Genomic DNA, 71,097 nt, shown 5'->3' on the forward strand with positions numbered 1-71,097 from the left:
AGTCTCTACATACCATTTGCTAATGCGGTTCCCCACGGCGGCCGGGATTGGAGAGGTCCGAGGTGACCAACCGACCGCACGGCAATGTTTCCTAGCAACTCTCAAAGGGAAGAAGCCCGTGGAGGCCCTAAGCGTCGAGTCCCTTGACGCCAGAGAGAAGGTCCACGATCCATGGCAACTTGAACAGCTCCGGCTTGGCAAACTCCATCGCACCTGCACCTGTATTTATAGCCAAACTGCAGCCCCCCGGTCGTTCCGATGCGGGTGGCTCCCATAAATGCGGACGCATTGAATCCGGAGCCGTTCTGGCTCTCGAGGCGTATCTTCCCGCGATTTCCTAAGCGTCATTCTCCTTAATCGCATTCTTTGTGCAGGACACTCCGGGTGGCACGTACCCCTAGGTCCACATATCTCCGCTCGCGCCCAGGCCGCATCCGCCTCGAAGAACGCGCGCATCGCGGCCGCTTAACTGACACTCCTCGCAAGCAGCAACTGGCGATCCGATTTCCCAGGTAACGCATCAATTAGCGTTTAATGCCCTTCTGGTGTTCCCCAGGCAACGCTTGGAGAAGAGGAGAAACACGATCGCAGCTGGCCACGGAGAAACCCCGTCGGGCTGCAAGCGACAGGCGCATGACCAACGAGCGGAATCTCCCGAGGCTCGGCCCTCGGATGCCAGGCTAACCCGATGATCATCCCGGGAGCAGACTAGCCTGAAGCCCCGACCGGTCGCCTTGGCTTGCGCCAGCCTTGGCCGACCAACGAGCGGAATCTCCCGAGGCTCGGCCCTCGGATGCCAGGCTAACCCGATGATCATCCCGGGAGCAGACTAGCCTGAAGCCCCGACCGGTCGCCTTGGCTTGCGCCAGCCTTGGCCGACCAACGAGCGGAATCTCCCGAGGCTCGGCCCTCGGATGCCAGGCTAACCCGATGATCATTCCGGGAGCAGACTAGCCTGAAGCCCCGACCGGTCGCCTTGGCTTGCGCCAGCCTTGGCCGACCAACGAGCGGAATCTCCCGAGGCTCGGCCCTCGGATGCCAGGCTAACCCGATGATCATCCCGGGAGCAGATTAGCCTGAAGCCCCGACCGGTCGCCTTGGCTTGCGCCAGCCTTGGCCGACCAACGAGCGGAATCTCCCGAGGCTCGGCCCTCGGATGCCAGGCTAACCCGATGATCATCCTGGGAGCAGACTAGCCTGAAGCCCCGACCGGTCGCCTTGGCTTGCGCCAGCCTTGGCCGACCAACGAGCGGAATCTCCCGAGGCTCGGCCCTCGGATGCCAGGCTAACCCGATAATCATCCCGGGAGCAGACTAGCCTGAAGCCCCGACCGGTCGCCTTGGCTTGCGCCAGCCTTGGCCGACCAACGAGCGGAATCTCCCGAGGCCCGGCCCTCGGATGCCAGGCTAACCCGATGATCATCCCGGGAGCAGACTAGCCTGAAGCCCCGACCGATCGCCTTGGCTTGCGCCAGCCTTGGCCGACCAACGAGCGGAATCTCCCGAGGCTCGGCCCTCGGATGCCAGGCTAACCCGATGACCATCCCGGGACCAGACTAGCCTGAAGCCCCGACCGGTCGCCTCGGCTTGCGCCAGCCTTGGCCGACCAACGAGCGGAATTTTCTGAGGCCTAACCCTCGGATGCCTGGCTTAGTGCCGGAAGAATTTCCTGAGGCCTAACCCTCGGATGCCTGGCTTAGTGCCGGAAGAATTTCCTGAGGCCTAACCCTCGGATGCCTGGCTTAGTGCCGGAAGAATTTTCTGAGGCCTAACCCTCGGATGCCTAGCTTAGTGCCGGAAGAATTTCCTGAGGCCTAACCCTCGGATGCCTGGCTTAGTGCCGGAAGAATTTCCTGAGGCCTAACCCTCGGATGCCTGGCTTAGTGCCGGAAGAATTTCCTGAGGCCTAACCCTCGGATGCCCGGCTTAGTGCCGGAAGAATTTCCTGAGGCCTAACCCTCGGATGCCTGGCTTAGTGCCGGAAGAATTTTCTGAGGCCTAACCCTCGGATGCCTGGCTTAGTGCCGGAAGAATTTCCTGAGGCCTAACCCTCGGATGCCTGGCTTAGTGCCGGAAGAATTTCCTGAGGCCTAACCCTCGGATGCCTGGCTTAGCGCCGGAAGAATTTCCTGAGGCCTAACCCTCGGACGCCTGGCTTAGTGCCGGAAGAATTTCTTGAGGCCTAACCCTCGGATGCCTAGCTTAGGGCCGGAAGAACTTCGAGAGTCAGGAGTCGGCAAGACGCTGCCAAGAGTTAAAAAGAAAAAAAAAAGAGGAGGACGAAAGCGAGATGAAGAAACATTCGACTTGTATTAATTTTCATTGTTTCAGGGCCAAGGCCCATACAATTTGGCAAAACGCCGACATACAAAAAAAAGAGGACAACGAAAGGTACAAGAGGTCAGCTTGGAGGAACCCCCGGGTCGGGCTCGTCCGCAGGGGGTAGGGAGGCGGTAGGAGAATCAGCAGGCGATGGCGCCGGAGAGGAGTCGAGAAGGGAAATCCCACTCAGGTCAACTTCGGGGTACTTAGCCGACACCCTTGCCAGGCCCTCCTCGAAGCCTAAGATGAAGGATTCGGACCCCGCGTCCGACGCGTCACGGACGAACTCGTCAGACTGACGATAGGCCCGTACCGCCTCCGACATATCACGGGTGAACTCGGCGGACTGACGATAAGCCTATACCGCCTGGCGCCCGATCTCCGCACTCTTCTCGGCCAGCGCCGCCTCTGCTCGCTCCGTAATCTGAGCCTTAGCCTCCAAGACCTTCGCCACAATCCGGTCTTCAGCCTCGGAGGAGACCCTCAGCAGATTAGCCTGAGCCTCCTTATGCTTCGCCTCGGCAGCAGTGCGAGCGGCCTCAGCTTCCTCCAGGCGCGAATGGAGCTCTTGGTCGTTCGCGCGGGACCTCTCCAAGGCTGACTCCAATTCGCCCAGTTTGGCTTCAAGAGACCGGGTTCGGTTGCGGGCGCTGTCGGCAGACCGCTGAGCCTTCTCCCACCTCTCTCGATAGTCCGCGACCTTCCGGGACTGCTTTTCAGCTCGTTCCTCCGCCTTCTTAACCCTGCTTTCGAGGCCCGAGGCGACTTTGAGTTGCTCCCAAGCTTCCAACAGTTGCTTCTCGAGGGCGGCGAAGCCGAGTGCCCGCTCTTCGGCCTCCCGGAGCCTCGCCTCGAGGTCCCCGGTCGTCCTGCCCGCCACAGCCTGGCCTCCCTCTTCCACTGCTTTCAGTCGGTCCTCGGCCTTCGCCAGAAGCCCCGCCTGTTCCTTGTAGCACTCCTCTAGACGGATCATGTACTGGGCGAGCTAAGAGACAGGAAAAGTGAGGGCGTCAGGTGGAGAACAACAGAGCTAATAAATGGTGAAAAGCGGCCAGAAGAACACTCACCGACATGAGACAGACGCAGCTGGCAGCCCCGACGTCAGAGACCCCCAACTCCCGAACCCGCCGACGGTCCTTCTCCAGCAGCACTGTTTCGATGAGGTTTCGGGCGCCATCGGTAGTGAAGGCCGACCCCGATTTCTCCCCGGAGCCGGATGGTGGTTCTGCAGCCTTACCCTTATCCATCGCCTGGGGAAGAGTCCTACTGATTGTGCTCGGGGCGGGGGTCACTCCAGGAATTGATAGGGCCCCGCTCGGCCGGGGCCTCGGCGCGTCCCTCCTCGAATCATCAGGAGCCGGCTGAGTCGAAGGCCGGGCCGGGGACCGATCACGTCCGACCCGTCCGTCTCGAGCGGGCTCGGATGATACCTCCGGAATAGCGGCAGTCTCACCACCGGAGGGCTGATACAGCGTCAGCTGTCGGTCCGTGCCCACGGCGTCTCCCTGATCGGTGGGCCCGGACTCGTCGGTCGGCGTCGGAGGCACCTCCTTGCGGGACTTCTTCGCCGGCGGGGCCCCGCTCGGAGGAGCTCGTTTCCTCCTCCGGACCGCTTCCAGTAGGGACGACCTACCAACAGCCGGTCCCTTGTCCGACCGCATGACGTCGTCAATCTCTGCAACAAGAACGAGATGGTCGAGGGCTGAGAAACCGAAGGAAAGAACGAGACGAAAGAGGAGAAAAGAGTCAAAAAAGAAATGGTGGCGGGCTCACGGTCGGTGGGGACCGAGCTCAGACCGACATTCACCAAGGTATCCTCGGAAATAAGGCGGGCCACCGGGGGGAGCTGGCCCTCGGCAACCAACCCCTTCAAGGCGGCCAAGCCATCGGATTCCTCCCTCGACAGTCTCGATAGGCCGATCGGGGACTTCATCGGCGTCTCCCAGGTCGCCCTGATTTCCCAAGAGGGATCTACATCGATGAAGAAGAAACGCTCCTTCCAGCCGTGAATGGAGGAAGGAGCCTCTTTGACGAGGCCGCACCCTCGCCGCGCCGCAAAGCACCACCACCCTTTGTCCTGGGGGTGGCCACTCAGGCTGTAGAACTCCCAAAAAACATTCAGAGTGGCGGGAATCTCGTGCATGCGGCAGAGAACCTGGAAGACCGTCAGGGCACGCCACGAGTTCGGCACCAGTTGCGTCGGCGCAACTCTTAAACCCCGGAGTACCTGCACGATTAAGTCCGAAGGGGGAAAGCGGAACCCGGCCTGGAGAATGCCCTCATTGATGGCGATCTTCCCTTGAGGAGGATGGGACATCCTCTCCTCAGGCCCCGGGAGCGTAACGTTGCAGGCCTCGGAAAGGTGGTACCGAGCCACGAGTTTGTCTAAGTCTTCGGCGACCAGCTCCGACTTAATGTGGTCTGCTCTCACTTCGCCCATTCCTAATGGCCAATAAACCTACGGTCAGGACGGGGACAAGAAGGGGGGAAAGACCGGGACGACTGGGGTACACTAGTACAAAAGGAGAAAGTATGGAGAGCCCTAAGTAGAAGAATGGGGTAACTCACCGGAAGAGAAGGAAGAACGGCTCCGAGAGCGTCAAAGGAGAAGCAAGCGAACAGTCCGACGGCAACAACGGCAGCGCAAAGGGGAAACTCGAAAATGTCTGTAAAGAGGAAGACGGACGGGGGAGGGCCCCCGGTTAAATAGGCGGAAAGGCGGGTGATGCCTCGATGACGCCAGAGGACGCCTGGCCGCCGAAGGGTCGCTCGCGCCCCAAAGGCGAATCGACACCATTAAGGAAGGATGTCCGCCGAAATCCTCAGACTGCCAGGTCAGCAACAACCGCCATACGCCATAAAGAAGGCGGGGAGCTCGAAGCGCGCGCGCCTCTCCGAGGGATGGCGGCAATCTCGAAGCATCACTCCCTTCACCCGTTCCCCTTTTGGTTCCAGGCTCGGAAGTGGGGGGCTACTGTTACAGGGGAACTAAGCCGCCATGCTCCACGTGACCGGCACGCGCGCCCATGAAGACTACGGCTGTCCTTTGATCCAGCAATCCGACCCCGAGTCGGACATCTTCGGCTCCACAGCCCGACCTCGAGTCGGCTGCCCTTCGATCCAGCAGTCCGGCCCCGAGTCGGACATCTTCGGCTTCGCAGCCCGACCCCGAGTCGGCTGCCCCTTAATCTAGCAATCCGACCCCAAGTCGGATATCCTCAGCACCGCAGCCCGACCCCGAGTCGGCTGCCCCCTGATCCAGCACTCCGACCCCGAGTCGGAGATCTCTTGATAACGACAGGCTGCTTCCCAGAGGCACGCCGAGGCCTCCTGCTCCACTACTCCCTGCAACGGCTGTATCCGATGTTGTTCCACGATCTCCTGTATCAGTCGTACAAAGCGAAACTCCACTACGCCCTGTCATGGCCGTACCCAGCGCTGCTCCACGACGCCCTGTAACGGCCATGTCAGTGGCCACTCCATCGCGCCCCACGATGACAAACCCCCCTGAGAGACCCCCCAGCCAGGTATATATGCGGCTGGGGGGAGAAGGGGGGTAAGCAATATCTTCCAGAGCACTCTCTTACTTGCTATTATCATCTCTCCTCCTCCTCCAATCTCCTCTGACTTGATCGTCGGAGGGCCCCCGCTACCCCAGTGGTGGTGCGAGGCTTGCTCGCAGGTTTTCCGGTGGAAGGTGGAGCGTAACCAACACCAACCAAGACAACTCAGACGGAACCCCGTTCACACCGCTGTGTCAATCGTTCTCGGTTTGGACCACCAGCAACAGTAATCATGAGCAATTAATTTCTTGGGCAAAGAATTATAGCATTTAAAATCTAAGGTTGGAAGATCAGTCTTCTTTTGGAAGAGATCAAAAGAACTCCTATGTATCATAGATGGAAAGGATCAAGTTTTGAGATGCCATGTCTTTGTATGTCATAATTCTTTATGTCAAAATCTTATAAGTAGGTACTCTAAGAGGGAGACTAGCTGAGATCTCGGGGATGACTTGATGGTTGAATATGTTTAAAGCTTAAGCCTTAAGTATGTAAATTTCGAAGATAAAATTTCTTTTAAGGGGAGAAGAATGTGAGGATCGGTCCATTGACCAGCCCATACTCAGTTGGGCTAGTCGGCTAGCCCATTGTAGCCAACCCATCTGGGGGCCACCACCTCTTGCTTCGGAGAAGAGGGAGGGGGTCCAGCTGCTGGGCAGAAGGGAGGACAGTTGCCCAGCCGCTAAAGCGGTTACCACTGCCTAAGAAGCCCTGAAATCCCTCCTATTTCTAGACCCTCTCACTGTTCTCCTCCTTCTTTCTCAGAGAGTATTTCCTGAACCAGCAACTGAGGCACCGAAGCAGAGGTCGTTGCAACTACTTCCCAGAGTAAGATAAACCTTAACCCTTGTTTCCTTCTACCTCATGATAACAAACTAAAAGAAAAGAAAAGGAAGAGGAAGAAGAAGAAAGAGGGGGGAAGACCACTCACCTTGGTCGTTCCACCGTGCTGCTGCATTCGGCCACAGTACGAAGGCCCCCTTTCCTCTCCCCTGCTCTTAGGGGGGGGGGGGTGAACTTTCACCCTTTTTCCCCTCTTGTTTCATGGGAAAGAAAGGAGGGGAGGGCGATGAAGAAAAGAAAAAGAAAGAAAGAAAGAAAGAAAAGAAGGAAGAGGGGACTTACCCGTGTGCGGCCGTGAGTGTCGTCGGTGTTGCGAGGAGCGGCCATGGACGTCGCGGGAGCCATCGGCCTCGGCTCAGCTACAAGCGCAGGCTGCAGGCCCAGCCGCGGGCGTCGCCCGTAGGTGTCGCGGGCACCGCCGGCCGTGGCCCAGCCCCTCCCAAGCTCGCCCTCCTCCCTTTATGGAAAAAGAAAGGAAGGAGAAGACTTGGGAGATTCTGGAGAGAAGAAGAAGAAAATAAAATAAAATAAAATAAAAATAAAAAAATACATAAATAAATAGTGAATAAGTAGATAGAGAATAAGATAATAGATAAATAATATAGATGTTGAAATAGATTAGGAGAGAGAGAAGTCATTTTTAGGGTGTACCCCTTCTCTCTTCATGATAAGTAGTTTAAAGTAAAGAACAGTGGATAATTCACTTTTAATCATTTGGTAGGTACGGAACATTCGTTGGCTGAGATTAGGATTTTGGTAGCGAACCGAGGTAAGTAACCCTAGCACAATCTTATTGATTTCAAATCACTGTTTAATTGTAAGTATGAAATAAAGAAATATATATTTGTTATAATGTATTTTCACAAAAGTAGAATCAAGCATGATTGCATGTGATTCATTAATTTGACTAAATAGCATTCCTTCATGAATATGTGATTGGGTATGAATTATGATTATGATAAATTGCATGAAAAATGAAGTTTGCAGCATGATTATAGATTTTACACATTATGATGCCATTATTCATATTTCAATATACTTATGAAGTAAGGATTTATGAAAAGCATGATATAATTTAAGAACTCTCGGATTGCTAGGTATAACCCCCGCCAGTGAGTAACAGTAGCTCGGCATATGACCCTCACTAGTGGGTAATAGTAACTCGGCATATGACCCTCACTAGTGGGTAATAGTAACTCGGTATACGACGCCCGCTAGTAGATAGTAGTAGAGTTTGTAAAGGCCTTGTCGTGGGAATAAGAGCGACCGTAGCTGCACTACCATCTGAGAGTACAGATTTCAAAGCATAGAATAATAAAGTTTTATGATGCATAGCCATATTTATGAACTCGGATGATTGGACTTACACTGCTTTATGAATGTTTTGAGTATATCATCTATGAAATACTTTATTTTGCTATAACTGTTATCTTCTTTAAATAATGTATTGGTATATGAATTATTATGTTTGATCCAATAAGATAGTACATGATTACTTACTGAGCTGTATAGCTCATATGATCCCCGTTGTTTTTTTTAGATATATAGGGTTCTTAGGAGCAGAGAGTCCGAAGATTTTTGGGTTGGAAAATTCATTTTGGATATACAAATTTAGAGTTCTGTACTACTCCATTTTGAAAAAAATACTCTATAAATGATATATTACTTTTATATGAATTATTCATGAGGCTTCATGTTACTGTGGGCAGTAGCTTGCGGTAGCACGACTGTGTCACGGGCCTGATCTGGGGCGTGACATGTATGGCTTAGAAGGTGCTACAATCCTCCACCATCTAACGAATGTCGCAGAGCAAAGAGTTCCCATTCTCCCTCCGCCTCTCATTCCATATCTACTCGATCACCGTGGTTGAATTCAACGGATGTGGCAGACCAAAAGATTGCTTTTGGTATCACTTCTTTGCAGCATGGGTAGAATCCCAGCTTTAAAATTTTTGAAAAATAGTGTACTTTCTTTTTTGGATGAGGTAACATAATTACGTTATTCTAGAGTTAATATACAAGCAAAGTTGTCCATATACGCAAAATGAGTCATTACCCTATGGTTAAGATACTTTTAAAAATATTTAAGTTCAAATATTTAATAAAATAAAGTTTGGACGTTTAAGTTATTGAATAAAGTAAAATGAGAATTTAAAAGATTAATGATTCCCTCTAACCCCAAAATTATTTGACTTTTGTTTTTGGATCAAAATGATTGCACTTATACCTATTCACTTTAGAATCTCAACGTTGACCCATCACAACTGCTTATATTAGAAGAAAGACATTTTGGTGATTGTTGCTGGTAGTCCAAACCGAGAACGATTGACACAGCGGTGTGAACGGGGTTCCGTCTGAGTTGTCTTGGTTGGTGTTGGTTACGCTCCACCTTCCACCGGGAAACCTGCGAGCAAGCCTCGCACCACCACTGGGGTAGCGGGGGCCCTCCGACGATCAAGTCAGAGGAGATTGGAGGAGGAGGAGAGATGATAATAGCAAGCAAGAGAGTGCTCTGGAAGATATTGCTTACCTCCCCCCTTCCCCCCCCCCGCAGCATATATACCAGGCTGGGGGGTCCTTCGGGGGGGGTTGGTCATCGTGTGGCACGATGGAGTTGCCACTGACATGGCCGTTACAGGGCGTCGTGGGGCAGCGCTGGGTACGGCCGTGACAGGGTGTAGTGGAGCTCCGCCTTGTACGGCTGTTACAGGAGATCGTGGAGCAGCGCCGGATACGACCGTTGCAGGGACAGAGGGTCGTGGCGTGCTTCAGGGGAACAGCCTGTCGTTGTCGAGAGGTTGCCGACTCGGGATCGGATTGCTGGATCAAGGGGCAGCCGACTCGGGGTCGGGCTGCGAAGCCGGAGATATCCGACTCGGGGTCGGATTGCTGGATCAAGGGGCAGCCGACTCGGGGTCGGGCTGCGAAGCCGGAGATATCCGACTCGGGGTCGGATTGCTGGATCAAGGGGCAGCCGACTCGGGGTCGGGCTGCGAAGCCGAAGATATCCGACTCGGGGTCGGGTTACTGGATCAAGGGGCAGCTGTAGTCTTCTTGGGCGCGCGTGTCGGTCACGTGGGGCATGGTGGCTGAGTTCCCCCGTAACAGTAGCCCCCCACTTCCGAGCCTGGAACCAGGAGGGGAACGGGTGAAGGAAGTGATGCTTCGAGATTGCCGCCATCCCTCGGAGAGGCGCGCGTGCTTCGAGCTCCCCGTCTTCTTTATGGCGTATGGCGGTTGTTGCTGACCTGGCAGTCTGAGGATTTCGGCGGACATCCTTCCTTAATGGCGTCGATTCGCCTTTGGGGCGCGAGCGACCCTTCGGCAGCCAGGCGTCCTCTGGCGTTACCGGGGCGTCACCCACCTTTCCGCCTATTTAACCGGGGGTCCTCCTCCGTCCGCCTTTCTCCTTACAGACATCTTCGAGTTTCTCCTTTGCGCTGCCGTCATCGCCGTCGGACTGTTCGCTTGCTCCTCCTTTGACGCTCTCGGAGCTGTTCTTCCTTCTCTTCCGGTGAGTTGCTCCATTCTTTAATTTAGGGCTCTCCATACTCTCCTTTTGTATTAGTGTACTCCAGTCGTTCCGGTCTTTTCCCCCTTTTCAACCCTGTCCTGACCGTAGATTCACTGGCCATTAGGGATGGGCGAAGTGAGAGCAGACCGCATTAAGTCGGAGTTGGCCGCCGAAGACCTAGATAGGTTCGTGGCTCGATACCACCTTCCCGAGGCCTGCAATGTTACACTCCCGGGGCCTGAGGAGAGGATGTCCCATCCTCCTCCAGGGAAGGTTGCCATCAATGAGGGCATTCTTCAGGCCGGGTTCCGCTTTCCCCCCTCGGACTTAGTCGTTCAGGTGCTTCGGGGTTTAAGAGTGGCGCCGACGCAGCTGGTGCCGAACTCATGGCGCGCCCTGACAGCCTTTCAGGTTCTCTGCCGCATGCACGAGGTTTCCGCCACCCTGAATGTCTTTTGGGAATGCTACGGCCTGAGTGGCCACCCCCAGGATAAAGGGTGGTGGTGCTTTGCGGCGCGGCGAGGGTGCAGCCTCGTCAAGGAGGCTCCCACCTCCATTCACGGCTGGAAGGAGCGCTTCTTTTTCGTTGACGCAGATCCCTCTTGGGGAATCAGGGCAACCTGGGAGACGCCGATGAAGTCCCCGATTGGCCTATCGAGGTTGTCGAGGGAGGAATCCGACGGCGTCGCCGTCTTGAAGGAGTTGGTTGCCGAGGGTCGGCTCCCCCCGGTGTGTCGCCTTATTTCCGAGGATACCTTGGTGAACGTCGGTCTGAGCTCGATCCCCACTGACCGTGAGCCCGCCACCATTTCTTTTTTAGCTCTTTTCTCCTCTTTCGTTTCGTTCTTTCCTTCAGTTTCTTAACCTCCGACCACCTCGTCCTTTTTGCAGAGATCGACGACGTCATGCGGTCGGACAAGGCAACGGCTGTTGGTAGGACGTCCCTACTGGAAGCAGTCCGGAGGAAGAAACGAGCTCCTCCGAGCGGGGCCCCGCCGGCGAAGAAGTCCCGCAAGGAGGTGCCTCCGACGCCGACCGACGAGTCCGGGCCCACCGATCAGGGAGACGCCGTGGGCACGGACCGGCAGCTGACGCTGTATCAGCCCTCCGGTGGTGAGACTGCCGCTATTCCGGAGGTATCATCCGAGCCCGCTCGAGACGGACGGGTCGGACGTGATCGGTCCCCGGCCCGGCCTTCGACTCAGCCGGCTCCTGATGATTCGAGGAGGGACGCGCCGAGGCCCCGGCCGAGCGGGGCCCTATCAATTCCTGGAGTGACCCCCGCCCCGAGCACAATCAGCAGGACTCTTCCCCAGGCGATGGATAAGGGTAAGGCTGCAGAACCACCATCCGGCTCCGGAGAGAAATCGGGGTCGGCCTTCACTACCGATGGCGCCCGAAACCTCATCGAAACAGTGCTGCTGGAGAAGGACCGTCGGCGGGTCCGGGAGTTGGGGGTCTCTGACGTCGGGGCTGCCAGCTGCGTCTGTCTCATGTCGGTGAGTGTTCTTCTGGCCGCTTTTCACCATTTATTAGCTCTGTTGTTCTCCGCCTGACGCCCTCACTTTTTCTATCTCTTAGCTCGCCCAGTACATGATCCGTCTAGAGGAGTGCTACAAGGAACAGGCGGGGCTTCTGGCGAAGGCCGAGGACCGACTGAAAGCAGTGGAAGAGGGAGGCCAGGCTGTGGCGGGCAGGACGACCGGGGACCTCGAGGCGAGGCTCCGGGAGGCCGAAGAGCGGGCACTCGGCTTCGCCGCCCTCGAGAAGCAACTGTTGGAAGCTCGGGAGCAACTCAAAGTCACCTCGGGCCTCGAAAGCAGGGTTAAGAAGGCGGAGGAACGAGCTGAAAAGCAGTCCCGGAAGGTCGCGGACTATCGAGAGAGGTGGGAGAAGGCTCAGCGGTCTGCCGACAGCGCCCGCAACCGAACCCGGTCTCTTGAAGCCAAACTGGGCGAATTGGAGTCAGCCTTGGAGAGGTCCCGCGCGAACGACCAAGAACTCCGTTCGCGCTTGGAGGAAGCTGAGGCCGCTCGCACTGCTGCCGAGGCGAAGCATAAGGAGGCTCAGGCTAATCTGCTGAGGGTCTCCTCCGAGGCTGAAGACCGGATTGTGGCGAAGGTCTTGGAGGCTAAGGCTCAGATTACGGAGCGAGCAGAGGCGGCGCTGGCCGAGAAGAGTGCGGAGATCGGGCGCCAGGCGGTACAGGCTTATCGTCAGTCCGCCGAGTTCACCCGTGATATGTCGGAGGCGGTACGGGCCTATCGTCAGTCTGACGAGTTCGTCCGTGACGCGTCGGACGCGGGGTCCGAATCCTTCATCTTAGGCTTCGAGGAGGGCCTGGCAAGGGTGTCGGCTAAGTACCCCGAAGTTGACCTGAGTGGGATTTCCCTTCTCGACTCCTCTCCGGCGCCATCGCCTGCTGATTCTCCTACCGCCTCCCTACCCCCTGCGGACGAGCCCGACGCTCCCGACCCGGGGGTTCCTCCAAGCTGACCTCTTGTACCTTTCGTTGTCCTCTTTTTTTTGTATGTCGGCGTTTTGCCAAATTGTATGGGCCTTGGCCCTGAAACAATGAAAATTAATACAAGTCGAATGTTTCTTCATCTCGCTTTCGTCCTCCTCTTTTTTTTTTCTTTTTAACTCTTGGCAGCGTCTTGCCGACTCCTGACTCTCGAAGTTCTTCCGGCCCTAAGCCAGGCATCCGAGGGTTAGGCCTCAGGAAATTCTTCCGGCACTAAGCCAGGCGTCCGAGGGTTAGGCCTCAGGAAATTCTTCCGGCGCTAAGCCAGGCATCCGAGGGTTAGGCCTCAGAAAATTCTTCCGGCACTAAGCCAGGCATCCGAGGGTTAGGCCTCAGGAAATTCTTCCGGCGCTAAGCCAGGCATCCGAGGGTTAGGCCTCAGGAAATTCTTCCGGCGCTAAGCCAGGCATCCGAGGGTTAGGCCTCAGGAAATTCTTCCGGCGCTAAGCCAGGCATCCGAGGGTTAGGCCTCAGGAAATTCTTCCGGCGCTAAGCCAGGCATCCGAGGGTTAGGCCTCAGGAAATTCTTCCGGCGCTAAGCCAGGCATCCGAGGGTTAGGCCTCAGGAAATTCTTCCGGCACTAAGCCAGGCATCCGAGGGTTAGGCCTCAGGAAATTCTTCCGGCACTAAGCCAGGCATCCGAGGGTTAGGCCTCAGAAAATTCTTCCGGCACTAAGCCAGGCATCCGAGGGTTAGGCCTCAGGAAATTCTTCCGGCGCTAAGCCAGGCATCCGAGGGTTAGGCCTTCAGGAAATTCTTCCGGTGCTAAGCCAGGCATCCGAGGGTTAGGCCTCAGGAAATTCTTCCGGCGCTAAGCCAGGCATCCGAGGGTTAGGCCTCAGGAAATTCTTCCGGCGCTAAGCCAGGCATCCGAGGGTTAGGCCTCAGGAAATTCTTCCGGCGCTAAGCCAGGCATCCGAGGGTTAGGCCTCAGGAAATTCTTCCAGCGCTAAGCCAGGCATCCGAGGGTTAGGCCTTCAGGAAATTCCACTCGTTGGTCGACCGAGGCTGGCGCAAGCCGAGGCGACCGGTCGTGGCTTCAGGCTAGTCTGCTCCCGGGATGATCATCGGGTTAGCCTGGCATCCAAGGGCCGAGCCTCGGGAAATTCCGCTCGTTGGTCGGCCAAGGCTGGCGCAAGCCGAGGCGACCGGTCGGGGCTTCAGGCTAGTCTGCTCCCGGGATGATCATCGGGTTAGCCTGGCATCCAAGGGCCGAGCCTCGGAAAATTCCGCTCGTTGGTCGGCCAAGGCTGGCGCAAGCCGAGGCGACCGGTCGGGGCTTCAGGCTAGTCTGCTCCCGGGATGATCATCGGGTTAGCCTGGCATCCAAGGGCCGAGCCTCGGGAAATTCCGCTCGTTGGTCGGCCAAGGCTGGCGCAAGCCGAGGCGACCGGTCGGGGCTTCAGGCTAGTCTGCTTCCGGGATGATCATCGGGTTAGCCTGGCATCCAAGGGCCGAGCCTCGGGAAATTCCGCTCGTTGGTCGGCCAAGGCTGGCGCAAGCCGAGGCGACCGGTCGGGGCTTCAGGCTAGTCTGCTCCCGGGATGATCATCGGGTTAACCTGGCATCCAAGGGCCGAGCCTCGGGAAATTCCGCTCGTTGGTCGGCCAATGCTGGCGCAAGCCGAGGCGACCGGTCGGGGCTTCAGGCTAGTCTGCTCCCGGGATGATCATCGGGTTAGCCTGGCATCCAAGGGCCGAGCCTCGGGAAATTCCGCTCGCTGGTCGTGCGCCTGTCGCTCGCCGCCCGACGGGATTTTTCCATGGCCAGCTGCGATTGTATTTCTCCTCCTCTCCAAGCGTCGCCTGGGGAACACCAGATGGGCATTAAGTGCTAATTAAGGGGTTACCTGGGAAATCGGATCGCCAGTTGCTGCTTGCGAGGAGTGTCAGTTAAACGGCCGCGATACGCGCGTTCTTCAAGGCGGATGCGGCTTGGGGCGCGAGCGGAGATACGTGGACCTAGGGGTACAGGCCACCCGGAGTGTCCTGCACAAAAAATGCGATTAAGGAGAATGACGCTTAGGAAATCGCGGGAAGATACACCTTGAGAGCCGGATCGGCTCCGGATTCAATGCGCCCGCATTTATTGGAGCCACCCGTATCGGAACGACCAGGGGGCCGCAGTTTGGCTATAAATATAGGTGCAGGTGCGATAGAGCCTGCCAAACGGGAGCTGTTCAGGTTGCCATGGATCGTGGGCCTCCTCTCCGGCGCATGGTTGAGAGACCCCTGCCGAAGGAACGGGAGGCGCGCCCTTCGCGACTTCCGCCAACTAGCCGTTTCATCTGGGATCAACAAGGAGGTTCTCCCCGGCGGAACTCCGCTCTAGGCGTTTCATCCGGGATCACGTCTCCCCTCCTTGAAGTTCGGCCTCCCGATTGAGCTCCGCACTAGGTGCTTGATCCGGGACCGCGCCTCCATATGCTCTTCCCCCTTGTATTCCTTCTCTCCCCTAACACTGGGGAGGACCGGAATATCCCTTGGAGGTGGCGTTCCCCTGGAGGCAGCGGGAGCTTCGTCTGCGGCGGCTCCTCATCCTCTTCGTGGGGCGTGGATGGCGCCTCCGGTTGGAGGCAGTGTGGACTTCTCCTTCGTCCACTTCTTCTTCATCCGCGCCGGCTCTTCGTCTCTTTCGTGAGACGCCGATGGCGCCTCCGGTTGGAAGCACCCACTTCCGACGGGATTGCAACCGCTTCAGATGGAGGTTTCGGGATCCCAGATCTTCAGCTCCTCGGAGTCTCCACCTCTTCTTTACTTTCTTTACACCCTAATTCCCCCCTGGGAATTCCTTGTAATCACACGAGCACGCCGTTGTAACCAGAAATTATTGAAATGCAAAGTGTTATACATTTTTGAACTGTCTTTCTGGCATCGTCGTTCTACTGGTAATACATCCGCAGGTTAGCGGAATTCCAGCTCCTTAGAATTTCTCGACCATCTAGGGCCTCCAACTGGTAGGAGCCAGGTCGGTTTACCCAGCGAACCTTATATGGGCCTTCCCAATTTGGCGCTAGCTTCCCACCTTCCGCTCCGACCCCGAGTCGGCTGCCCTTGATGCTTCAGTCGAGCCCTCCGCGTTCCTCTCGGGCCGGGGGCAGCCCCCAGTGATAGTATGGATCACGCCCGCGACGGGTCGATTCTGCTCCCGAGGCTCCGGAGGGGCCGGGTCGGCCGGACGCGAGTCTGCGGGGGGACGTCGGTCATTCACGTATCGACCGAGATGCCCTCGGCAGATGAGAGCCTCGATCTCGTCCCAAAGCTGGAAGCAGTCTTCGGTGTCGTGGCCGTGGTCCCGGTGGTACTCACAGTACGCCCGAGAGGGCCTCCTCCCAGGGATCTTCTTCATCTGTCTCGGGACCGGGAGGTCCTCTCGCCCCTTGATTTCCATGAGGATCTGGGCCCGGAGAGTCAGGAGAGGAGTGTACCGGTTGAAACGTCGGGGCGGAGAACGAGGGCGTAGGGCGCCGTGGTTCCTCGCCGGCGACGGGCTTCTGCGCCGACGTTGAGGCGTCGGGCTCCTCCCCTGGCGTGCCTCTTTTCGCCTTTTCTTCCCGAGCTTTGGAGGGATCTCGGCGGCCTCCTTGCTCCGGTGGGCGGCCGCCTCCTCGGCGTCCGCATACTGGTTCGCCCGGGACAACAGCTCCGGGAAGCTCCGCGGCAGGCGTTTGTCCAGGGAGAAGGTGAGTCTGCCCTTTCGGAAGCCACGCTTCAGGGCTGAAAGAGCCACCTCCTGGCTCAGGTTCCGGACTTCCAACGTAGCCTTGTTGAAGCGGGTAAGATAATCCCGCAAGCTTTCTCCCTCGTTTTGCCGAACATCAAAGAGGGAGTCGGAGACCAGTCGCCGCCGGCTACTGACGGCGAAATGGGTGATGAAGAGGCGGGTAAACTGATCGAAGGATTGGATCGAGTTAGCCTCCAAGCCGGCGAACCACGCCCTTGCCGGGCCACGGAGGGTCGCCGGGAAAGCCTTGCAGAGGAGAGGACCTGATGCTCCGTGGAGGAGCATAAGGGTCCTGAAACTCTCGACGTGATCCCGCGGGTCCGCCGCCCCGTCATAGGGCTCGATCGCCGGCATTTTAAACCCCGGCGGATTTGGGGTCCGCAGGATCCTCGAGGCAAGCGCCGGTTGGGAGGAGATCTCCAAGTCGGCGAAGGGATCTTTAGAGTGGCCCTTCAGGACCTGGAGTTGTCGGTGGAGATCGTCCACCCGCCGGTCCAGGGAGCGCGACCGATGGGTGGGAGACAAGGAGCACCGAGAGGGGGACCGACTGGAGCGCGGGTTCCTTGAGGACTGGGGGGTCTGGGAACGCGCCCGGGCCCGCCTCTCGTACCCCGCGCAGCTTCGATGGGACGGTCCCGGCAGAATGGACCGTGCTCGAGAATCTTCCTCGCGCCGGCGCTCCTCCCCATGGGAGAGGAAGGAGCGCGGGTTAAGGAGGACAGGTGAGCGCTCAGGGAGCAGCGGCTCCTGGGCCCGCTGCGGCGCCCGAGACATCACACCCTGCAGGTTCTGCACCGCCTCCGCGAGGGTGCGGACCTGCTGGGCTAACTGGTCGAACTGAGCGGCTTCGACCATCTGAATCGGGGGTGGAACGGTGGAGTGTTGCTGAGAATGTGTTGGAGACGCAGCGGCCTCCCGGCCGGAGGCGCGAGAGGCCCCGCGACCGGAGGCATTGGAAGCTCCACGACCACCTCGCCGTGCCATTACGATCGCTCTAAGATTCGGGCCCTCCTTCTAGCGCCAACTGTTGCTGGTGGTCCAAACCGAGAATGATTGACACAACGGTGTGAACGGGGTTCCGTCTGAGTTGTCTTGGTTGGTGTTGGTTACGCTCCACCTTCCACCGGGAAACCTGCGAGCAAGCCTCGCACCACCACTGGGGTAGCGGGGGCCCTCCGACGATCAAGTCAGAGGAGATTGGAGGAGGAGGAGAGATGATAATAGCAAGCAAGAGAGTGCTCTGGAAGATATTGCTTACCTCCCCCCTTCCCCTCCCGCAGCATATATACCAGGCTGGGGGGTCCTTCGGGGGGGGGGTTGGTCATCGTGTGGCACGATGGAGTTGCCACTGACATGGCCGTTACAGGGCGTCGTGGGGCAGCGCTGGATACGGCCGTGACAGGGTGTAGTGGAGCTCCGCCTTGTACGGCTGTTACAGGAGATCGTGGAGCAGCGCCGGATACGACCGTTGCAGGGACAGAGGGTCGTGGCGTGCTTCAGGGGAACAGCCTGTCGTTGTCGAGAGGTTGCCGACTCGGGATCGGATTGCTGGATCAAGGGGCAGCCGACTCGGGGTCGGGCTGCGAAGCCGGAGATATCCGACTCGGGGTCCGATTGCTGGATCAAGGGGCAGCCGACTCGGGGTCGGGCTGCGAAGCCGAAGATATCCGACTCGGGGTCGGGTTACTGGATCAAGGGGCAGCTGTAGTCTTCTTGGGCGCGCGTGTCGGTCACGTGGGGCATGGTGGCTGAGTTCCCCCGTAACAGTGATGTTCAACCATCAAGTGTAATCTAATTTAAGAAAGAGTTATTTTTGCAGAACCTAGCAAAAAATGTGTGACAAATTAAGGAAAAAACATAAAAAAGAAAAAAAAAGCAAAATATTCTAAGATGGTGAAGAAACCTAGCAAGGGCAAATGTGCACAAAAGTCCAGCTCCCATGAAATTTGATTTCCTATAAATTATAAACCATCACAAAAGGATATATACCTTAAAATAAGAACCATATTTATCAATCAAAGCTATAGTTATTTATTTTAATTGTGGAATCAATTAATCATGCATAAAATGATTGTCTACATTAATCATCAAAGGTGTATCTTTATTAATTTTTTTTATTTTTAATATTCATAAATAAAGTTAAAACTTCCACGAGCTGACATAATATTTGAATTTAATCGGAATAGCTCGTGTTTGCAATTTTTCTAAAAGTTATATTTTTTTCGTGCTGAAGTTGAGTTGATCACATAATCCAAATTTTCCAACCTAATTCTTTGCTTGTCTTGCACGCATTTCACAACTATATTGATGAAGAATCTCTTGGCGTTCCTTATTTAATAACCTTAAGAAAAATGAAACAGATAATTTGGTAGCTGCTCACATATGTGATCTTTTGATATGTGTGCAATTTTATGTATTTTTTTATGTGATAATTTCGTGCATCGCTCGGTTTAGAAGCATTCAACTCTAGCATGAGCCGTTCATGCGTCGCAGCTCATGGTAAGGCCGGGATGTATGGATAATTTGGTTAGCGCAAAGCCAATAAATCTCCTTATAAAATTTCCCCGCAATGGCCTGGGCCAAGGCCAAATTTGCCGCCCATTCCCCTTATCCCAAAATCCAAGTCACTGGTAGCTATTAATTATATAATAACAATGCATCAGCAAATATCCACGATAGATATATCATATATCCTTATCCCCCTCATCAAATAGTAATAATAATAAGAGTACGGTGAGAACATGGCTAAGACAAGTAAATAGCATTTTTTAATGGTAATAAAGTCTAAGGGTAAAAATGTCATTTTACCACGTGTAAAACATAAATTAACAATATAAAGTAAAAAAACTTGATAGGTTTGTATGAGCGTGAAAGGGAAAGGAGAGAGAGAGAAAAGAAGGTGATAAAAAATTAAATTGCATTTCCATAATAATGTTCACATATGAGGGCAAAATTATGGCTCATGGGCCCCGCTGGGCATGAGGCTCCGGTCCTCCCAGATGACCGAGCCAGAGAAAAAAAGAAATTTACTTAATTAATTTGTTAATTAATAAACAGACAAATACAAATAATAAATAAAAAATAAAAAAATTAGACATATGAGGAGAGAGTGAGAGATGGGGGGTGGAGAGAGGATAAATAGACATGAGGGGATAGAAAAGCAGTAACAAGAAAAAAAAAAAAAGGGAGAGAGAGAGAGACGGGGGGAGGGGAAGACGAAACAGGCGAAAAAACGGGAAGCGAGGCGAAGGGCGCCACGGGATTGGAGAAGACGGGAAAAGGAGAGGAGAGAGGTGGAGCGAAATCTAGTGGGTAGGGTCAAGAGAGAGAGGGAGGGGATTGGAAACAAAAGAGGCTCCTGTCATTCTCTTCCTTTCCGTTAAATGTTCTGCTTAGATCCCTAATCTTCATTTCCTATCCTTCATCAATCTTTTCAGATTTTTGATCTCGATTTCCCATCTCTGTTTCCTCCATTGTTGTCTAGATATTTCTAAGCAGTTATCATGGAGGATTTTTATTCTTTCTGCTGTCCTCTTTGTTTTCTAATGAGATCTGTTTGGGTTTTTGGTGGTTCGCTTTGTTGATCGTTAATTTTGGTGGTCTTTTCGCGGATGGTTGGTTGTAATGGTTTTTTGGAGGTGGATCTGATCATCTTTTTTCGGATTTTTAGAGGGTTTTTTTGAGGACATTAGAAAGTAGTGGCGGAGGAAAATAGATTAAAGAAAGGCAAAAGAAATAGGGAGAGAAGATTCCATTCAATCCCCATTGTCTCTGCGCTTGGAGAGGGCCCAACGAATCTGCTTTTTTTTTTTTTTTTTTTTTTGCTTTGGTTTTCCTCCTTTTTCTTTTGGGGTTGAATAGAAATTTGCCTTTGAGGAATTTTGCCAGTCCACCAACGTCGAGAGGTTTTCTTCGGAGGGGCTGACTTGGGGGTGGTTGTCGTCGTCGTCCGCGTCGGCGGGCGGGGAGGGCAAGGCTTGGTGGCGGCGGGGGAAGGAAAGGGGGTATCGACGGATCCGCCGGAGGGAGGAAACGGGGGGCTCGGCTGCCTGGCTGGTTTGGAGTGCATACTGGATATAATCAGGGCCCTCCGGATGGGGTCCTGCCTGTCGTCGGACGGGTGGAGCAGCTCGTCGGAGCCGTCGACCCCGTCGTCGCCCACGTCAGGGGTCAAGCGGCCCCGCAAGGCGGCGTCGCGGAGGCGGCAGGGCCCCCGGATCTCTTCCTTCGAACAGCTCCACCGGATCCCTGGGAGGATGTTCCTTAACGGGGCCAGCAGCGTCGCATCTCTCTTTACGCAGCAGGGCAAGAAGGGGACCAACCAGGATGCCATGATTGTGTGGGAGGTTCATTTTCATCTACTCACAAGCAATATTCTTATGATGTTAAGAACTGACTCGATAATCCCAAGTTATGCATTGAAAAACTTTCAAGCCTTAAACAAGCTTTTCCCCTTTACGGTGGCCAGTGATTTCCTAACATTGGACAAAGACAAATTAGAGTGAGAGATTTGGTTCCAGCTTTCCAGCCAATTATTTCTCGGGTTTTGCTTAACACGGCTCTATTACATCATTTGATTTTTGCTTTACGATGGATTATTTTGTTTTAATTATTACCGGACAGGCTTTACATTAAGAGTATTTCATATTCGGGTTCTTCGCATATTCCAGGGTTCTCCTACTACATGTCATTTTCTTCTCTCTTTCTTTGATTCTCCCCTCTCAGCACCGCGGATCGTCATGAACATGACTCGATAATATCCTTTTTTTCCCCTTACATTATTCAGTGTCAAATGATTTCTCCTTGACACTATCAGTGGAGCAATTCTGTCTTGTTGAGTCACTGAATTTGCTTGTCACAGTTAATATTAGTCTTTCTTGAAGTATATGGAGGTGATTTATAGCTTTGTATATCGAATCATTAGAGATGCATATATCATGCTAATCTTTATATATAATTTTCCTTATGATCTCTACACCTTTCAGAATATGGCTTGTTTGGTTAGTGGAATCAGATCAGGCGGCTGCTTTGGGAAAATAATTTCTTTGCTTGATTTGCTATAAAACTTCCATGTAACCCTTCACAAATTTCCTGAGTAGCAGTGGTTTGAAATGTAATCATATTTTCAGAGACTGTGGGTGGCTATTTTCCTAAATTTTTATTTATTTTGAGATGAAGATGGTTCCCCATCTGTCAATTTTGCATTTTCTTCTGTTCCACCGGTTGTCACTCACTGTATTTGCACATGCTGTGCACGTGAGTAACCTTGTCATTTTGTTGGCATGATTTTCTCAGGGAACTGAGGATGCCGACTTTGTTTACTTAACTTTGGATCTTCTGTTTGCAGAATTTTGGTTCGAGAGCAGACACAGTCTTTTGTGGGGTTTTTGATGGTCATGGACCGTATGGCCACATGGTTGCAAGGAAAGTAAGAGATTCTCTGCCTCTGAAGCTGAGTACTCATCTGGAAGTAAACGTAGGAAGTGATGATTGTAGAGAGGGCAGTATTATTAGCCATTCAGGAAGCATGAATTCAGAAGAAACTTCATCTATATGCCTGGATGAGGGGTCCGGGGTTTCCACTGATATTGAAGAGAAAGATAAGCATCCAGAGATCTTTATGACACTGAAAGAGTCATTTGTGAAGGCTTTCAAAGTTATGGATAAAGAACTGAAACTGCATCCAAATATTAATTGCTTTTGCAGTGGGACAACAGCAGTCACCATGGTCAAACAGGTAACAATAATTAATATTCCTTATGTCTCATAATCTTCAAATAAATTGTAGAAGAAAACCGAGAATTGCTCCATGGAAGCAAATATCTTTGGATCTTATGAATGTTCCTTCTTACAGGTATTTCATATTAAAAAAGAAATGATGAAAAGCACTTTGCTGAAAAATTAATAAATAAGTAAATTGAGTTTCCTGACTTTAAGAGGCATCCTGCTATTTATATAGGGTGAAGATCTTGTAATTGGGAACGTGGGGGACTCAAGAGCTGTGCTGGGTACTAGAGATAAGAATGACTGCTTGATTGCAGTTCAGTTGACTGTGGACCTTAAACCTAATCTACCAAGTATGGTTTCTCCTTTACTTTTCAAATTTTTTTAATGTATATGTTTTAAGTTGTTCAATGTTTGGGCTGCATTTTCTCTATATGAGTGAATGGCATGCCTTTGTTTCGGATCTAGGATTTGAAATGGGGCAAGAATATGGGAAATGCTTTATGACTTTGTTGCTAATGTTCTTTGGTGGTACAAGGAAAATATCACTGTTGACGTGCTCATGTTTTCTGTATTTCAGGACTACTTTCTGTAGGAAGGAACATAACAGGAATTCCTTTTTTTAGTTATAATGTAATTTTTGTGATGGATACTAGGAACTTAGTTTCCTCTTATCAATTTAGGTTTTTTGTTGTTTTTATGTCCCCTTGATGCTAATCTAGAAAGAACAATTTTTAAACTGCGTTGTAGTAAAATCTTGTCAGGGTATGAGAACAAACTTTTCTTATTCATGGAATAACATTTATAATTCATTTCGACCAACTCTGATGTCTTGCATGCCAATATTTGAGTTCTAATGCATTAGCGCTTCTTAGGATGAGAACCTTAATGGTAACAATAAGAACACTTCTGTGGAGAAGTTGTAGGGGTTATGGAGGAAAGCTTGGATCATGTGAATTGGGTTAAGTTTCTTAGTAGTAAAAGTGAGGGTCAATGACACAACAATAGAATGAGAAAAATGGCATTGGAGATTGGAGTTTGAGTCAAAACAGCTGATAAGACATGAGATTAGAGGCATGCCCTATAGACAGAATTAAGACTGCAAATGGATCGGCTTGACCCATGACGCGACCCGACCGGACCCGCGTAGATCCGACCCGATCCAAATTTTAGGACTCGCGGGGCCGGGTCGGGTTCTAAATTTGGACCCGTTCTATTTTTCGGGTCGGGTTTGGGTCAACCCAATCTTGATCCGATCTAGACCCGACCCGATCCATTTTTTTTGGGTTAATTTTGGATCATTTACTAGAAGACCCGATCTAACCCGACCCGAATCCGGATTACCTGTTTAGACCCACAGGCTGTAGCCCTAGATCTGGAGGCCCACATGCCGCCAACTTTCCTCCGAGGCCTCGTTCCCTGAGGAGACCGGATCCTCACTCCATCTCCTTGCGCACTGAGCAGACCCACTGGGGGATGTCGGCATCGTGCTCCTCGACAAGGTCATGGAAGGGGGTTTTACCGGTCGGGAGCTCGAGGAGGAGGACGCCGAAGCTATAGACGTCGGAGTGAGGGGTGAAGGAGCGGGAGCGGGGGTGGCGGGTCTTCGGGGCACGGTAGAAGAGGGAGGAGGAGAGGTGGTCGTCGTCGGGGGAGGGGAGGAGCCAGAGGACGAGGCCGTAGTTGGTGAACGGGGACTCAAAGTTGCCGCCGAGGAGGATGTTGGAGGTTTTGGAATCCGAGTCCCCTGTCCGGTGAAGGAACCCTAGATCTGGAGAAGTCAAGAAGACCCCTCCTTCCTAGATCGATCTCCCCCTTCTGCACGCCCGCGAGTTTTTTTGGCATCCGGCGATTTCGGCGTGCTTTGTCCCTTCTTCCAAGGTATGTCCCTCCTCCGAAACCCTCTTCCTCCTCCTTGGATCTCACCTGCGACCCTGACACCACCCTCTTCCTCCTTGGATTTCACCTGCAACCCCAAACCCACCCTCTTCCTCCTTCTCGGATCTCACTTTTCACGACACCATGCACCATCTTCCTCCTCCTCCTCCTCCTCCTCCTCCTTAGATCTCACCTGTGACCCTGACGCCGCCCTCTCTAGACACTTCCCTCCTCCTCGGATCTCACCTGCAAACATGATGCCGACCTCTCTCTCAATGCTGCTCTCTTCCTCCTCCTCTCCCTTCTTTGACGTGCCGCTGTCACCTACTCGCCTATGCGGACCCGACTTGGACCCGACCCGGACCCGAATTATTCGGGTCGGGTCTGGGTTATACATGGACTCGACTCAATCCGAATGATCCGTTGGGTCCAAAATTATAGCTGTGGACCCGATCTGACCCGACCCGACCTTCAATTGGGTTGGATCAAGGTCTAAAATTAGGACCCGAACGAGAAACCGGGTCGGGTTGGGGTCACTCAAGACCCGACCCAACCCAACCCATTTGCACCCCTAGACAGAGTGTATTGGAGTAGGGGTGTCAAGTGCGGCTTGAAATTAATTTCGACCTTGAAATTTGAGATCAATCATGATTTTTTTTACTGCTATTTCAGGATCAATTCGAGCCTAATTTCGAACCGAGCCAAACATGAGCCTAAATAAACAGCTTGAATATCCTAAATCAAGATAGGAATCAACTTAAGCTTGTATCCAGCTTGATTTCAAACCCGGCTCAAATCTGAATTTAATGGATTCAAAAAATAAAAAAATACTAATTTAAATATTAACTATAAAACAGAAAGTTGGAAATAGATACCAAGGATGCCATCACAAAATTTAGAGTTCAAACTTTAACTCTTGAATGAAAATTCAAGTCAACTTCTAAAGATTGGGGGGTGAAGGGGGTTGTGCCTATTGATAGTAGAGTTGTAGGCAACCTGTTTCTAGCACCTCCCTTGAAGTGGTTAACTTTATCATCACATGTAGAAGATCACAGAGTTTGCATGTGGTGCTGCTTGGAAACTTGAACAGGTCCATCTATGGCCTTCTTGTGTGCAGGGATTAGCATGTATTTGAAGCATCCGATATTGAAGCTAACTGCACCCTACACAAGTTAGTTCCTTGAACCACTATTTTTGTATAAATTTCGACAAAGAGGTGTTGATGCTAAAGGCAAGTGTGTTCTTTATGGGTACAAAAAGAGACTTCATCTCATTCTTCTTCAGCCTTGCAACTTAACATGGGGATTATGGTATTGTTGCTCTATATTCTGAAGCAAAGTTGAGTCTATTTGAAGTGTCTAATGTTTATTTAAGTTAACCACATTCTTGGGATATTAATATGGAAAAAAAATAGCCATCAAAATCTCCACTATTAATGTACTAACAGGATAACAAATCTTAAATGGGTATTAGTGCTGATGAAATGTTTTTGAACTGATTGAGATAGTTAGGGCAGATGCAGCAAAGATCTGAAAGGGCTCTAGTAAGAAAAGGTACTTTAATTTCTGTTGATGGGTATAGAAGGGGAATGTCCGAGATGACAATGGAAAAGCTTGAAATTATATCAGAGGTAGCCCTAAATAGGAATTCTTGGTAAATGAAGACCCATAAAACCTCCTAAGTAGTTGGAATAAAGCTTGATGATTATGGTCATAGTAGTGCTGATGAAAAGCTTCTCTTTGTGTACAGTAGGATATTGGCCCTCATCTTCATTTGCATATTGTGACATTGCATGGGGCTTATGGCATAGATATCTTCATGAAAGATAAGCATTTGTTCATAATTTCATCTACTTGAAGTTACCACTTAAATTAGCTAAAGTACTTTTAGGTTTTATGGAATCTTAAGATAAGGAAGAAGATTAGCCTTTCAAGTTTTCATGAACCATTTATTAACCTAACAGTAAATGCTACATATCATTAAAGAAATCTGCTTGAGTGATGATTTTCTTTCGTGGAATGGCTCATAGAAGTGGCAATATTAAGCTAATAGTAAATGCTACTTTTAGGTTTTGTGGAATTTTACGATAAGGTAGAAGATGAGCGTTTCATGTTTTTATGAACCATTTATCAAGCTAACAGTAAATGCTACATATCATTAAAGAAATCTGCTTGAGTGATGGTTTTCTTTCGCAAAATGGTTCATAGAAGTGGCAATATTAAAGCTAATAGTAAATGCTACTTTTAGGTTTTAGGAATTTTAGGAGAAGGTAGAAGATCAGCCTTTCAAGTTTTCATGCACCCTTTATTAAGCTAACAGTAAATGCTACATATCATTAAAGAAATCTGCTTGAGTGGTGATTTTCTTTCGTGAAATGGTTAATAGAAGCGGCAAGGAGTAAGAGTCTTTCATCATTACAAGTATGACAATTCTCATTAGTTGGAATTGCAGAAACATAAGCATGCATGTGTTAGAATGGATTTTTGCATCTTGCCAAAACTTTTGCTCTCTAGTTTGAGTAGCTTATTTTGTTACCGATCATTCAAAGTAATTTTGTTGGTTTATGACCTTTTTTCTCCTTTATTCCGATCACGGTACTTGAGTTCTGGAGCTATGTGACGGGTTAGATCTTTTTACTAAATTTGTTAATCTCTTTTCACACTGTGATGGTAAGATATTAGAATATAAATTTTAGTGTATGTAATGTTGTAAATAATATCACTTAAATATATAATGTCATGTCTTATACTGAGTGGCTGAGTGCATTGTTGTTCAGTCCTTAACCAACTCTAACAGTGAGAAAACTAATTTTGACAATGAATAAATCTAGATCTGAATCCGACTCATGTAAATTTACTTCAGATTCATAGATGCTAAGACCTTGAGTTTGCTTATGTTGGATTCGGCACAATCAACAGAAATCCAGGTTTCTTAACCTGCTTTTGAACTCAGACATTGCAGGAAATTTTCTCTAAAAGGGTTCTCTCTTGCAGTATAGCTGACTAAAAATGGGTTTAAGAAGTGGTCATAGACTTCAGAGGTTAAGATGCCGGGACAAGAGAGGAAAAAGCATCCAGGTTTTAACAAAGATAGGGATATCATTTCCCTCTTTCTCCTTGGGGAGAGTGAGAGGGGATCTTTTGTCATCCTTGCATTGTTAGCTTCCCTGTGGAGTTAGGATGGGAGATGAAAGAGAAAGTGAAGCAATGTAATTTTTGATGGCTGGACTTGAGTCTCATAATATCTGAAACTGAACCATCAAGATGTTGTCTTGTCTATTACGTCTTAAAATAGATTATTTTACGTTGGATTTTTTCTGGGTTCTCTTTCTCCATTATAAACCTAATAATTAGATGATTTTCCGTAGTTTTTGATTGCGTTACAGAGAAACTATCTTATCCTCCCACTGAAATGTCTTATGAATCAAATCATCAGTATCATGATTCATGTAAAGATTATTGTGGATTCCAGCAGGGCCACAATTGCCGTGTTTTTGCATCCATGCGAACATGTATCTTATGCATGTGATTTTTCTTTTCTGCATAGAATTTGTTAAGTAGTCGGCACAAAATATATTAGATTTTAATAGCTGGATGTCTTTGGAAGGTAGGGTGGGGATATATACGAGTAACATTGAGTTTATCTAGTTGGTCAAATTTTGATGGAAAAACTTAAGATGACTTAAAATAATAGGTTAATTAATTTGAGGATCCAATTATCTTTTGTTTGGGAGTTCTAGTGACCTTTCTAGAACAAATTGTCTTGTTAGACTCCATAGGTGAAAGAATAGTGGAGGCTTGTCAAATGGGGACAATATTGTGTATGGATTTATTTTCATATTTTAGAATAAATATGATTTAAAATATGTAGTGGTAGGAGATTTTCTCACCCATCTAGACTAGTATGTATAATATTAACTAGATGGAACTTAACAGGTTAAATGAAGAATGGTATGACAAAAAAGGTTATAGCTTAAATGGATGAGGAGGATGGAAAGCAAATGTGGTCAAAGATCAAGAGAACTGTTGTTTAAGCAAAGGGAAAGATATTGAGGCTTTTTAGAAAGCATCAACCAAATGTTGATGTTGTGAAGGGGATTAAAATTGATAGTTTTGATACATGGCACATGAAAAAGTCTCAAATTTATGGAGTTCTTTGTCAATCTCTTTAGGAGTGATTGGAAATGATAAGGAACTGGTTTGATTCAATGAAGGTTTTTGGTTCTGTCAACCAAGTATATCTTGTATGATGAATAGTATTGTATCCTTAGGTTCTCTAGGTTGGTTATAAGTATCCGTTGATATTTTGGAAGTAGGAATGACATGAAATGAGGGCACTCTGTCTCACAACTGAAATGATAAGGAACTGGTTTGATTCAATGAAGGTTTTTGGTTCTGTCAACCAAGTATATCTTGTATGATGAATAGTATTGTATCCTTAGGTTCTCTAGGTTGGTTATAAGTATCCGTTGATATTTTGGAAGTATGAATGACATGAAATGAGGGCACTCTGTCTCACAACTGAAATAACAACATTAATTTTCTGTTTTTTTTTTTCCTTCATGATGCTAATTATATATTAAATATGTCTTATAATATCAATGGGTTTCCATTTCTTTTCGCCCTTTGGCTTTTTGTTGCCTTTGGGATGAATATAAATCTTATGTCAGAACTGTCAATTGTCATCTTACCTTCTCATCTGGACTCTTTGGAAGTCCAGAGGAATTTTGGAGGGTTGCTTCTTCATTGCTCAAGCTTAAATTACAAGCAGAATGGTAGAACTACCTATTGATAAATGACCATGTAGGTCATGGCGGGCCCCACTCTTGTCTAAATTTGCCTTGGTTAGGAATCTGTTACAGAGTTTAGAGAGTTCATGACAGGCTAACACTCGGTGGTTGTAAAATCTGCTCAATCCCTTAATGAAGCCTTCTATCTATGGAGTTGTCTCTATAGCTGACTGGTAATTGATGGGAAAAGGCTTGGATGATAATGATATAGGATGGCATGATACGTGTATTGTGCCATACCATGTTGATGGTTGATACGCACTAGCACTAAGAGATTAGTGTGATGATATATTGGTTGATGCCAATCCCCTTTTTCATTTTATTTCATTTGTTTCTGTTGCACCAGTTCTCAAAATAGAAAAAGAAGTGGCTGGTCCGGGAGGATCCAAAGATAGTGTTTGTGAGGTGGGCACATGGTCTAATTGGTTCAGAATGGTGGTTAGACTCATAGACTCATGATTGATGGGATTGGAAGCAATAGAAATGGGTAACATGAAGCTAAGATCTTCTGAATTTCACTTTATCCGTAGGCATAGATAAAATAATCTGAGTCTAGCAAAAAATTGATGGTCTACCTTTAGTCGATTTGTTTACAAAGGTTTCCATATTATTAATAGAAACCAGGTCATTTGCTTTTCTTTATACCTTCCTTTTTACAACGTGTATTAATCCATGAAATGCAGGAATTTTCTTCTCAGTTACTGCAAGTTTGTTATCTTTTGTTTTGCTTTTGCTTGCTGTTCTTCTTGTTATAGCTATCTTTCGAAGTAGTTCCTTTGGCCAACATTAGTTTCAGGGAAGAAAAGAGACTTCAGATACGAAAGAGGAAGGGTGAACAAAGGATACTTACTGGGTGGTAGTGTAGGAATGCATAAATTCCTCTTTTGGTACATTTGGCCTTGAATAGGAACCAATGGAGAAATGTGACCCATTAGGTGATCCAAAGAGATGGGAAGTTTGAGGAGTAAGTATATGATATGGTAAACTGTAGTACTACTGCTCATTGTGTCAATTGTGGAGACCTTATATTTTTGGCTTTAGGTATTCCTTCTTTTTTTCCAGTAGGATCCTTCATATATAGATATGTATTTATTTCTGGCTATTAAGTATTTTTTATATGCTGACTAGACTTTAGTCTATTAACACACTTGAACTATATCTGCTTCAAAATTCCATCTTGCCCTGGTATAAGGAGAACCAGCTGACACCTTTAATAATATGTATTACTTGTATTCAATATTTTAAGTTAAATGTAATATACTACAGAAATTATGTTACAGGAAGCCCTATCTTACTGACTCGTAACTCTTTGCCTAATTAGATGTACTTCTCTTTGAGTGAAAGTAGATTTCTGGCAACTTAGGGACTGTGGGTGCTTTTCCATCATGAATGTTCTGCCTGTGGAAGCAATTTGTATGTTTCAATAGGTTTAAGAGAAAACCTTCAATTGCGGCATGTCTTAAGAGGACTTTTTTACAGGGGAAGCGGAGAGAATCAGGAAATGTAAGGGTCGTGTTTTTGCTCTTCAGGATGAGCCAGGGGTGGCTCGGGTTTGGCTGCCGAACAGTAACTCCCCGGGCTTGGCAATGGCACGAGCTTTTGGAGATTTTTGTCTGAAGGATTTTGGTTTAATTTCTGTGCCTGAAGTTTCATACAGGCGCGTTACTGAAAGGGATGAGTTCATTGTGCTGGCCACAGATGGGGTGAGGCAATGAAACATAAATTTGTTTCTGCCATTTTATTTTATTTTTACCTCTCTTGTAATATGATCTGTATACTGACCATTGAGCCAAACAAATTATCCTGAACAGTTTCATTGAATAATTATGCTGTCCTTTGCCAACTGCGATGCTTACGTGCTGCTTATGCTTCCTTGTTCTTACAGGTGTGGGATGTCTTGTCTAACAAAGAAGTGGTTGACATTGTCGCCTCTACTCCTGCTCGGTCCTCCGCAGCTCGTTCCCTTGTTGAGTCAGCAGTCCGAGCCTGGAGGCTCAAATACCCAACCTCCAAAATTGATGATTGTGCGGTAGTCTGCCTATTCCTGAATGCAGATGCACCCAATAATTCTTCCAACCTCAAGACCAAAGTGAGTGGATCAGCTGATTCTATGGGAACTGCCAGAGGCAAACAAGAGCCATATACTCCAAGTAGCGTGGATCATTCTGGCACCATCCAATCTGGTTCTGAGATCCTTGCAGATGATGATAATGAAGGCACCAAGAAACAATTGTCTAGATCTCGGTCATGTCAACAGCCCGCTGATGGTGATGCCACCGTAATGGAGGGTGATGAACGGTCTGCTCTGGAGGGTGTATCTCGAGTGAATACCGTGTTAACCCTGCCAAGGTTTGTTGCAGGGGTGCAGCCTCCTGCAAGCACCAAGACTCAAAAATGAGCTTGACTGATTGGCTGAGCTAGTCTTTGTGGGCTGATGGAAGATGCCTGCAGTGGGTACTCCTTTATCTATTGTTTTGTGAGGAGAGCAATGCCGGCTTTATTAGCATGTCCGGGTCTCTCCATGAATTCCATATTCCGGCATGAGTAGGATTGCAGTTTTTGTAAAATCCCAACTCAGTTAGTGTTATTTGTTATAATTATTGTGTTCATAATAATTTTGTCATTAAGGAGATCTATACATCACTTAGAAGTCCCTCTTTTGTATTCTTTGATCTTCTCATGTCAAAGTACTGTTTCTTATTTGTTCATCTATTTATTGATTTATTTTATTGCTTGCAGTGTGAGCAGCATAAACAAGAAGCTTTATTCATAAATTTCATGCTACTATAAAGATTTTATATGTTGTTAAATTCTATTATACCTACTAGGAAAACTGTTCCTTGAGAAATCTCATATCATATTAAAAATGAAAAACTTTACATGCCTATACATTTAATCACAAACCATTTCTTGTTTTGATAACTCTGTTTCTGATCAAGGCTAGCTCTTTTACAAATTGTAGTATTGACCATCGTGGTCAGATTGTGTAGATGTTTTAATAAGTGTCTGTTAGGAGGGAAAATTTTAAGCTAGCATGAATGCAAGTAATGAAAAATGATTTGAAGAAGTTTGGAATAACATCAAACCTGACCTGCAACAGGAGTAATTGGCTCTGGGTGATTTGCACTTCTGGTATTAAAGAGTTGGAAGGTGGATTATGGCTATGATCTGATCTAATCAGTACCAAATTGTGCGCACTGCAGGAATCCACAAACAGTAAACAATTTTTTTTCCTTCTCTTAGCTAATCTTTTGTGAGATATATAGCCAATGGTACAAGTTGTGCGTGTATTTGCAGGGACATTAAAAATTATTTATTTGATAGAGAAGGATAGAGAAGCTTCTGCGGAGAATGCACCTGTGAGGGAACAGAAAGCTGAGAAGATCCTTTTCTCAAGGGGCAGGTATTAAATGCTGACCAATGGGCCTACAGAGTCGGTTTGGCAAGATAAGAACCTAGACCATCAGTGGGACACGAACCAAAAAGTCATTTTCGAAGCAATGACCAATGGGCCTACAAGGTCGGTTTGCCGAAAGATGCAGTCTAGAGTTTATGGAAGATTATGGAAGATGAGATCAAGCAAGATTGCTTAAACAATCGAACCACTGAAGTTAGATGAGCTTGAAGGGAACTTGGATGGTGGTGCCGTGATGGAAACTAAATGCCAACAAGAAAGAAGAGGCAGGCTAGGAACTTAATTGGGAAAGTTCAGGACGCAATTGGGCTTCGGTATGGTTTTACCTCCCATCCTACGACCCTTTTTTGGTCGTCTGTTCGGAGGGCTGCTGCTTAATTTTGATGTTTGCTGATAATAGGCAAGGATCCAAAAGGGAAAATTCAGAAGTGCATAATATTTTATGTAGTGAGTACAATGATCAGCAACCAAAATTTTGTCAGCTTTAATTTGGAATTAATGGAAATGGAGTGGCACAAATTTTGATCTAGCAAGGTTTGTCTTGTCGAACTAAGAATGGCATCAATATCCATTAAAATATTAGCTATAGTGCCAATGGATGGTCTAAAGCAGGGCCGGCTCAACCCTTAGGCGACTGAGGCGGTCGCCTAAGACTCTGGCCCCCAAATACATTAATTATAGTGTGTTCCAAAATGAGCCTCAAATGCTACGTATCCTTATAGCAATAAATACATTAAGGCGTTCAAATGCATTTATGTTAGGACGTACCTTTTATCTAAAGAAATTTATTATCTCTTTCCTTATTTATGCATTGAGGCCTCCAAATGTATTTATGTTGGGGCCTTTGAGTTCACCTTATGCCCCTAAATGCATTAAGCCGCTGCTGGCCTAATGGTTAAGAGAGATAGCAAAGTGCTACAGAGACCTAGCACTATTTGGCCCATGTTGGTTAAGTTAAGGACTACAGATTTGGTGCGAGTTTATCATCAAGCCACTATTTGAGTTAAGGCTATTGGTAATGGTAAGGATAACTTAGCTCTAATGGTAGTAGCGTAATGCCAATTACACTCCATGATCACACGTAACTTCAGACGTTACACTTCTATTTTTCAGGTTCTAATAAGTGCGATCTCAACGTATAACTTTGGCAAGTCTAGACTAAGGGTTCCAATTCTTGCAAAGCCAGCCAGAAATAAATGGTTTCGGCATCGGGTTTCAATAATCAATTTGAAATTATCCAATTATAAATGGATTGGGTTCAGATGCGCCCGTGAAACCCGATAGGTGATCATGGATGGAATAAAGCCTTAAAACTTAAAGCTCTAGGATATGCTAATAATAGTGCAATGCATAATCCTCTCTCTCTCTCTCTCTCTCTCTCTCTCACTCACTCACTCACTCTCACTTTATTTTGTTACCCCATTCCTACGTCTCCTTTTTGTCCTACTCTATTTTTAAGTATCTAAGTCATATGCGAAGCTGAATTGGCAAATTGGATATTGGAAGGAAAACATTTTCCCCGCTACTCTTTTTTTTTAAATAAAAAAAAGGAATATAGTCATAGAAGTCACCTCCGTTTTTATTCATGAGAAATGGTGAAAGAGAAAGAAAAGAGGCCCATTTTATTTTCTACTCTTCATAGATGTATATACCTTTGACAAATCCGATTTTACCCACCCCCAAAAAAAAGGCCTCACAAAAGGCCCAATGTTAGGAGGCCAGAAATCGACCAGACCAATAACAGTACTGTCAGAAATGGTGACAATATCTCTACTGCTAAGCAAAAGGAGGTTGCCTTTATCTTATGTATTTGTCATATACTATTTTTCTCTAAATTAGACACTTCTATCAATATATGAAGCAAATCCTGTTTACAAAAGAAACATTTCTTGTTAGACTACTGGAATCTTCCCCAGAGTCACTTTCGCAACACTAGGGATCAACATGAACTGGTCAGGCCTTGGCTCGAATCAAGCCTAGGGTCTAAACCTCAGGAAGAGCCAGTCTGGTTCAGATTGCAGGACCAAGCCCAACGCATTTGGGACAATCTTTTAAGATGCAACAGGTCCAACCCAACCCATAACTCAAGGGTAGAAGTCCAGGCCCGGCCTGAAAGAAATTATGTTTATGTTTGGCTCAAGTCCAATTGGGATATATATAATATATTTAAGAAAGTAAGGGCAGGTCCTATTGTTGGGGTCAGGTTACTGAACATTGTTCCCACATGATCATATTCTAGCAATGCTTTCAAAAACAACATCAATCTTCATTAAGATTTTATTGTACCACTTGAAATAAAATTCTCAAAGTCGGCCGAGAAAACTACATGTGATTAAAATTCAATGCAGATATACTACATATCGGCATGCATGTTAAACTTCGAGTTGATGCAGAATTTTTTCAGAATCCTTCTTCAATGAGGTCATTCGCTATGTCAAAATCTTTAGGTAATTCTAACTGGGCCTTCGGTAGTACTGTAGGCCTTTGGGGCAGGCTTGTTAAAACAATTCATGGACTTGCTCATGAAACGCCCAGCCCGGTATGATCAAAAGAGACTTGTATTTATTTATTTTGGCATATATGCCCCTTAAATGTCCACATATATTGATTTTATAAATTGACATGTATGATCTATTTTTAAAAGCGTGTGAAGCATAGTCAGAATATTAGCTATGCTTTTCAAGAAAAAATTATGAATTATTCATGATTTTCATACAAACCAAATTATATGTATACCACCTCAACTTCATCTTCCGTTCCATCACCTTCCTTTATCATAACAAATATTTCCAGCCATATACCTATTAAGCTCGACGACACTAATTGCTTGTCGTGGAACTAATAAAGAACTAATACTTCGTGGGCATCATCTAATGGGTTATGTTGATTGCTCAATACCGGCTCCACCAACGGATAGTCCTCAATACACTGATTGGCAAACAAATGATCAAATGCTTTTATCTTGGTTTATTACAACTTAATTTATCAGTCTCAGCTTTGCCTTACATAATGGTCATCAAGTCTGCCAAGCAAGCATGGGAAGTCTTGGAACATCACTATAGATTGGCCACTCCCTCTTATGTGATGATACTTCGGAAAGAGCTTCATTGCATCAAGAAAGGTTCACTCTCAATGCAAGATTACCTGCAAAATTTTAAGGTACTTACAAACTAACTTGCTGCCACTAGTTCCGTTGTCTCAGATGATGAACTTCGTTTTTGTATTCTGGATGGTTTGCCCCCAATATATCATCTATTGCTTCTATCATTCGAGATCGAGCTCAAACCTCATCCATCTCCTTTGAGGAAGTAGTCAATCTACTGATTTATGATGAGGTGAATTTTGAAGAAGAGACTTATGCTGTAGACCAAGGTATTGCCTTTGTTGTCCAACGCCAAAACTTCAACAGATCTTATGGTTCTAGTACTAGGCCCAATCAATTTCATGGGTTAGGACAAAACACGCCACAGAAGAGACCTAGTTCAGGACCAAATTGGCACTATAATGCCCATATATGGAGTGTAATCTAACAACCAGCCACTGTAGCAAACATGCCCATAGCTGTAGACTCATGCTGATTGTGATGAGGTGAGTCTTGAAAAAGAGACTCATGCAGTAGACCAGCCTTTGTTCTCCAATGCAAAAAACTTCAACAGATCTTATGGTTCTAGTACAATGCCTATGGAGTGCAATCTAACAACTAGTTACTGTAGCAAACATGCCCATAACAGCCACGTAACAATGCCAATGTAGTTGGGTCCTCATCTAGCCGACTAGTTAAATCTGCAACAAAGTGGGCCACCTGACCATCGGTTGCTATCAATGCATGAATTTTGCTTATCAAGGGTGGCATCCTCTTGAGAATTTGACGGCCATGGTAGCTTCTCGCTATATGATTGATGACACATACACTTGGTATTCCGACATCGAAGTGACACACCACATTACACCCAACTTTGGCTATCTGTCTCATCTAAGTATGGCGGCTCGGTTCGTTTATCTCCAACATTGGATCCTCTTCTATTTCATTTTCAAATGCTACATTTCATCCAAACCATATTTTAGATTGTTCCAATGCATCTTCCAACTTACTTTCAGTCAAAAATTTTCCAAAGATATCAATCGTTTCTTTGTTTTTGATGATTGTGGTTTTATTGTGAAGGATAAAATCACAGAAAGACTCTCTACCCAGGAACAATTGAGAATAGACTCTACACATTTCACTTATCTCCACAACTCGTCGCCCGTCTTAGCCAATATGTTTCCAATGATTTATGGCACCATCGCCTTGGACATCCTTCTGAATATATCCAAGCGGCCATTTTCTCTTATCTTTTGCTTGCTAATAAAACAGAGAAACAAATTTTCTCATCATGTCAATTAGGCAAGAGTTGCAAATTGCCAATTTCTAATTTTACTTTCATTTCTCATAAACCTTGAGAATTGATACATTATGATATTTGGGGTCCCACATTTGTTTTTTCTTGCTTAAATTTTAAATATTATGTTTTATTTGTTTATGAATTCTCTTGTTATTCATGGATATTTTTCATGAATTTTAAATCTTATTTTTAACATATTTTTGTTGAATTTAAAGTGTGAGCCGTAAATCTCTTTAATTCTAGAATTAAAATTTCCAATTCTGATGGTGATGGTGGTTCACTGGTAATTACTTCACTCATTCTCAATACGTATAGCATCTCCCATCAATTATCTTATTCTCATACGCTCAAGCAAAATGGTGTGGTTGAGCACAAGCATTGCCATATTATTGAAACTGGACTCTCTTTTGGCGCACTCATCACTTTCACCCAAATTTTGGTTTGAAGCATTTAGTATTATTGTGTATTTAATCAATCATATGCAACAGCCTACCCAAAATAGCCCTTTATGAAGCACTTCTCAAATCTCCTCTCCACTGCCACCATTTAAAGGCTTTTGGTTATTAGTGTTACCCTTGGCTGAGGCCCTATACTCAAAATAAACTAGAGTTTCGATCTGCAAAGTGTATTTTCCTTGCATATAACTCTCAACATAAAGGATAAATGTGTCTTTACATTGCTACTAGCAAAATGTATATCTCACACCATGTTATACTCAAAAAGAAAGTGTTCCCATATTCTTTACACTCTTCACCACCATTTGCATCTATAGATACCAATCTTACATCCTCATTGGGTTCCCTCACAACTTGGTTACCTGCTAGTTCACAAATTGGCCCCATTGATACTATTTGGTCTCATCAATCTTCACCCACACACCCAACACCTGTACAAGAGTCCACTCCCAATGCTAACTTGGATCCTTCACCCGTGACTAACAGCTTATAAGACCACTCAGCAGGCCTATTGATTCCTTGATCCATACCTTCCGATGCAATTCACGGCCCTACTCTACCTTTATCGCCTTCCCAAATAGAAAATCATCCCATGCCCACACAATATCCAAGCACTGCCAACCACAACCCACTGGCCTTGTCCCACCACCTAGTAGCATGAGATTATCAAAATGAAATTATCAAAAAGACAATCTTTTCATCCACTAAACATCCCTTGCCTGTTGAATCCACATGCTAATTTGTCAGGTGCAAGAGGATTTTCAAAATCAAATGCACCTTAGATGGATCCATTAATAAATACAAAGCTTGTTTGGTGGCTAAGTATTTTTATCGGCAAGCCGGTTTTGTTTTCATTGAAACTTTTAGCTCTATGGTCAAGCATTCTACTATTCTGGTTGTTCTTTCAATAGGCTTGGCTCAAAATTGGACTTTACATTAACTAGATGTGGAATGTACTTTTCTTCATGGTAATCTTCAAAAGAAAGTATGCATGGCTCAGCAAACTGGTTATATGGACCCAGCGTACCTCAATCATGTTTGTCTAATGAGAAAATCCATCTATGGACTTTCATTGATGCATGCCTAGGCTTAGGTATGAAAAGTTTAGCTCCAACTTACAAGACTTTGGCTTCAAAATCTCCCTTTTTTATCCCTCTTTATTTATTTACAATCATGATGGTGTTTTTAGCTAATCTTCTTCTATACATTAATGATATCATCCTCATTGGGAATAATCAATCTTCTCTTCAGCGTCTCATCAATACTCTTTGCAATTCCTTTGTGTTGAGGTTCATCAAACATCTTAAGGTTTATTTCTTAATCAAAGCAAGTACATTATGGACCTTCTTCAATGTGCTAAACATGCTTGCGTGCACAAGCCCCCTTCCTCTCGATTCTTCGGTAGGGCCTAGGAACACGGTATGCCACCCTGCCCTGCTGCTTTGTTGGCATTGGCATGATGAGGTGTTGTGAAATGGTTCGATGGACTATTGGAAGATGCACAACTGCAGACGGCTAGAGCAGAGCGGAGCCAGTCCCAGCTCCTTAGTCAGTAGATGATGATTTTCTCGCTCAGCTATAGCCGTAGACGACTATTTGGGTCAGCTCCTCTGAGGAGCCTTTCTCGCCTCCCACCTCAATGGCCACACCATCATCTACTTGAAAATTAGGCCTCTCAGTAAATCCTCCTTTCTTTAATCCCACTTTTTATCGAAGCATAGTTAGAGCTTTGCAATCTGTCACTCTCACATGACTTAACATCTCTTTTTCTATTAATCAAGTATGCCAGTTCTTGAAGAACCCAACTGAGGGGCATTTTACAATAGTTAAGAAGAAAAGCTGCAGAACAAACCTAAGATATCCCTGAGGTGGAAATCGTAGAGGTTCAACTCTTTGATAGCCTGGCATGGAAGGGGTTGGTTCAACAGCCTGGGCCGAAGGTAGAATTTCACCAGCTCCTTGGGATAAGGCCTGAAGTGGTGGCCGGGCGCAACGTTTCCAATGCCTTCATCCTCCTCTTCCTGTTCATCCACTTGAAGCTCGCCATCCCTCGATTGATTTAGTGTTGGCTTTAGGTATATTTCACACAAAGCCATAGCACCAAGCTACAGAAAAATAAGATTAAAAATAAAATATAATGTTAGAAATGGTATGAAAGCACGTAATCTGATGGTTCAATCCATCGTAGAAATGAAGGGCTACATGTCGCCATATATATAGGTGGTAGCTAATGCGGGCAAAAATTTGTCGGAGCGAAACTAGCTATGGATGATGCATTTTATCAGGGTTTACCTCATTCTTGTTTTGGTCAGTAGTAAACCAGAATTCCTTAATAGTGTACTCTTGCATCAGCGATCTTGTTCTTGTTCCATTACCTTGGTGCCCTTCATAGAAGACAAGAGACTTCTTGCGACCAATCTCCTTTGCATCTCTATCTCTGATGATCTTATCTTTTCCCGAGACCTTCCAATATCCCCCATTTGTTATGCGAGCAGGTCTTGTTCCATTAGGATATTTCATTTTTCTTTAGAGTGAAGAAATATAGATGCTTGCCGGCAGGTGTATTGCCTATGAAAAACACAAAGTTTTTTGTTGCAGTTAAAAGCAATACCTCCAACATACAAAAAAAGTGGTAGATAGAATCATTAAAAATAGCTAGCTTTGCAATTCATGATATAAGATTAATATTTTTCTTTACCTAGGTAGGAAAGAAACTGTAGGATATTCATTTTTCACTTGTTCAGCCAAATTGTAGTTATGTATGCTAGATCTTATAATTTTTTTAAATTATTATATTTATTGGAAAAAATAGATTATAAAATCTATTCTATTCTAATTGTGCGACACGTTGAGCTGCATGACAGTTATAATCTACTCTAACTAGAGTCTCACATCTACTCTAACTCCCTAATATATATACATCAATATTGAGGTGCAGCCGAGTTGATGTGATATTAATGTTCTCTCCCATCACTTAAGTCCTTCCTCCAGAATTATTATTTATTCAAATATATTTTTTTAAAAATAGAAAAGTATATTGAGCAAATGATTGTTAACCATAAAGTCAAAATTTAGTCAACGTTTCAAAACTTCTCTTATTTTTTTTCTCCTAAAACTGCATGGGTGTTCAAGCCGTCCACCTAGTGTTTAAATTTATTTTTTTAGTTTTGAAAAAAATAGCATGCCATATAAACTCAGTGAAACATAGTAAAAAATACTTATACCGCAATTATAAGATTTTATATTACAACGTACCAAAAAGATGGCATTTCATTAGAACTTTCTCCTAATAAAAAGGATGATGATGATGAAAGGGATCCTTAAAAAGGTGATTGTGGCTCACTCTCAACTTGTCTTGGCACTTCCTCTTGTTCAACTTATAGCTCAACTAGAGTAGTCTTATGAACGTATTCTTTATAATTAGATTGTACAACTTGTAGCCCATTGCTTGTCCATCATAACCAAGAAAGATGCATTTTTCATCCTTATCATCAAGCTTTATCATTCTATCCTCCGAAATTTTAGCACATGCAATACATCCAAAAATCATAAAATGAGAGACATTTGGTTTGAAAGAGCTCCAAGCTTCTTTCGGTGTCTTCAAGTGAATACTCTTTGTAGGACATCTATTCAATAAGTAGATGGCACATGCAATCGCTTCGGCCCAAAATTCTCTAGGCATCTTTTTTTCTTTCAACATACTCCTTGTCATGTCCAAGATTGTCTGATTCTTTCTTTCAGAAACACCATTAAGTTGAGGCGTGTAGGATGGAGTCACTTGATGCATAATCCCATGCTTCTTACAATAATCTTCAAAGAGATTGGAAATATACTCTCCACCCCTATCGGATCTCAAAATCTTCAATTGGTAACTACTTTGCTTCTCAACAAAAGCTTTAAACTCTTTGAAAATATCTAATGCATCGGATTTCCTTTTCAAAAAATACACCCAAATCTTCCGGCTAAAATCATCAATGAAAGAAAGAAAGTGCCGATTCTTGCCCTTTGACATGGGCTTCAAAGGTCCACAAATATCAGTGTGCACAAGGTCTATTGGTTTTGATGCTCTCCATCTCATTTCTTTAGTGAATCTTAATCTTTGATGCTTGTCAAGAATGCACCCTTCACACACATGATGTGGATGATCAATGAGTGGTAACCCCTTCACCATGTTTTTTGTAACCAAGAGCTTCAAGCCTCCAAAGTTAAGATGCCCAAATCTCAAATGCCACAACCAAGAATTATCATGTATAATGGAGCTAAGACATTTGAGTACATCATGTTGAATATGCAAAGAAAACATTCTACCATGGAACATTTTGACATGAGTAATTAAATTACAATGACTATCGTACAAAGTAAGAGAGCGATTTTTCATATTGATACTATAATTTTTCTCCAAAAGTTGACCCAAGCTCAAAAAGTTTCTGTACAAATTTGGAACATAATAGATATTGAAAATAAAATCATGATTGCCATTCTTGAGCTTGATGAAAATAGTACCTTTGCCTTGCACCGAAATTTTGAAGTTGTCACCAAAAGTAATATAGCTTTGCATACTTTCATCCAAATCAACAAATAATTCCTTCTTCCCCGTCATGTGGTTGTTTGTATCAAGATACCATGCATTGCTTTCATTCTTCTCATTGTCATTATGAGCCAACAACAAAGTAGAAGTCGTCCCATCAATACTCTCTTTCTCAACGATATTAGCTTGCTCTCCAACTTCATTGTCTTGTTTTGCCCAACATTCATTGCTATAGTGCCCATACTTGTGACAATTGAAGCATTGTACATTTTTCTTGTCAAAGCTTTGTTGATTGGAATGATGATTAAAATTGCCTCTTGACCTTTCTCTTGGAAGGAATGATAACTGACCTCTTACACCATGTCTTCCACCTCTTCCTCTATAACCGAAATTTTTTTCTTGATTACTAAATCCTCTTACTTGATTTCCATCTTCCTCAGGACATGTTGTTCATCCCCTACCCCTTCCCCTTGTGCCCCCCGCTCCTCCGATCCTCTTTCACCATCTCGTCTCTCGACATTGCCGTGGTCTATTTACTCATCCCGGTGGTCGGCCAAGTGTTTGCAAAAATGTCGCAGAGGTTGCACAGATATTAAAGCAAAAAAGGCTCTGGTCGCACTAGGCACGCTCTTCAAGCCTATTTCTTATTGTTCACTTCAGCAATCTTCCCACCCGGTCTGCGTCACATAGTGATCTAAGGCTCAAAATAAGGAAAAAGGAACAACATATCTAATGAGATATATTGATGCTATGCTGATGTTGAATGGGATGATCCCAGAGAAGTCTTTAGACTTAAGATGCAGCTGGGAAAAGCCTCGAATGGATTCCCCCATACTGATCTCAGAATCTTTAGATGAAGTAGCTGCCAGATCTGTTAACCGTGAGATGCACAACCCAGACCAGATCCAATAAAATAAGACTCGATGGCAATCAAACCCATATGAGATCATGAGTTCTGTTGGGTGAGAATTAAGGCTCCATTTTCTCATTTGGGTCGAGGCATGGATCTTTTACTTTTTGTCCCAAAGCCAAACCAGTCCAACCATAAAACGGGGGCTAAAAATGCAATGTCAAATCCAAATTCATATAGCAGACTTAAAAGCAAACAAAGTCTGGTTTGCTTTCTCATGGGAAAGCCTAGAAAAGCTTTCAAAAGTAAGGTAGCTACCAGATAGAGAAGATGCAAGGACTTCTTGCTTTGGCTTCTCTGTATCCTCCCATGATGAATGATTGATAGCTTAATAAATTTCCTGAAGGAAACTACCATAGGAGATAGAAATAGAAACCGGGCAACTCTTTCAAATATTACCATGTTTACTTTTCATGCGACATTGCTCCATTAATATATGATATTTATAACTATGTAAAACAAAATAATCAATAACAAATAAATTAGAATTGTAGATATTAATCAATTGTACATGAAGGATAAGAGAAGAATTAAAGATTTATGGTATGTTTAGGCCATTACATACTTTAGTGAAAATTTATGCCTATAATGAATGACTAAAATAGTGGGTGCAAATCATTAATTTTCATGCTAAACTTATTATGGTGAAAAAGATATTAAGTAGAATAATATAACTTTATTTGCTAATACATTCTAATTACTTGTGATGGCACAAGAACTCTCATAAAATATAAATAGTCAACATTAGATATATCTCATTTAAAGATTTATCAAGGACCATTAGAAATTTCGCATTGGTTTAGGCTGGTTAGGAAGAGTCCAAGGCTCAAATATAAGGAAATCTTGTTAGTTTTGGAAAAGGAACAATACTTCCTGTTGGGCATCCAAATAGGGTGAAAATGAAAAAGAAAATATGACTTTAACAGCCTGTTTGGTTGGAGCTAACCTGGCATAGAAAAATAAATCCTATATCAGATTACCATATTTAGAAAAAAAAAAGTGGATGAGAGAGTTAATAAAATAAATGGTTGGATCTTATATATATTTTCTTGAGAGGAAAGGTAAAACAAATATCACCAAGAATATGATATTTATTTTTTCATGCTAGATTATTACTGAATGGAAGTGAGGATGATAGTGTTATTTTGATGATTAACAAGCAATTATCTAGAGTATGTTATAAGTTAAATCGATACTACATTCTTAAGTCTGTTACTCTCAGTATATTTGTTTAAATTGATATAGATACATTTCATTGTTTATTTGAATGAATCTAACCTTGAGATGCAGCAAAGTGTGGATTGAGTCGACCTAAAGGATGATTAGGTCGACCCCGGCACATCAAGAAATCATTTGGCACACTTCTGCAAAAACGGCACAGATGAACAGTGAGTTGGGTCGACCCAAGGAAAGCATGAGTTGACCCAAACATCAAGATTCTCAAAACAAGACAGAACAATGGTTCTCTGGATTCACTGAGAGGGTCGACCCAAGAAGTAGTTGAGTCGACCCAAGCTTGAGTCGACCCAAACCCTGAGAGGGTCGACCCAAAGGCAAGACAGAAAAGAAGACAGAAAATGGTTCTCTGGAATTACTGAGAGGGTCGACCCAAGTGAACTTTGAGTCGACCCAAAGAATGGTTGGAACGACCCAAGGGAAGGAAGGCTGAATTTCAAGTTTCTGTGTTTTCTGAGAGGGTCGACCCAAGGAATGTTTGAGTCGACCCAAGTGAAAGTTGGGTCGACCCAAGGACAGGTTGAGCCGACCCAAGCACGGGCAGAAGCATAACGGCTAGTTGTGCAGAAGTGCTTTTTGGACTCCCAACGGCTATAAACGGCTAGTTTCTTCAATCCAACGGTCAGGAAGGACTATTTGGAGGTTGGAGAAGTATTTAAGAGGGAGTATTCATCAGAGGAAGTAAGCTTTGGAAAATACATCAAGTGCATTCAAGAGAGAACCCTAGCAAGGCAAGCTTCATCCAAGAGCTTCATTCAAGAGTCAAAAGAAAGTGGTTGAGCAGATTCCAAGAGTCATTAAGAGCTCCATCCACCCTTGAAGAGTGAAGCATCCTTGACAAAGAAGAGAGAAGTCACATCAAGCGATAACTATTCTCTAAACTCTTCTTTGTAGATTATATTGTTATATTTGCTCATCTAGGAGCTTAAATCTTCTTACTTTGTTTATTAAACTCCTTGTTGTAAGGTTTGTTGGTAAGCCCGTAAAACCAACATTGTAGGTTGTTGGTAAGCCCGTAAAACCAACGTAGGTTGTTGGTAAGCCCGTAAAACCAACATAGGTTGTTGGTAAACCCGTAAAACCAACGTAGGTTGTTGGTAAGCCCGTAAAACCAATGTAGGTTGTTGGTGAACCCGTAAAACCAATTGTGAAGGTTCGTTGGTGAGCCCGTAAAACCAACATAGGTTTTTGGTGATCCTGGAAAACCAAAGTGTAAAGGTTTTTGGATTGTGAGCCCGGAAAACAATCCAACTGTAATTCGCAGGATTATAGTGAATTCCCAAGGGGTCGCTTGGGGAGTGGACGTAGGTGCTAAGGAGAGCACCGAACCACTATACTTCTTGTTGTTTGTATTGTGATTTGTTTAAGTTCACTAACTCATCATTTAACACAAGTAAGATAGTTAAAATTAAAAGAAACCAATTCACCCCCCCCCCCTCTTGGCTTGTCACCTTGGGCAACAAGTGGTATCAGAGCAAGGTGCTCCAATAGTAATTATTGATCTCACAATCAAGAATTAAAGATCATGACAACCCAAGTGGGATGTTCTATGAGTGAGGGACAATTAATTGATAGACCTTCACTATTTAATGGCATAAACTACACACATTGGAAAGCACGCATGCGCATTTTCATTCAAGCACATAACTATGATCTATGGAGTATTATAGTCAATGGGCTACACACAAGCACTAATCATGATAAGAAAATGGCTCAACAAAATTCAAAAGCCATGAAGCTGTTATATTGTGCATTAGATGAGAATGAGTTTAATTGCATATCTTCTTGCATAACTGCTAAAGACATATGGAATATGCTAGAGGCTAAATATGAAAGTACTAACATTTTTAGTGAATCTGAAATTAGCTCTGAAGAAGATGAGAGGCAAGCTGATATTGAGAACCTAAGCCTTGTGGCACACAAGGACGAGGTATGTATTGAAACACAAAGTGTCTCCTCTTCTGAATATGAAGTATATGATAAAATTAAAAATGATTTTACACTTGATAAGTTACATGATGCATTTCTTGATCTAATGAAAGAACATAAGAAACTCATTTGTAAAAATAAGAACCTGACGAATGAAAAGAAAACCCTAGTAAATGAAAAACTGAAATTGTCTAATTATTATGAAACATTAATTAAGAAACATACTAATGAAACTAAAATCTTAATTGAGAAAAATAAAGAACTAAATCAGAAAAACCAACTTCTCACTGAAAGCTATGATAAACTTAAGAAAAATAATGAATTGCTTTCAGAAGATAATAGAAGATTAACTAATGAAGTTGAAATTGAAACCTGTTGTTGAAAGATTTACTTTCAGCTCTGAAAAATTAAACCTAATGATAAATAATCAAATAGCTGAATTTGATAAAGTTGGATTGGGATATCAACCTTGGTACACCCAAAAATCTTTCAAGAATATATTTGTTAAAACAGTTTCTAATTATTTTAAAACAGATTCTTATAATGTTGATAAACAGGAACAAAAGCTAAGCAAAATCTCTTCTGTTGTTTCTAAATCTATACATTACAAATTTGATGAACCTAAAAGGCAAAAACAGAAAATTGTAAGTTTATCTACTACTCATGTTAAATCTATGTTTGTTAAATTTAATAAGAGTATGCAGAAATACATTTCTTGTAATTCTAAAACCTGCAAACTAATAAACAAAATAGCTATTAAGAGAATATGGGTTCCAAAAGAAACAATTATAGCTAACCTACAAGGACCCAAAAGAGCTTGGGTTCCTAAGTTGAAAATCTGAATATTTTTTGCAGGTGTGTCTAGCACTCAAGGCTCCAACAAAAAAATGTTAATTTAGACATTGGGTGCTCTAGACATATATTAAAGAATGAGACTTAAAATATAATTAAGAAGAGTGACTAAAATGGAAGAAATAATGAAATTAGTAATCCTTGCATCCTCTCATATTGAAATTGTAGCTAGTATTAATCATTTCTGTGGTATAAGTGATACTTTTGGCATGAAAAGAAAATATATCCAAATCACTCCATCTTCCTATATTATGCTTCAGTTATTGATGGATAATTTGCTTAATCAATACTCTTAGAATAACTCTTTGAATTCTCTATATGCTTGATTGAGAGTTCTTATCCATGGCATTATCTTCTATTGATTATAAACATAAGAATATCTACTTGGTATATTTTTTTTTAAATATATGCATTAAGAATACCAAGATTAAAGAGTCTAGTTTTGGCATATAAAATCAACTCATACTAGTATGGACTTAATCTCAAAAGACCTTGTCATTGTTTCACTTAGATTAATTTTTGCAAGGTCAAAGTTTGCTATGTATGTCATCTAGAAAAATAAACTAGAATCATTTCTAAATCTGAAAACATTGTTTCCACCTTTTAGCCTTTGAAAATTCTCCATATGAACTTATTTGGATCTCTAGGATTGTGAACCTAGGAGATAAGCTCTCTAATTTTGTATTATGGATGATTTCTCAAAGCTAATGTTGGTTTTATTCTTGGCACTTAAATTGAAATATTTTCTGCTTTGGCACAAACTTACAAAAGGTTTCAAATGAAAAAGGTTTGCAAACTGTGAAAATTCATGGCACAACTTTGAAAACCAATTTGTTGATAAGTTTTGTACAGAAAATGGTATTGAATATAATTGTGCTTGCACCAAGAACACCATTGCATATAGGGTTATAAAAACATAAAAATAGAACCCTTGGAAAATTTGTGTAATAACAATGCTTTGTGATAGTAACTTTTAATTAATGCTATCATCACAGCTTGTCATATTATAAGGTTTCTATTAGATCTATGTTTGAAAAAAACCCCTTGTGAACTCAAAAAAAAAAAGGAAAATCAAATGTTGCACACTTTCATGTTTTTCAATTGTACATGTTATGCTCTCAACAATGAAAGATATGCCAAATCTGATAAAACAGTGTTTCTTTGGATATTACTCTTCAAGCAATGCATATTGAAAATTCAATGAAAAGATACTAGTTGTAGAAATATCAATTCATACTATTCTTATTAAAACTAGATCCTTTATTGAGAATATAGTTTATCATTTTGATTCTATGTAACAATCTGAATTTTGATAGAAACAATTGTTTAAGATAATTTGATTAAAACTTAGCTAGCACGTCTTATTGATAGTTATCTTAAGCAAATAGAATCTAAGCTAAATTGATTCTGAAAACAAGAAATTAATTTGACCTTGATGAATCTTCCTATTGCCTCACATGCTTGTTCTTGAACCATCTTGGTTAATAAAACTATCTCTTTAGTTCAAGTGACATGTGCTTGCTTATATTTAGGCAATCTCTTGAGTAAAGTGACTCAATATTCAATTATTGTCATATCCTATTTTGAGTCATCTAGTTAAGAAATATGTTGTATGAATGTTTTGTATCTTGAAGTAACTAATGACTTTCTTTCAAGAAAGAAAAGGAGTTTGTTAATAATGCAGGATCCTTGAGCAAGAAAATGAGAGATTTCAACTTGAAGGACACCTCCACATAAGATACAATAAACATTCACATGCAAACAAGAGAGAGGACCTTCTTCAGCCAAACCTTCACACATAAGAAATCTAGTTTGACTTGAAGAATATAGAATGAATCGGTAATTTTAGATACCTCTCTCATAAATTAGCTGAGCAAAGTCAATAACTTAAATCTTATTGTGGCATGGTTAAAATCTTTAATTATTAATTTCTTGATATCATGTCTATATTAATTGACTTATGCTTTTAGAAATTGATTCATGGTTTGCTCAAACTAAAATGTTCCTTTGCCTATATCATAACCATGAAATACACAAATATATGCTTAAAATGCTGATTTGAATTGACTTGTGAGAAGCTATGAATTCTTGAGCATAATGAAAATGTTGTTTGCATGATATACATCTATATGATACATAAGATTATTTCTTTATTCTGCTCTTTCATGTAAATTACTTGAGAATAACAAAAAGAGAGAGAGATAAAGAAAAGAAAATGGATATTATTCAAGAGAAGTAAAATCTAAGTAAAGGCAAATACTTCAATTTTAAGGAAAAGCAAAACAAGCATAATATATTTGGCACATTTGTGAGACTAATATGAATATTCCTTTTGGAAGAGATAAAATCCGTAATTAATTACAGAAAAAATTTGAAGTGAACATTTTAACCCTTCTATATTGCTCATCATAGGGATGGTGCCAATGGGGAGGCTAGTGGTAGTACCCGGCACTATTTGACCCAACTATTCGGTGTAGGGCATATTAGGGACGGCACAAGAGGGAGGCTAGTGGTAGTACCTCGTGCCCCTTCCAACTCCACCGGATAGGGAGCAAATAGAGTATAGAGCATAAGAAGGTAAAAATAAAAGACAAAGTAAATGAAAGTATATAAGAAGAATCAAGTCAAATTTTTTAATCACTTGAAAACACACTTTAAGAATGAAATCAGTACAAGATTATATTTAAATAGAGGGAGTTTATTTGAAAAGAATTGATTTTGATCCTTGACATGCTTGTTCTTAATATTTTAATGCATAATATATTTTGCATGTCACATGATGTTTTGAATTATGTGTTTTCAATCTTAATAATTTAAGATAAGCTACAATGTAGAAGATGCATATCTCAAATTATAATCCTGAAAGCCTCCTTGAAAATTTTTATGAAATTCAGAATCTGATTTTGTATAAAAGCTTAAACTTAATTTAGAAATGCTTCTATCATTGCATTTTTGTAACTTTCATTATATGCTTCAATGATTGCATCATTTTGGAGAATAACTCAATAGGATTCCTGGATGAAAACTACGGTCTAAGAAAAATAGAATTAATTTTGATGCCTTAATTGTTTACTCCGATACGCATCTGAAACATATCATTTTCTATCTTATAAGTTTATTAAAATTGGTCTAAATGATGTATTTTTCAATGATCTTGATTGCAAATAAATGGTTCTAAACATATGATATTATTTTGATATTAAAAAGATTTATGGTGCTTCATATATACTTTGCTGAAAAACTATGACTAAGAAATTAATATTTTGAATATACACTCCTACATAATTAAATGCTTCTATCATTAAAAAGAAAAGCTGTTTTTAAGAAGAGAGTTAATGATCCTAAAGCTTAAAATATTTCAACTCACTTCAATAATTCTTATAAGAAAGAAAATATAATTACTTTTGAAAGAAATTTGAGCTTCAAAAGAATTATTTTCTGATTAATATTTCCATACATATTCAAAAAAATAAGAGGAAATATAATTTATTCTTGAAAGATTAAAAAGAGTGATTGCTATAAATTTTGAAAAATTCTGGATCACTCTACATTCTTGATATTATAGAAGAACAAAAAAAAAAAGGTTTGAAAGAAAATGCATCTTTTGAGGGGGAGCTTTAAATACTCAATCTCTTTATTGAAAATTATCTTCAAACTCTAAACTCTCAAATGGAATGATTAATTAAGGGGGAGAAAGAAAATTTTAGAGTGAGAGATCATATAGAACTTAATCGTATAAATTCGTATCTAAAGATGAGACAAAGAATACTAAATGTAAAGTGGTATTAAACTTTGTGCTTCATTGAATATCTTTTGAAAGTTGGATTTCCATCTGTATTCATTGGTAAATCATTTATTTCTGAAAATTAATTGAAAAGGATTCCATCTGTCTCAGTTTCGAAAATTTATCTTGGAATCTACTTATGAGTTCTTATTGGCTTGCACTTTAGTGTTTCAATCCTGAGCCAATTTATTTTAATTGATTTTGATGCTATGATCTTTAACGGAGTAAAAGAAAGTCTTTAAGAGAGCTCTAAAAGAACTTTCAAAGCCTTGAATTTTATGTATCCTACACTGCATAAATTCATGTTTTGGTATCTATGCCCTAATACTTTTATATCATGAAAGAACTTTGAAGTCATTAAGAATTAAGGATTCAACATAATCTTATGTTTTTCGAGTATATAAGGTTTGATCTTTATTTGCTCTTATACTATAAAAATTAATTAGATTGCTCTCATCTTGCTATATACTTAATATATATATATAAAAAGGTGTTGAATTTTCATTCGTGCCTTCTTTGAATATTATTCTTGATACTCCTTGAAATAACTTGAAAAAGATTCCATCTACACTTGATTTGAAAAATATCTTTGGAATCTACAGTTAGAGATCTCTTTTGGCTCACATCTTAAATATCTCATTTCTAAAGCCAAACACATAGAAATAAGATAGCATTTTATTAGGGATCATGTGCAAAATGGAAACATATGTATTGAGCATATATGTACTGAAAAACAATTAGCTGACATATTCACAAAATCCTTGAGTGAAGATAGATTCTGTACGCTAAGGAGGGAATTAGGCATATGTGATCCTTTTTATTGAAGAGATATAAAAGGGAGCAAGCAGTCTCATGATACATTCCTCCCATTTCTAAAAACCCATGAAACATGAGTCAAACTTGTAATCTATAGATTCCTTACTCATGTATCATTGTCCCAGAGAGAATTTGTAAGGATTGGAAGCAAGAAAAATTTTTAGAAGCGAAAAGGAAGAGAAAGGAAAAATTTCTGAACTTGGGTCGACCCAACCCAGAATAGGGTCGACCCAACATTGAGTCGACCCAAGAAAATTCTTGAGTCGACCCAACGTCGGGACCCTACTGTTAAAAAGGAGGACCCGTGAGCTTTTTTAGGGCACTGTTTACCCTTTGTCCTCTTCCGAAAACCTTATTCCCCACTCTCCAATCTCCTCCAATCATCTCCAAACACTAGATTATTTCACGATCTTGGAGAAATGGAACCCAAGAGAGCCGTAGCCAAGCGATCCGGGAGAGTCTCACGATCTTGTTTAGAGCCTAGGATATGTATCTAGTTCTCATATGTATTTTGTGTTTATCATGTATCTTAAACTTTGATTAAGGAACATTGTATTTGCTTTTGTTTTTGGCATGAATGTACTAAAATGTTCCTATTTTGATCAATGAAGTTTGAATGTTTGTTATTTATTGTGTCTCTTCCCATGCACCTATTTGATGATAACAAAAAGGGGGAGAAGTAAAGAAAGAGTAATAGAGGAGAAGTAAAGAAAGAGTAATAAGAGGAGAAGTAAAGAAATTGTGTAAGAAAAGAGAAATAACTTGTAAAACAAATTGAAAATCATATAGGAAAGCATATACATTTAAGGGGAAGCAATTTGTAATAATAAAAATGATCAAATCAAAAATTTCTATCAAATTTCAGAATTTGGCACATAGAATTTCAGAATTTGGCACGCACCTTTCACACCTCGATACATAATCTGAAACTCATGTTTTATCTCAAATTTTTGGAGTTTCATCTTTAATGAATTATAAATGAAAGGGGGAACAATTTAAAAAGTCAAACTGGCAACATTTGAATGATATAGGGGGAGACTTCACTCTTATATATGAAAAGCTGAAATTCAGCAAGTTAAGCCCTTTCAAAAAACTGATTTTAAGATAAGTATCAATAGGCTCATACTCTTTATTTTGTAATCATCAAAAAGGGGGAGATTGAGGATGATAGTGTTATTTTGATGATTAACAAGCAATTATCTAGAGTATGTTATAAGTTAAATCGATACTACATTCTTAAGTCTATTACTCTCAGTATATTTGTTTAAATTGATATAGATACATTTCATTGTTTATTTGAATGAATCTAACCTTGAGATGCAGCAAAGTGTGGATTGAGTCGACCCAAAGGATGATTGGGTCGACCCCGGCACATCAAGAAATCATTTGGCATACTTCTGCAAAAATGGCACAGATGAACAATGAGTTGGGTCGACCCAAGGAAAGCATGAGTCGACCCAAACATCAAGATCCTCAAAACAAGACAGAACAATGGTTCTCTGGATTCACTGAGAGGGTCGACCCAAGAAGTAGTTGAGTCGACCCAAGCTTGAGTCGACCCAAACCCTGAGAGGGTCGACCCAATGGCAAGACAGAAAAGAAGACAGAAAATGGTTCTCTGGAATTACTGAGAGGGTCGACCCAAGAAGAAGTTGAGTCGACCCAAGTGAACTTTGAGTCGACCCAAAGAATGGTTGGGTCGACCCAAGGGAAGGAAGGCTGAATTTTAAGTTTCTGTGTTTTCTGAGAGGGTCGACCCAAGGAATGTTTGAGTCGACCCAAGTGAAAGTTGGGTCGACCCAAGGACAGGTTGAGCCGACCCAAGCACGGGCAGAAGCATAACGGCTAGTTGTGCAGAAGTGATTTTTGGACTCCCAACGGCTATAAACGGCTAGTTTCTTCAATCCAACGGTCAGGAAGGACTATTTGGAGGTTGGAGAAGTATTTAAGAGGGAGTATTCATCAGAGGAAGTAAGCTTTGGAAAATACATCAAGTGCATTCAAGAGAGAACCCTAGCAAGGCAAGCTTCATCCAAGAGCTTCATTCAAGAGTCAAAAGAAAGTGGTTGAGCAGATTCCAAGAGTCATTAAGAGCTCCATCCACCCTTGAAGAGTGAAGCATCCTTGACAAAGAAGAGGGAAGTCACATCAAGCGATAACTATTCTCTAAACTCTTCTTTGTAGATTATATTGTTATATTTGCTCATCTAGGAGCTTAAATCTTCTTACTTTGTTTATTAAACTCCTTGTTGTAAGGTTTGTTGGTAAGCCCGTAAAACCAACGTAGGTTGTTGGTAAGCCCGTAAAACCAACATAGGTTGTTGGTAAACCCGTAAAACCAACGTAGGTTGTTGGTAAGCCCGTAAAACCAACGTAGGTTGTTGGTGAACCCGTAAAACCAATTGTGAAGGTTCGTTGGTGAGCCCGTAAAACCAACATAGGTTTTTGGTGATCCCGGAAAACCAAAGTGTAAAGGTTTTTGGATTGTGAGCCCGAAAAACAATCCAACTGTAATCCGCAGGATTATAGTGAATTCCCAAGGGGTCGCTTGGGGAGTGGACGTAGGTGCTAAGGAGAGCACCGAACCACTATACTTCTTGTTGTTTGTATTGTGATTTGTTTAAGTTCACTAACTCATCATTTAACACAAGTAAGATAGTTAAAATTAAAAGAAACCAATTCACCCCCCTCTTGGCTTGTCACCTTGGGCAGCAGGAAGTAATCTAAAATTATCATTTTTTGACAAAAGTACCCTTATTTATATTGTATTAATTATGTTATATTATTAATATTAATTATATTAATATGTTATATATATATATATTAATATATGTGTTATGGGGGAATTGAGCCGCCATGCCCCACGTGATCGGCACGCGTATCCAGGAAAGCTACAGCTGCCCTATGATCCAGCACTCCGACCCCGAGTCGGACCTCCTCGGCTCCGCAGCCCGACCCCGGGTCGGCTGCCCTATGATCCAGCACTCCGACCCCGAGTCGGACCTCCTCGGCTCCGCAGCCCGACCCCGGGTCGGCTGCCCTATGATCCAGCACTCCGACCCCGAGTCGGACCTCCTCGGCTTCGCAGCCCGACCCCGGGTCGGCTGCCCTATGATCCAGCATTCCGACCCCGAGTCGGAGATCTTTTGATAACGACAGGCTATTCTCCAGAGGCACGCCGCGGCCTCCTGCTCCACTACTCCCTGCAACGGCTGTACCCGATGCTGCCCACGATCTCCTGTATCAACCGTACAAAGCGGAGCTCCACTACGCCCTGCCATGACCGTACCCAGCGCTGCTCCACGACGCCCCGTAACGGCCATGTCGGTGGCCATTCTATCGTGCCCCACGACGACAAACCCCCCTGAGAGACCTCCCAGCCAGGTATATATGCGGCTGGGGGGAGAAGGGGGGGGGTAAGCAATACCTCCCAGAGCACTCTCTCCCACTTGTGATTATCATCTCTCCTCCTCCAATCTCCTCTGACTTGACCGTCGGAGGGCCATCACCACCCTGGTGGTGGTGCAAGGCTTGTTTGCAGGTTCCTTGGCGGAAGGTGGAGCGCAACCAGCACCAACCAAGACAACTCAGGCGGAACCCCGTTCACACCGTCGTGTCAATCGTTCTCGGTTTGGACCACCAGCAACAGTTGGCGCTAGAGGAAGGGACGAATCTCAGAACGATCGTAATGGCACGGCGAGGTGGTCGCGGAGCTTCCAATGCTTCCGGTCGCGGAGCCTCTCGCGCCTCTGGCCGGGAGGCTGCTGCGTCCCCAACACACTCTCAGCAGCATTCCACCGCTTCTCCTCCCATTCAGACGGTCGAACCTGCTCAGTTCGACCAGCTAGCCCAGCAGGTTCGCACCCTCGCGGAGGCAGTGCAGAATCTGCAGGGTGTGATCTCTCGGGTGCCGCAGCGGGCTCAGGAGCCGCTGCTCCCCGAGCACTCGCCTCTTCCTCACAACCCGCGCTCCTTCCTCTCCCATGGAGAGGAGCGCCGGCGCGGGGAGGATTCTCGAGTGCGGTCCATTCTGCCAGGACCTTCTCATCGGAGCTGCGCGGGGTACGAGAGGCGGACCCGGGCGCGTTCTCAGACACCCCAGTCCTCGAGGGGCCCGCACTCCAGTCGGTCCCCCTCGCGCCGCTCCTTGTCTCCCACCCACCGGTCGCGCTCCCTGGACCGGCGGGTGGACGATCTCCACAGACAGCTCCAGGTCCTGAAGGGCCACTCCAAAGATCCCTTCGCCGACTTGGAAATCTCCTCCCAGCCGGCGCTTGCCTCAAGGATCCTGCGAACCCTAAACCCGCCGGGGTTCAAAATGCCGGCGATCGAACCCTACGACGGGGCGGCGGACCCACGGGACCACGTGGAGAGTTTCAGGACTCTTATGCTCCTCCATGGAGCATCGGATCCTCTCCTCTGCAAGGCCTTCCCGGCGACCCTCCGCGGCCCGGCAAGGGCGTGGTTCGCCGGCCTGGAGGCTAATTCCATCCAGTCCTTCCACCAGTTCACCCGTCTCTTCATCAGCCATTTCGCCGTCAGTAGCCGGCGAAGACTGGTCTCCGACTCCCTCTTCGATGTCCGGCAGAACGAGGGAGAGAGCCTGCGGGATTATCTCACCCGCTTCAACAAGGCAACACTGGAGGTCCGGAATTTGAGCCAGGAGGTGGCTCTCTCAGCCCTGAAGCGAGGCTTCCGGAAGGGCAGACTCACCTTCTCCCTGGACAAACGCCTGCCGCGGAGCTTCCCGGAGCTGTTGTCTCGGGCAAACCAGTATGCAGACGCCGAGGAGGCAGCCTCCCACCGGAACAAGGAGGCCGCCGAGGCCCCTCTAAAGCCCGGGAAGAAAAGGCGAAAAGAGGCACCCCAGAGGAGGAGCCCGACGCCTCAACGCCGGCGCAGAAGCCCGTCACCAGCAAGGAACCACGGCGCCACACGCCCTCGTTCTCCGCACCGACGCTTCAACCGGTACACCCCACTCCTGGCCCCCCGGGCCCAGATCCTCATGGAGGTCAAGGAGCGGGAGGACCTCCCGGTCCCGAGGCAGATGAAGAAGATCCCTGGGAGGAAGCCTTCTCGGGCGTACTGTGAGTACCACCGAGACCACGGCCACGATACCGAAGACTGCTTCCAGCTTCGGGATGAGATCGAGGCTCTCATTCGCCGAGGGCGTCTCGGTCGATATGTAAACGACCGACGTCCCCCCGCAGACCCGCGTCCAGCCGACCCGGCCCCTCAGGAGCCTCGGGAGCAGAATCGACCCGTTGCGGGAGTGATCCACACCATCACTGGGGGCTGCTCTCGGCCCGTGAGGAACGCAGGGGGCTCGGCGGAAGTATCAGGAGTGGCCGTCGCGAAGAGGCAGCGGGTCGGAAATGTAATCACTTTTTGTGATGAAGATGTAAAGGGGGTTCAGACTCCCCACGATGACGCCATGGTGATCTCTCTCACTATGGCGGACTATGATGTAAGGCGTGTTCTTGTGGATAGTGGAAGCTCAGCTGATATTTTGTATTACGAGGCCTTCCAAAAGATGGGCTTTTCCCGACAATTGTTGCACAAAACATCCACCCCCCTCATAGGATTCACTGGAGACGCTATCTCGGCCGAAGGTGTCATCGAGCTGCCTGTGACTGCGGGCATTGCACCCGCAGAAGCCACGGTGCGGCTCGGGTTCTTGGTCGTCCGTGTCTCCTCGGCCTACAACGCTATCCTCGGACGACCCGGACTGAACGCCCTTCGCGCGGTGGTTTCTACCTACCATTTGCTCATGCGGTTCCCCACAGCGGCCGGGATTGGAGAGGTCCGAGGTGACCAGCCGACCGCACGGCAGTGTTTCCTAGCAACTCTCAAAGGGAAGAAGCCCATGGAGGCCCTAAGCGTCGAGTCACTTGACGCCAGAGACGAAGTGGCCTTGCGGCACGGGGAGCCGGCCGAGGGCGTAATCGAAGTTCCCCTCGAAGAAGGCCGCCCGGACCGCACGGTCTGGGTCGGTGCCAACCTCGACTTGGAAGCTCGGCTCCGGTTAGTGGAATTCCTCCGAGCCAATGCAGATGTGTTTGCCTGGTCGGCGGCCGATGTACCTGGGATCGACCCGGAGGTCGTTTCTCACGCCCTCAACGTCGACCCGACCCACCGACCAGTAAAGCAAAAGAAGAGACACTGTGCCCCGGATCGGATCCGGGTGGTCGACCAGGAGGTAGACAAACTCTTGGAGGCAGGTTTCATAAGAGAGGTGAGCTACCCCGAGTGGCTGGCAAACGTCGTACTTGTCCGGAAGGCGAGCGGGAAGTGGAGGATGTGCGTCGACTACACCGACCTGAACAAGGCGTGCCCCAAGGATAGCTTTCCGCTTCCACGGATAGACCAAATGGTCGACGCGACTTCCGGATATCAGCTACTGTCTTTTATGGACGCCTTCTCCGGCTACAACCAAATAATGATGGCTCCACAGGACGAGGAGAAAACTGCCTTCATAACAGACCGGGGGCTGTACTGTTACAAGGTAATGCCCTTCGGTCTGAAGAACGCTGGCGCCACTTACCAGCGCCTCGTCAATAAAATCTTCAAGGAGCAGATCGGCCGGAATATGGAGGTGTACGTGGACGATATGCTGGTAAAAAGCCGCCATGCAGACCAGCACATTGCAGATCTGGAGGAGACTTTCACCACCTTGCGAAAGTTTCGCATGAAGCTAAACCCAGCGAAGTGCGCTTTTGGTGCTTCGGCCGGGAGGTTCCTCGGTTTCATTGTCAACCAGCGCGGGATCGAGGCCAACCCGGACAAGATCAAAGCCATCCAAGATATGTCCCCTCCGACCAAAGTGAAGGAGGTTCAGGAGCTCGCTGGAAGGGTCGCCGCGCTCGGACGATTTGTGGCAAAGTCGGCCGAACGCTGCCAACCATTCTTCAAGGTGTTGAAGCGCCCAAAAGACTTCCTCTGGACGGCCGAATGTCATGCGGCGTTCGACCAGCTCAAGGAGTACATGGCGTCTCCTCCCCTGCTGTCCAAGCCGCAAGAGGGGGAGATGCTCTACCTTTACCTGGCGGTCTCCCCAACCGCAGTCAGCGCAGTACTGGTTCGGGAAGAGGCAAGACTTCAGAAGCCTGTATACTACATCAGCCGAGTCCTCCGGGATGCCGAGACGCGGTACACGAAGGCTGAGAAGATCGCCTTCGCGCTGCTGACTGCGACCAGGAGGCTTCGCCCCTATTTCCAGGCTCATTCTGTCACCCTTTTGACCGATCAACCACTGCGGCAGATTCTCAGCAATCCAGAGAATGCGGGACGGCTGGTGAAGTGGGCAGTAGAACTTGGTGAGTTCGACATCCGCTACCAGCCCCGACCAGCCATCAAGGCCCAGGTGCTCGCGGACTTTCTCGCTGAGTGCACTGTGCAGGAGGCGGAGCCTAAGCCGCCGGAGACACCCAGCCTCGATCTCCCGATCTGGACGCTCCACATTGACGGGTCGTCGAACCCTGAAGGTGGAGGGGCTGGGCTGGTCCTCACCAATCCCGATGGAGTGATAGCCGAGTATGCCTTGAGGTTCGGATTTCCAGTGACCAACAATGAGGCGGAGTACGAGGCCCTAGTCGCGGGACTCAAACTCGCCAAGGAGCTCGGCATCCGGCGTCTGAAAGTCTTCACCGACTCCCAGCTGGTGGTCGGGCAGGTTCGAGGGGAGTTCGAGGCGCGGAGCCCGACCATGCAGAGCTACGTCCGGAAGGTGCAAACACTCATTCCCGACCTCGGCAGTGTTGACATTCAGCAGGTCCCGAGGAGCGAAAATGCCAGGGCCGACAGGTTGTCCCGCCTAGTGGACGCAGACGCGCACAACTTGTCGAGGGCAATCTACCTGGAGACCCTGGATGCCCCGAGCATTGACAGGGCTGGAGCGGTGATGGCAATTGATCCGGAGCCGTCTTGGATGGACCCGCTCGTCGCCTACCTCGCCGAAGGAATCCTCCCTGAAGACGAAGATCAGGCCCGGCGGCTTGTAAAGAAGTCCGCCCACTACGTACTTTATGAAGGGAGGTTGTATCGGACCTCGTTTACCGCCCCCCTCTTAAGGTGCCTCCGCCCCGCGGAAGCGGCCTACGCCCTCGGCGAAGTCCACGAAGGCATCTGCGGATCGCACTTGGGGGCTAGGTCCTTGGCGCATAAGATCATGAGGCAAGGCTACTATTGGCCGACCTTGTTGGAGGACTCGAAGGACCACGTGCGGAAATGCGACGCCTGCCAGCGCCACGCCAACGTCCAGAGAGTCCCCTCTGTCCCCTTGGCGCCAATCACCGCGCCCTGGCCCTTCGCACAGTGGGGAATGGATATCCTCGGACCATTCCCCGTCGCTTCGGCCCAGCGGAAATTTTTGATTGTCGCCATCGACTACTTCACCAAGTGGGTGGAGGCAGAGCCACTGGCCACCATCACGGAGGCACAAGTCCGGAAGTTCGTAAAGAAGAACATCATTGTCCGATTTGGAGTACCTCGGGTCCTCATCTCGGATAACGGTCGACAGTTTGATAACAAGCACTTCCGGGACTTCTGCGAGGAATTCGGGATCGAGCATCGGTTCACATCCGTGTCGCATCCCCAAACCAACGGCGAGGCCGAGGTCACGAATCGGACAATCCTCCAAGGTATCAAAGCGCGGATCGGCCGGACGGGGCAAGCTTGGGTCGAGGAACTCGAGAATGTCCTTTGGGCGTATCGGACCACACAACGGACTCCTACTGGAGAGACGCCTTTCAGCCTAACCTATGGCACGGAAGCCGTTGCCCCCGTGGAGCTCGGACTCCCCTCGCCTCGGGTGGCCGCGCACCGACCCGAGGCCAATTCAGAGCAACTCCGAGGGAACTTGGATCTCTTGGAAGAGGCAAGGGAAATGGCTCAGGTACGGATGGCAATGTATCAGCAGAGGGTGGCCCGATATTACAACTCCAAAGTCCGACCGAAGCTTTTCAGAATTGGAGATCTGGTGCTGAGGCGAGCTAAGGCATCTCAACCTACGGAAGGTGGGAAGCTAGCGCCAAATTGGGAAGGCCCGTATAAAGTTCGTTGGGTAAACCGACCTGGCTCCTACCAGTTGGAAGCCCTAGATGGCCGAGAAATTCCAAGGGGCTGGAATTCCGCTAACCTACGGATGTATTACCAGTAGAACAACAAGGCCAGAAAGACAATTTAAAAAGGTGCAATACTTTTCATTTCAATAATTTCTGGTTACAGTGGCGTGCTCGTGTGATTACAAGGAATTTCCAGAGGGGAATTAGGGAGTAAAGAAAGTAAAGAAGAGGTGGGGACCCAAACCCTCAACCCAGGGCGGCTGCAGTCCCACCAGAAGTGGGTGCTTCTAACCGGAGGTGCCATCCAGCACCTCACCAAAAAGAGGAGGAGCCGCCGTAGAAGAAGCTCCCGCTGCCCCCAGGGGAACGCCGCCTCCAAAGGATATTCCCATCTTCCCCAGTGGTAGGGAAGAGAAGGGATTCAAGGGGGAAGAGTATATGGAGGCGCGGTCCCGGATTGAGCGTCCGGCGCAGAGCTCAACCGGGAGGCTGAACTTCAAGGAGGGGAGATGTGATCCCGGATGAAATGCCTAGAGCGGAGTTCCGCCGGGGAGACCCTCCTTGTTGATCCCAGATGAAACGGCTAGTTGGCTGAAGTTGTAAGGGGAGCGCCTCCCCTTTCCTTCGACAGGAGTCTCTCAGTCATATGCCAAGGAGGAGGTCCGCGATCCATGGCAACCTGCAGCTCCGGCTTGGCAAATTCCATCGTACCTGCACCTGTATTTATAGCCAAGCTGCGGCCCCCTGGTAGTTCCGATACGGGTGGCTCCAATAAATGCAGGCGCACTGAATCCGGAGCCGTTCCGGCTCCCGAGGCGTATCTCCCCGCGATTTCCTAAGCGTCATTCTCCTTAAATCGCATTCTTTGTGCAGGACGATCCGGGTGACGTATACCCCTAGGTCCACGTGTCTCCGCTCGCGCCCAGGCCGCATCCTCCTCGAAGAACCCGCGTATCGCGGCCGCTCAACTAACACTCCTCACCAGCAGCAACTGGCGATCCGATTTCCCAGGTAACGCATTAATTAGCGTTTAATACCCTTCTCGTGTTCCCCCCAGGCAACGCTTGGAGGAGAGGAGAAACACGGTCGCGGCTGGGCACAGAGAAACCCCGATGGGCGGCGAGCGACAAGTGGCCGACCAACGAGTGGAATGTCCCGAGGCTCGGCCCTCGGATGCCTGGCTAACCCGATGATCATCCCGGGAGCAGACTAGCCGGAAGCCCCGACCGGTCGCCTCGGCTTGCGCCAGCCTTGGCCGACCAACGAGCGGAATTTCCCTGAGGCTTGACAACCCTCAGATGCCTGGCTAACCCGATGATCATCCCGGGAGCAGACTAGCCGGAAGCCCCGATCGGTCGCCTCGGCTTGCGCCAGCCTAGGCCGACCAACGAGTGGAATTTCCCTGAGGCTTGACAACCCTCAGATGCCTGGCTAACCCGATGATCATCCCGGGAGCAGACTAGCCGGAAGCCCCGACCGGTCGCCTCGGCTTGCGCCAGCCTAGGCCGACCAACGAGTGGAATCTCCCGAGGCTCGGCCCTCGGATGCCTGGCTAACCCGATGATCATCCCGGGAGCAGACTAGCCGGAAGCCCCGACCGGTCGCCTCGGCTTGCGCCAGCCTAGGCCGACCAACGAGTGGAATCTCCCGAGGCTCGGCCCTCGGATGCCTGGCTAACCCGATGATCATCCCGGGAGCAGACTAGCCGGAAGCCCCGACCGGTCGCCTCGGCTTGCGCCAGCCTAGGCCGACCAACGAGTGGAATCTCCCGAGGCTCGGCCCTCGGATGCCTGGCTAACCCGATGATCATCCCGGGAGCAGACTAGCCGGAAGCCCCGACCGGTCGCCTCGGCTTGCGCCAGCTTTGGCCGACCAACGAGCGGAATTTCCCTGAGGCTTGACAACCCTCAGATGCCTGGCTAACCCGATGATCATCCCGGGAGCAGACTAGCCGGAAGCCCCGACCGGTCGCCTCGGCTTGCGCCAGCCTTGGCCGACCAACGAGCGGAATTTCCCTGAGGCTTGACAACCCTCAGATGCCTGGCTAACCCGATGATCATCCCGGGAGCAGACTAGCCGGAAGCCCCGACCGGTCGCCTCGGCTTGCGCCAGCCTAGGCCGACCAACGAGTGGAATCTCCCGAGGCTCGGCCCTCGGATGCCTGGCTAACCCGATGATCATCCCGGGAGCAGACTAGCCGGAAGCCCCGACCGGTCGCCTCGGCTTGCGCCAGCCTTGGCCGACCAACGAGCGGAATTTCCCTGAGGCTTGACAACCCTCAGATGCCTGGCTAACCCGATGATCATCCCGGGAGCAGACTAGCCGGAAGCCCCGACCGGTCGCTTCGGCTTGCGCCAGCCTTGGCCGACCAGCGAGCGGAAGAATTTTCTGAGGCCTAACCCTCGGATGCCTGGCTTAGCGCCGGAAGAATTTCCTGAGGCCTAACCCTCGGATGCCTGGCTTAGCGCCGGAAGAATTTCCTGAGGCCTAACCCTCGGATGCCTGGCTTAGCGCCGGAAGAATTTCCTGAGGCCTAACCCTCGGATGCCTGGCTCAGCGCCGGAAGAGTTTCCTGAGGCCTAACCCTAGGATGCCTGGCTTAGCGCCGGAAGAATTTCCTGAGGCCTAACCCTCGGATGCCTGGCTTAGCGCCGGAAGAGTTTCCTGAGGCCTAACCCTCGGATGCCTGGCCTAGCGCCGGAAGAGTTTCCTGAGGCCTAACCCTCGGATGCCTGGCCTAGCGCCGGAAGAATTTCCTGAGGCCTAACCCTCGGATGCCTGGCTCAGCGCCGGAAGAGTTTCCTGAGGCCTAACCCTCGGATGCCTGGCTTAGCGCCGGAAGAATTTTCTGAGGCCTAACCCTCGGATGCCTGGCTTAGCGCCGGAAGAATTTCCTGAGGCCTAACCCTCGGATGCCTGGCTTAGCGCCGGAAGAGTTTCCTGAGGCCTAACCCTCGGATGCCTGGCTCAGCGCCGGAAGAGTTTCCTGAGGCCTAACCCTCGGATGCCTGGCTTAGCGCCGGAAGAATTTCCTGAGGCTTAACCCTCGGATGCCTGGCTTAGCGCCGGAAGAATTTCCTGAGGCCTAACCCTCGGATGCCTGGCTTAGCGCCGGAAGAGTTTCCTGAGGTTTAACCCTCGGATGCCTGGCCTAGCGCCGGAAGAACTTCGGGAATCAAAAGTCAGCAAGAAGCAACCAAGAGCTAAAAAAAAAAAAAAAAAAAAAAAAAAGAGGACGAGGGCGAGATGAAGAAATATTCAACGTGCATTAATTTTCAGGGCCGAGGCCCATACAATTGGGCAAAACGCCGACATACAAAAATAAAAAAGACAATGAAAGGTACAAGAGGTCAGCTTGGAGGAACTCCCGGGTCGGGAACGCCGGGCTCGTCCGCGGGAGGTAGGGAAGCAGCAGGAGAACCAGCAGGCGATGGCGCCGGAGAGGAGTCCAGGAGGGAGATCTCGCTCAGGTCAACTTCGGGATACTTAGCCGACACCCTTGCCAGGCCCTCCTCGAAGCCCAAGGTGAAGGCTTCGGCCCCCGCGTCCGACGCGTCATGGACAAACTCGTCAGACTGGCGATAGGTCCGCACTGCCTCCGACATATCATGGGCGAACTCGGCGGACTGGCGATAAGCCTCTACCGCCTGACGCCCGATTTCCGCCCTCTTCTCGGCCAGCTCCGCCTCAGCTCGCTCCATAATCTGAGCCTTGGCCTCCAAGACCTTCGCCACAATCCGGCCTTCGGCCTCAGAGGAGACCCTCAGCAGATCAGCCTGAGCCTCTTTATGCTTCGCCTCGGTAGCAACCCGAGCGGCCTCGGCTTCCTTCAGGCGCGAACGGAGCTCTTGGACGTCCGTGCATGACTTCTCCAGGGCCGACTCCAGTTCGCCTAGTTTAGCTTCAAAAGAGCGGATTCGGTCGCAGGCGTTGTCGGCAGACCGCTGGGCCTTCTCCCACTGCTCTCGATAGTCCGCGATCTTCCGGGACTGCTTTTCAGCCCGTTCCTCCGCCTTCTTGACCCTGCTTTCGAGGCCCGAGGCGGCTTTGAGTTGCTCCCGAGCCTCTGACAGTTGCTCCTCCAGGGCGGCGAAGCCGAGTGCCCGCTCTTCGGCCTCCCGGAGCCTCGCCTCGAGGTCCCCGGTCGTCCTGCCTGCCGCAGCCCGGCCTCCCTCTTCCATTGCTTTCAGCCGGTCCTCGGCCTTCGCCAAAAGCCCCGCCTGTTCCTTGTAGCACTCCTCCAGACGGATCATGTACTGGGCGAGCTAAGAAATAGGAAAAATAAGGGAGTCAGGCGGAGAACAACAGAGCCAATAAATGGTGAAAGACGGCCAGAAGAACACTCACCGACATGAGACAGACGCAGCTGGCGGCCCCAACGTCAGAGACATCCAACTCCCGGACCCGCCGACGGTCCTTCTCCAGCAACACTGTTTCGATGAGATTTCGGGCGCCATCGGTAGTGAAGGCAGACCCCGATTTCTCCCCGGAGCCGGATGGTGGTTCTGCAGCCTTACCCTTATCCATCGCCTGGGGAAGAGTCCGGCTGATCGCGCTCGGGGCGGGGGTCGCCCCAGGAATTGATAGGGTCCCGCTCGGCCGGGGCCTCGGCGCGTCCCTCCTCGAGTCATCAGGAGCCGACCGAGTCGAAGGCCGGGTCGGGGACCGATCACGTCCGACCCGTCCGTCTTGAGCAGGCTCAGGTGGCACCTCCGGAGTAGCGGCAACCTTACCACCGGAGGGCTGATACAGCGTCAGCTGCCGGTCGGTGCCCACGACATCTCCCTGACCGGTGGGCCCGGACTCGTCGGTCGGCATCGGAGGTATCTCCTTACAGGACTTCTTCGCCGGTGGGGCCCCGCTCGGAAGAGCTCGTTTCCTCCTCCGGACTGCTTCCAGCAGGGACGCCCTACCAACAGCCTTCGACTTCACCGACCGCATGACGTCGTCGACCTCTGCAAGAAGGACGGGATGGTCAGGGACTGAGAAACCGAAAGGAAGAAGGAACGAAAGAGAAGAAAAGAGCTAAAGAAACGATGGCGGACTCACGGTCGGTGGGGACCGAACTCAAACCGACGTTCACCAAGGTATCCTCAGAAATAAGGCGGCCCACCGGGGGAAGCTGGCCCTCGGCGACCAACCCCTTCAAGGCGGCGACGCCCTCGGATTCCTCCCTCGACAACTTCGACAGGCCAATTGGGGACTTCACCGGCGTCCCCCAGATTGCCCTGATTTCCCAGGAGGGGTCTGCATCAACGAAAAAGAAGCGCTCCTTCCAGTGGTGAATGGAGGTAGGACCCTCCTTGACAAGGCCGCACCCTCGCCGCGCTGCGAAGCACCACCACCCTTTGTCCTGGGGGTGGCCGCTCAGGCCGTAGAGCTCCCAGAAAACGTTCAAGGTGGCGGGAATCGCATGCAAGCGACAGAGAACCTGGAAGACCGTCAGAGCACGCCACGAGTTCGGCACCAGTTGCGTCGGTGCCATTCCTAAACCCCGGAGCACCTGTAAGACTAGGTCTGAAGGGGGAAAGCGGAACCCGGCCTGGAGGATGCCCTCATTGATGGCGATCTTCCCTCGAGGAGGATGAGACATCCTCTCCTCAGGCCCTGGGAGCGTGACATTGCAGGCCTCGGGAAGGTGGTACCGAGCCACAAATCCGTCTAAGTCCTCGGCGACCAGTTTTGACTTGATGCTATCTGCTCCCACTTCGCCCATCCCTAATGGCCAATCTACGGTCAGGACGGGGTCAAGAAGGAGGGAAAGGCCGGAACGACTGGGGTGCACTAGTACAAAAAGAAAAAGTATGAAGAGCTCAAAGTAGAAGAGTGGGAAACTCACTTGATGAGGAGGAAGAACGGCTCCGAGAGCGTCAAAGGAAAAGCAAGCGAACGTTTCGGCGGCAACAATGGTAGCGCAAAGGAGAAACTCGAAAATGTCCGTAAAGAAGAAGACGGACGGGGGAGGGCCCCCGATTAAATAGGCGAAAGGGCAAGTGACACCACGATGACGCCAGAAGACGCCTGGCCGCCGAAGGGTCGCTCGCACCCCAAAGGCGAATCGACACCATTAAGGAAGGATGTCCGCCGAAATCCTCAGGTTGCCAGGTCAGCAGCAACCGCCATACGCCATAAAGAAGGCGGGAAGCTTGAAGCGCGCGCGCCTCTCCGAAGGATGGCGGCAATCTCGAAACATCACTCCCTTCACCTGTTCCCCTTCTGGTTCCAGGCTCGGAAGTGGGGGGGCTACTGTTATGGGGGAATTGAGCCGCCATGCCCCACGTGATCGGCACGCGTATCCAGGAAAGCTACAGCTGCCCTATGATCCAGCACTCCGACCCCGAGTCGGACCTCCTCGGCTCCGCAGCCCGACCCCGGGTCGGCTGCCCTATGATCCAGCACTCCGACCCCGAGTCGGACCTCCTCGGCTCCGCAGCCCGACCCCGGGTCGGCTGCCCTATGATCCAGCACTCCGACCCCGAGTCGGACCTCCTCGGCTTCGCAGCCCGACCCCGGGTCGGCTGCCCTATGATCCAGCATTCCGACCCCGAGTCGGAGATCTTTTGATAACGACAGGCTATTCTCCAGAGGCACGCCGCGGCCTCCTGCTCCACTACTCCCTGCAACGGCTGTACCCGATGCTGCCCACGATCTCCTGTATCAACCGTACAAAGCGGAGCTCCACTACGCCCTGCCATGACCGTACCCAGCGCTGCTCCACGACGCCCCGTAACGGCCATGTCGGTGGCCATTCTATCGTGCCCCACGACGACAAACCCCCCTGAGAGACCTCCCAGCCAGGTATATATGCGGCTGGGGGGAGAAGGGGGGGTAAGCAATACCTCCCAGAGCACTCTCTCCCACTTGTGATTATCATCTCTCCTCCTCCAATCTCCTCTGACTTGACCGTCGGAGGGCCATCACCACCCTGGTGGTGGTGCAAGGCTTGTTTGCAGGTTCCTTGGCGGAAGGTGGAGCGCAACCAGCACCAACCAAGACAACTCAGGCGGAACCCCGTTCACACCGTCGTGTCAATCGTTCTCGGTTTGGACCACCAGCAACAATATGGATTAATGATAGTTATAAATAATAATGTATTTAATATATTTATTAATAAAAATTAATTATGAATAAATAATTAACAAATATTTATTAATTATCAATAAATCTAATGTAGGATTTATTAATCATCAATATATTTATTTATATGCCAAAATAAAACAAATTTTATTTATAAGAAAAAATATATTTTTAATATATATAATTAATTTAAAAATATTTATTAACTCATGTAAACATATTTTAATATTCGAAATAGCTAATATTAATAGTGTTTATGTAAGCAGGCCATAAATGGGCAATAAATAGACTGAGAAAAAAATATTTTACTTGAATTATTTATTCATAGATGTTGTTGGAAATTTAGTAATGTTTCTATATAAGATTATCTCCAATCAAATATATAAAAAAAAATATCGATGCTATTGTTTGAAAAATTTTTTACCAACTAAATATGGTAAAACTAATTTTCCTCTATAATTACTTTTCTAGATAAATGATTTGTAGAAATTGTCAAATTATACCTTAAGTGTGAAAGAGATAGTTGTCTCTCTCTTTTAGAATATTTTTGTGAGAGATGTATTTGGATAAACCGAAAAAAGAGGGGCATCGCTATCCACGAGAGAAGATGATGTGAGGCCTTTTTTTGGTTTGTTGGGGGAGAGTTTTCTTGTATGAGGCATTTGAGAGGAAGGGACCGGCTTTCAAATGTTTTTCTTTGGTAAAAAAGATCTTCCTCTTATATTCATTTCTTTTCTCTCATTTTTTATTCAATAATTAGATCGGTGCTTGTCCAAGATCTTGTGCCTGCTTGTTTGATCTATATTACCATTCTTCATAAGGTCAACGCCTTCAAAGTAAAGCAAGAGAACGATAAGGTGCAATGGATGGAAGGTGTGGAGTGGATGGAGGGTGTTTGGTTGGTTTCTTGTAATGGATGAAGAATGAATCCATGGACAAGGGTATATCAGGTGTTGCGACACTCATCTCTGGATGGAAGAAAAGAAACGATGCAGGGGGTGATCAGAAGAGGCAGAGGCATTATATTAGAACAAGATTCACTATAAGGAAAAAACATTGCCTGCATGCACTAGCATGGCCAATCACAGCTGCTTGTTCCGTAGGCATGCATAAAGACGAGTGCTTGACAAATAGGGCCCACAAGAATGATTAGTATGGTTGGCTACGTACATGGTTGCATGCACCAACGTAGGGGACAATGTCTTCTTTTTTTTTTTTTCTTTTTTTTTTCGGTGAAAAAAAAGGAAAGAAGAAAGGAAGGGACAAGCCCACCCCCGCATAGCAGCCCCGACCACTAGACCCCCACCCCATCAGGAGAATGTTCGGTGCGGGTAGACCGGGTCATGTGTTGGGCACCCCGACCTATTTTACTCATATCCTTCCCACCCGTGGGCCAGCTCGGTTACTCGACCCGACCCTCCGTTTGAGTACATCACACCTGGCACCACCCAGGCTACCAGCCGACCAGTAGCGCTTCCAGATCCCATGTCTAAGCGTGGAGCATCCAGTCCCCAAATTTAATCGACGCCCGCGCGTTTCAAACCTATAACCACTTGGTTGGAAGCAAACGTCCCGTTCCAACTGGGTCACCACCTTGGTGGCTAACAATGTCTTCTTGGGGGGGATGAGACCAGTCTCCTCTTGCTGATAATGGATAATAATAGGTTGTTCCCTCCTTGGTCTAGGAAAAGTGCTAATCTTTTCATGCTTTCCATAAGCTTATAGAAAAATACCTTTCTAACTAGACCTTTCCCATGGAATAAGTCTTGAGTACAATGGTTCTCACCTGAGTTAGGTAGATAAAACTAGTATTGAGCTCCTCAGAAAAAAGAGAGAGCTAAACTAGGGGCAAAGCCTGGCATTCCTCCACAAACAAGACCCGCACAACCCCAATTCCCCTGCATGGCAAATGTCAGGGCTTTATCAAACTGCATCAAGAGTAGTAACACCAAGGTGTCAAAAATTCTTTGCTAGGTTAGAATAAGTTCTCGCTGTTCCAGGTTTAATTGGCTAGCTGTTCCAGTGTCTTGGGAGCAGACGGCCTTTTCCCACAAATTAAAATGGCAAGAGAATAGGTGCTCATTTTACGAAAAAATATATTGAATCATGCATCTCAAGTGGCTATTAGATTCATCTGAGTGGCAGTTTTTGAATGCGATTGCAGCATTGCAAGAGAATTTGGAACAGCTGCGCTTCAGCCACATCGACTTTTGCTTATGCAGCAAAAATGTTTTGTGATTTATTAACCAGTTTACAATAAGACATGCAGAAAAATTCTGATTTTTATGTTTCAGATTTTTGTGCTTGCCAGCCAACGGCTGTAGAAGGTCAATGCCTCCCCTGGCTTGTATTCAGGTACTGTATGACCTGCTCCCTGCACCATCAATACAAAAAGGATGAGGAAAGATAACATATAAAAGCATAAGCATCCAAAAGCCGATGAGATAAATTAAAGGAGAAGCATAAAATTTAAAATAAAATGATGACCTTCATAGTTTCGTCTCCACTATATATAATGGATCTGTAGTATTATCTAAGAAAGCTAATCACAGTGACCCTAACATGGTCCAATTGATGTGAATTTCTACGTAGTTTCTCCTATCTTTGCAGCAAATTGTTAATTGTATTGCAAGGATCACTAGATTACAGCATTCTATTATTAAAGCAACAACAAAGAGATGATCCTTAGCCGCTAGCAAATGGGTAGGACTTGACATATTTACAATCTGCCTATGTCATATGGTAAAAGTCTGCTCCAATTACTTGAAGCTATGCATAAGCTAACATTAGAAATTTATTGACGTCATTTATTTCTGAGCAGATGAGATAGCAGCAGATTTAAGTCATAGCTAGAAAACTTTCAAGGTGATTGAAGTTGAACTTTTCTTCAAAAAGAGCAAGATGAAGACAACATGTTGAAAGTTTCATACCTTTATGGTGAGAAAGGTGAGATTGTGCTCATAGCCTTGGATGTATCTGCAATGACATAATAAAGCAATGAGTAAAACACAGTCCAAGATAATCCAGTAAAGACCAGCACACTACATTATTTCAGCACTTATATGGAAGTGGAGTGCAGTCTCAGTGAGTGTTACACTCAGGAAGCTTATATTCAACCACAAATTGTTGTCTGTGCAGAGGTGCTTCGACAAGAAATATTTAAATTTCTTTTTATGAGAAATCTAACTTGTTTTGGGAGCAAAGTGTGAAAATCTCTTTAAATTACTGGAAGTGGAACAATTAATAACAAAAATTTGTTTGAACCCTGAAAAAGAGGAGAAGAGGGGAGAGGGGAGGCTAGGTTAAATACCCAGCAACTTGTTCATCAAAGAACCAGGGCCTCCATTCATCAACAATTCGAAATCCTAGCGATCTAGTCCATGCTTCACTCCCAGTGAAAGGCACACACATGTCATGGTCACCACTGTCAGAAAGGAAAGGAAAATAAAAAAGGATCAGCTCAGGAAAAATGTCCTACAAACTATTGTTATGAAAGCAAGAAATTCACTTTGTAAAATAGTTGTAAATGAAAGTCAGAAATCAGAAAACAAATGGTTCTCTTTTTCTTTGTTTGGAAGCACGAATGCATGCATCCATTGAAAGAGAAGTATATTGTATTTCTTTGGAGCAACATTATTCTCACAGCATAAAATGATAAGTTTCCAAATCTAGTACTCTTGTCAAGTCAGAAGTCATGCATTGAGAAGGGGCATCAAAATTTTGTCAACACTACCCAAACATTCCATAGTTCTTAAGATTGGAACAACTATGGCA

At 46.6% G+C, this 71,097-nt stretch overlaps 3 protein-coding genes across 5 annotated transcripts in view; 1 reads left to right on the plus strand and 2 right to left on the minus strand.

Moving 5' to 3' along the window:
* Positions 1–19,664: 19,664 nt before the first annotated feature.
* LOC103697725 (probable protein phosphatase 2C 33) lies at positions 19,665–31,615 on the plus strand. Of its 2 annotated transcripts, none has more exons than XM_008779642.4 (5): positions 19,665–20,832; positions 21,834–22,223; positions 22,446–22,563; positions 30,357–30,580; positions 30,763–31,615. In XM_008779642.4, exons 1-5 carry the CDS (start codon positions 20,581–20,583, stop codon positions 31,273–31,275), a joined length of 1,497 nt encoding a protein of 498 aa, XP_008777864.2. In that variant the 5' UTR covers positions 19,665–20,580; the 3' UTR covers positions 31,276–31,615. The 2 variants fall into 2 exon arrangements, with proteins under 2 accessions (XP_008777864.2, XP_008777865.2); XM_008779643.4 differs by lacking the exon at positions 19,665–20,832 and adding an exon at positions 20,839–21,742.
* Positions 31,616–37,680: 6,065 nt separating this feature from the next.
* On the minus strand, positions 37,681–39,649 carry LOC103697727 (NAC domain-containing protein 72-like). The gene is made up of 3 exons (XM_039116543.1): positions 39,422–39,649; positions 38,982–39,234; positions 37,681–37,778 (listed from the first exon to the last, which is right to left on the minus strand). The coding sequence occupies exons 1-3, from the start codon at positions 39,647–39,649 to the stop codon at positions 37,681–37,683; spliced, it is 579 nt and encodes a 192-aa protein (XP_038972471.1).
* A 29,756-nt stretch (positions 39,650–69,405) lies between these two features.
* LOC103710814 (serine carboxypeptidase 1-like) overlaps positions 69,406–71,097 on the minus strand; it is a 15,478-nt gene continuing 13,786 nt past the window's right edge. The window contains exons 12-14 of one of the 2 annotated variants that reach the window (XR_604676.4): positions 70,386–70,747; positions 70,254–70,299; positions 69,406–69,697 (exon numbers count right to left, since the gene is read on the minus strand). Coding sequence is in view for 1 of the 2 variants with exons in the window: in XM_008796713.3 (XP_008794935.2) it covers positions 69,614–69,697; positions 70,254–70,299; positions 70,634–70,747 (244 nt within the window). In the remaining variant the exon portion in view is untranslated. The remainder of the gene's footprint in view (positions 69,698–70,253; positions 70,300–70,385; positions 70,748–71,097) is intronic. The other variant, XM_008796713.3, reaches the window with a different exon arrangement.

This window comes from Phoenix dactylifera, unplaced genomic scaffold, assembly GCF_009389715.1.
Source record: "Phoenix dactylifera cultivar Barhee BC4 unplaced genomic scaffold, palm_55x_up_171113_PBpolish2nd_filt_p 000101F, whole genome shotgun sequence".
NCBI lineage: Eukaryota > Viridiplantae > Streptophyta > Magnoliopsida > Arecales > Arecaceae > Phoenix > Phoenix dactylifera.

Bases quoted from the DNA above. Each gene is read 5' to 3' on its own strand.
- LOC103697725 (XM_008779642.4), top strand. From the start codon at position 20,581: ATGGGGTCCTGCCTGTCGTCGGACGGGTGGAGCAGCTCGTCGGAGCCG. The intron at 22,224-22,445 runs GTAACAATAATT...CTATTTATATAG, and splicing joins CAGTCACCATGGTCAAACAG to GGTGAAGATCTTGTAATTGG. The intron at 22,564-30,356 runs GTATGGTTTCTC...ACTTTTTTACAG, and splicing joins CCTTAAACCTAATCTACCAA to GGGAAGCGGAGAGAATCAGG.
- LOC103697727 (XM_039116543.1), bottom strand. From the start codon at position 39,649: ATGAAATATCCTAATGGAACAAGACCTGCTCGCATAACAAATGGGGGA. The intron at 39,235-39,421 runs GTAAACCCTGAT...ATTTTTCTGTAG, and splicing joins CTGACCAAAACAAGAATGAG to CTTGGTGCTATGGCTTTGTG. The intron at 37,779-38,981 runs GTTTGTTCTGCA...TCATGCTACTAG, and splicing joins CCACCTCAGGGATATCTTAG to GTGGTGGGACAAGGCCAGTG.